The sequence below is a fragment of the Rutilus rutilus genome, assembly GCF_951802725.1.
Source record: "Rutilus rutilus genome assembly, chromosome: 11".
In the NCBI taxonomy this organism is placed as follows: domain Eukaryota; kingdom Metazoa; phylum Chordata; class Actinopteri; order Cypriniformes; family Leuciscidae; genus Rutilus; species Rutilus rutilus.
Genome location: NC_140216.1, coordinates 34,368,788 through 34,428,272, shown reverse-complemented (window position 1 = coordinate 34,428,272; position 59,485 = coordinate 34,368,788). Strand labels below are relative to the sequence as shown.

General features: G+C 38.2%; 1 protein-coding gene across 1 annotated transcript; it reads left to right on the top strand.

Moving 5' to 3' along the window:
* Positions 1-8,401: 8,401 nt before the first annotated feature.
* Positions 8,402-54,834, top strand: fam135b (family with sequence similarity 135 member B). The gene is made up of 19 exons (XM_084422998.1): positions 8,402-8,516; positions 16,725-16,804; positions 25,549-25,688; positions 28,563-28,633; positions 30,930-31,103; positions 32,095-32,221; positions 35,031-35,184; positions 36,608-36,657; positions 36,797-36,952; positions 39,293-39,366; positions 39,679-39,833; positions 42,206-44,372; positions 44,738-44,904; positions 45,020-45,111; positions 46,549-46,646; positions 47,619-47,770; positions 48,022-48,132; positions 48,216-48,329; positions 54,128-54,834. Exons 1-19 carry the CDS (start codon positions 8,428-8,430, stop codon positions 54,331-54,333), a joined length of 4,377 nt encoding a protein of 1,458 aa, XP_084279124.1. The 5' UTR covers positions 8,402-8,427; the 3' UTR covers positions 54,334-54,834.
* Positions 54,835-59,485: the final 4,651 nt, after the last annotated feature.

Genomic DNA, 59,485 nt, shown 5'->3' with positions numbered 1-59,485 from the left:
ATTAAATGTGCAGCATAAAGAGGTCATGTGAAATCAGCGTGGCAGATTACGGTTTTAAATGTTTGTTATGAAATATTGCATACTGTTCCAGTATCTTTAAAAATAGTAAGTACCAGGTAGTTGCCGTATATATACTGCACCATATGCTACATTATAACAGAAGAAAAGCTTAGAAGGAGATGTCTAGATATCTCACACATGCATACACACCCACAATGTGAAGATGGTAGAGCAGAGTGTAGTCACATGTTAGACAGAGGGTTACCGTAGGGTTACCGTAGTTTGACTTTTGAGGCGTGGCTCGGAGTGTGTGTGTGTTTGAGTCTGGTGAAGTTGATTTGTACTGTAAAATAGGAAAAACAAAAGTCATTTCAGTTCAAGGAATGTGCTGTATGTTGACAAAGTACAGCATTAAATGTTCCAGTTCAACAGCCTAATTAATTGCCATTCCTGAACAAAACTGACTGCATTGTGTCGCATTTCCATATTTGTCTTTCTTGTGGAGCCTAAGGCCGATTTGTTGAATTTAGGTTTAAACTGATTTCATATCAACTAATTGTGGTCATATTCCTGCTATGGCGAAGCATTGAACGTCTTAACTGAATGCAAGAAAGCTTGTGACTCACCGAGCAACTTTCTAAGTGCTTATTGATCGATTTCAGACACGACTAAAGTCAGGGGTTAAACCGATGTCCACTGGCTCACTTCCTGTCTGACACGTGGTGCAAGTGAACAGAGTTCAGTTCTGATGAAATATCATTTTGACAGCCCTCCTACACAGGGAGTGACATCATTTGACCTTTTCAACAACATGGAATCATATCAGTACAATTTCAATTCTTTGTTAAGCTCAGCCATTTAACCTTGTTATTTGAGTTATTTAAAGGTTGTATCAGTGATTTCAGGCCCTTTTTTTTTTTTAGCACATTCATCTAATCTTTCCTAACGATCCGCTAGCTGCCCGCCCCATAAGCATGCCGTCAAAAAACGCGTCTCTGTAGGCAGCCTAGGCTCTGAGATCTGCACACAAAAACAATTGGTTTCATCAACCACTCAAAGCCAAAACAAATAGTGTTCCAACCAATCACAGACAGGGGGAGGGTGTTGTGAGGTTTATTAGGTACACCCTATTGCATTCAAAACTGCCTTAATTCTTCATGGTATAGATTCAAAAAGTTGGTGAAAACATTCCTCAGAGATGTTGGTCCACATAAACATGACAACATCATGCAGTTGCTGCAGATTTGTCGGCTGCACATCCATGATGCTAATGCCATTTGAGTTTAGTGAACTCACTGTCATGTTCAAGAAACTAGTTTGAGATGATTTGAGCTTTGTGACATGGTGCGTTATCCTGCTGGAAGTAGCTATAAGAAGATGGGCACACTGTGGTCATAAAGAGATGGACATGGTCAGCAACAATACTCAGGTAGGCTGAAGTGTTAAAATTATGCTCAATTGGTACTAAGGGGCCCAAAGTGTGCCAAGAAAATATTCCATACCGTTGATACAAAGCAGGATGGATCCATGCTTTCGTGTTGTTTACACCTAATTCTGACCCGACCATCTGAATGTCGCAACAGAAATTGAGACTCAAATTGAGACAGGCAACAGTTTTCCAATCTTCTATTGTCCAGTTTTGGTGAACCTGTGTGAATTGTAGTTTCCTGTTCTTCCTGTAGTTTTCCTGTTCTGCATACCTTGGTTGTAACAAGAGGTTATTTGAATTACTGTTGTCTTTCTATCAGCTTGAACCAGTCTGGCCATTTTCCTCTGACCTCTGCAATCAACAAGGCATTTTCGCCCACAGAACTGCCGCTTACTAGCCTGGATGCCAGCCGAACTTAGCCCCGCCCACAACATTTTTAGGTCGGGAAGTTCGGTCTGGACTTGATCCATTGTGGAGTTATTATGCCCGAACCAGAGCTATTCAAACCAATCAAATTGTCAGGGTGGGCTTTATACGATGATGGACAGATGATCAACTGTAACGTAATCATCCACGTCACCAACGAGCGCTTGGGTTGAATTCGTTTACAACAAAGATGACTGCCGCTGGAGAATTGAGATTTCACGAGTTCACACTTACAAATAAGTCAGATAGAATAAATGCATATTTGGCGTGCTGTCCGAGGAGAGGGCTACGGCCTCGGTATTCGGCCCGAACCCAAAATACTCCCCCCGTATTCCAGGCTGTGGAAGAATGGAAGAGTGAGTGATGCAAGATGCAGTTGCTGAAAACTGTCAAGGAATGTTAGGTGAGTTGACAGAGTGAATAAATATATGCTTCCTCTCATCCTGATAGGGTAGACATGGTAATTGTTTGATGACAAGTTGATTGGATTGATTATTTGAACGTGCTCCTCCCGAACTTTGTTTATGAAACATCATGTGTAGATTCCGCCATCGCGTCTGTTATAGAAGATATCGACAGCGCATTCATTTTAAAAGAGGAACAGAGAACCGCGATCAAGGCATTTGTCGATCGGAAAGATGAATGAAGAACATACGTCACTTACTCCGTTGCTCTGATTGGTTGTAGGTCTATCCAACTGAGTGCAGAGGCATTTTCTTTCCTGGTTCGGTTGAAACACGCCCCATAATCACAGCCCAATGGAGGAGTATCAGACTCACATTCTGACCCGAATCTGAGTATGACGACTATATGAGAATATTTCCTCTTTTTCGGATCATTCTCTGTAAACCCTAGAGATGCTTGTGCGAAAAAGATCCCAGTAGATCAGCAGTTTCTGAAATACTCAGGCCAGCCCTTCTGGCATTAACAACCATGTCATGTTCAAAGTCACTTAAATCACATTTCTTCCTCATTCTGATGCTCAGTTTGAACTTCAGCAGATCGTCTTGATCATGTCTACATGCCTAAATGTATTGAGTTTCTGCTTTGTGATTGGCTGATTAGATATTTGCGTTAACGAGCAGTTGAACAGGTGTACCTTATAAAATGGATGAGTGTGTGTGCTGCAGCTCATAATATTTCAATGAACTCAGTTTAGCCAATACATTTTTTCTTTCCTAAAACACGTTTGTTGCAATTAATGCAAGATTCCAAACTAAACTATATTAAACTACTTTGACCATGTGAGGTTGATGAAGAACAATTTTTGAAGGTTAAGCACCTCCTCTCACTGACTATTTGTATAAGTGGCTTCATTAAATTAAGAGTGGACCAATTTTGTACTCTATTCGTGAAAAGTGCCATTAACATTTGCAATGTACAATTACAAACACAGGCTCAAATAGATATATGCAAGCACACATACAGACTGACACAAACTGACAGGCTCATAAGACTCTTCACTATTGCCAGAATGAAATCATATATCACTCACAGCAAGCCCACAGCCTACAGAATTCATTAAACACAAGTCGAGCAAGTGTCTTCAGTCAGCAGTAGATTTATGACCGCACAAGAGATGCGTGAAGAATATTGAATATTGCTGGAAGTAAACATGGAGCAGTGCAGGTTACCATTCCATAATTTTTGCAGATCTCTGAGAATATTGAAGGTGCCCAGTAATACATTTGGCAGATCCCTTCACAGTTCAAACACACCGAGATTCATAACCCAGACTTCCTTTGCAAACAAGATTTTTGATAGCAGTTTAATGTCCGGTAACATCCGCTGTCTGTGACTATTCCTTGTAAAGGAAGTAGTGAACTCAGTTAAACCAATATTATTTCATCATAATACCACTCCACTATCTAAATCTAATTACAAACATGAATCTTATACAGGTATTTGCATCATATATGATGCATTCAGTCTTGTAGAATGAATCAATCAAGCAAATTATTCAGAGTCCTTGTACCTAAAATGTTATGTACCTAAAATACACCAGTGTTTTGCCAGATGAGAAGTTTATTTATGAGAAGTTTATTTATGTATAATCTCATTACTCTTAATTCTTTTTATAACTGTATCCACTGTATGTCCGACTGATTGCACTGTATTCCTCCTTTTGATTCTAAACTGCACTCAAATGACACTGAGAATTGGGTAAGAGACAAACATAAATTACTTAATTGGGGAACTTGAGAGATGAAACCCCGCTGATGACCTGGGTCTGTGGTGGAGTTGTGAGTTTGATGTGTAATTAAACTCGAGGTTCTGTGGGGTTCGGACTGGATTGATTCCATTCCTAGAGCTTCTGAACAAATGGGTTTTTGGGGTGCGGGCTGATGGGGCAGTGAACCCGAGGTTACCCCGCGAGTCAGTCCTAGAGCTCCTCCTGTCCAATTTTAGGGAAAAATCGGGTCCATTGGAGACGTCCAATAAATTTCGTAGGCGCGCAAAATGAACATCACAGACACAGTGTAATCACCATGAGGAAATCTCAGAGTAAAACTGGGAGTTGTGAAAAATATGATACACCAGTGTTTTGCCAGATGAGAAGTTTATCTATGTATCATCTTTTTACTCTTTTAATTTCTAAAATTTTAAGTTTTAATTTTACTTGCTTTTATTTTGTGATTATTTTAATTCCTTTAAAGCACTTTGAATTGCCAATGTGTATGTATGTGCTATATAAATAAATTTGCCTTGCCTAAAGCAACTTTATATTATTCTATGTTCTATGTTATTATATTTATTTATTTTGCATATGTATTTACCAAAAAAAAGCCGTTATACTTTATATTATATCATATATTCTATACAGTACGTGTTAATTTAGCAGGTATATTTTACTAAAGCATCTACATATTTTATTCTGTTTATTAATTTAACAGATGCATTTACCTGAAACAACTTCATATTATTCTATTCTATTCTTATGTACAAAAGTTTTACTACATGCACTGTATGTTTCAAAGTAAGCATTGTTACCCATAATGCCCTGTTTCTGCTCAAGCAGCAGCAGAGGTCAATGCTCTCCGGCCCGTCTCAGACTGGCTCTCAGGATATTGAATCAAGCAGTGAAGCAAACACGGTGGAACATTGTGTCGGTTAATGCAAGGGCAGCATTTCAAAGGAAACTTTTCATTTCTCAGCATCAGCTGCCAGAGGAAGGTGACTGCAGCTCCAGAGCTGTTAACCTTTAACCGCCATACTGAGGACTAAACCACTCATAATAGCCATCTAATGCTACGTCACACACGTCCAGCCCCTTTATAGTTTCATTTTCAACTCCCTCTGTTAATGTTTTCTGAAACAACATTCCTATCAATATTTAATCGGTGCTACGACAAACATTTTTGCGCTCCCCCATCACGTCTGACAGTGAAGCTCCTGTAGTTTTCCTTACTATGGCTCACACAGTTTGGTAACATTTTAAGTTTGGTAACATTTTAACATTTATTTATCAACTCTGTTGATAAATAAGAAGCATAGCAAAATAAATTTAATTGGTTGTTGCCAATTACGTAATTCGGAGCCTGAGTCCGCGCAATCGTGATCTTAGTTTGGCTTGCATCCCTTTCGATTAAAGGGCGGGTTTATGACCTATAGCGCAGCCAGAAACCGAGGGGACGATCGAAATGCTTTGGCTACACTTTTCAGGATTTGTGCGGCACATTTGATAGGAAGCTGTCACACGGCTCTGTGCACACTGCTTCAGCAAAACAGATGAGAGTATTTTAAACAGTAACTTGCATTGTGATTGAGCTATGTTTTGGAATTCTCATGTAAATAATATTTAAAAAAATTTTAAAAAAAATTAAAAGAACGGGTTACACTTTATTTTACAGTTTGTGTACTTACAGTGTAGTTATCCAAGAAAGTACTGGTAATATAAGGTAACTACATGGGTTAAGGTTAGGTTTAGGGATAGTTTCAGGGTTAGTACCTAGTTATAACCCAGTTATTGTAATTGCTATAATAAGTACATAGTATGTACATGCGAAACAGGACTGTAAAATAAAGTGCTACCAAAAAATCCATGTACATTAATTTGATTTCCTTCCAAAGTTGCGAATTTAACTTATGTGCAAAATTGGAATGATGCATAAAACCCATGTGTTCAAGAGAACAAAAACATCACTTCCTGGAAAATTGGTTAGTCCACAGGTTAGTCCAGTTATCCAATCAAATTCTCTGTTTAGGCAAAGTAAAAGTTTTTTGTTAAGCATCAAGCGATTTATTCGGTAAATGCGTTTCCATTGTAGTTTATGTGCATGTTTTCTTATTGGATAAAAAAAACGTATCTACCTCAATTGAATGCACAAATTTTTATTTTTGAATTTATGCACATCTTGGTGTTTCCATGAAGTGTATTTTATGCGATATCCCAAAATTTGGATAAAAATAGGTGGATGAAATCGTCACCCAACTTCTCTACATTACATGATGAATTCAGCGAATCCAGTTGGAAACAAATAAAGCTATTTTGTATATTGAATCCAAATTTGTGTAAAAATGTCTTTACTTTTGGCAGAATAATGAATCAAGAAAAAAAAGCAGTTTATTGTTATATATTCATCATACTTAAAATGGCAGGTCAAGCATTGCATTGTTGGACACGGTATTCTGACATCAAAGCATAAGAATTAGGAAGAGTTTTTGGGAATAATGCATCTCTAACTGCTTAGAAACACCAAGGTGAGTATGTGCCTGTGTCTGTGACATGGGTACTAATTTTGTTCAGCTACTAACTAAAGTTAAAAAATTAAAATAAAAATCTTATGTTTTCCTATTATTTCAATTTGTCTGGAAAGTCTAATCTAAGCTTAAATGAGAACTTTGAGACATTAGTTGAGGATATGTCTCATTGACCTTGATTCGAATGTTCACTGGAGCCTGACAATAATGAGCACACACTGGAGTTAACCGACTGTATCACACACACTTGGATCATAAGGGTCGGTGCACGTCTGTTTGGACGTCACACACTGTTGCAACTGTTTGTTTAGCTCACCTTCAACATGCCAGCTGATTTATATTCAGGGAATTCTGCTTCTTTGCCCCCCACCGATGGGACGTCCTTAAAATCTGCAGATGCGTTGGCAATATATCAGAGCGGTTTATGGACACATGCTGCGTATTTCATAGAAAAATGTCTTGATGTGTCTTCATAACACTGCTGGAAAAGACAATAATAGATAAGTCAACCGAAATAAACCCACGCTTACTAATGAAGCATAACTGTTAGAATTATTTCCAATCCATACTGCACATATTTACTGATATGACTGCTGATTTTATTAAATGTTTTTTTTAAAGAAATCGTTTTCAGGAAGATCAAATCTAGAATATTTTAAGACATTGAAACATTTTAACTTTATAGAAAATATAGATGTGACATGGCAAAGAAAACAGTTTAAACTATTCTGAGTTTATATGCTTCCAATATCAGGCAATTAGACTGATACAGATAATAAAAAATACAATATTTATTTATTGTCAATACCCTTGGTTTTCACTGCAACATTATTTTCAGCATAACTGAGCACTTTATATCCCTCATTTCTCATTACAATAATGAGTCTGATATTGCCTTTATCAGCATTATAAATGGTTCTCATTATTGTATTACAGTTTTCTTTATTACAGAAGAAATATTTAATTAAAATATATAATTAATTCATATACTGTATATATTCATATATATATATATATATATATGTGTGTGTGTGTGTGTGTGTATATGAATATATATATATATGAATTAATTATATATTTTAATTAAATATTTATTCTGTAATAAAGAAAATACAATTTATTTTACATATTTATTTTTACATCACTTATTAATCTGACACTTGGGCATCAATATGGGCTGATGGCTTGGTGGATATATCAGTCTTTCTGTCAAAGTTATGAAAAAGAGCATGCAATAAAGACAATGATGGACAGAGTAAATATGTGAATACTAATAACCATGGTTGAGTTTTCCCATCTAAAACACACTGATTCTTCCACCATAAAGCTAGTCTGGAAAAGCCAATATCCTCTCAGATTCCGGCCATTCCACTCGTGTCACAACTACACAACCTGTTGTGTGGGAAAAAAGCCATTAGATGTGATTAGCACCACACACTCATACAGGTCCAGCTTGAGTGAAGTGGCTTTGAGCTGCGGCGTCTTTGAGACGGATTGTGTCATAAGTATGATTTGGGATCATGTCCAGAAATGCCACTGCTGTCATTCGTCTTGGAGCCGTGCATCGTACATTGGTTTGTCTCAGAGCGGCACATCAGGTTCCCAGAACAAATATTGTCTGAGATGAGTCACAGCCTGAGTAATTAGAAATGGCGTCTTCCTGAGTCACGGGTGTGCGTCTGCCACTCTATTACTGAGTCATTGGATTATGTTCATTGAACAACACACACCCTCACAATGGGCAAACAGCTCCGCTGACAACGGTACAGCAACACAGAGTTCTGAAAGAGAACTGCATTCGGGGTTAGATAAGACAATGCAAGGCTTGATGTGTTTAGCTGCAAATGAACTCCTCTTGTTCTCTCTAGGTGATGGAATGGATGATGTCGGAAGTACAGGGCACTGTGGAGTTCTCACTGGAGTTGCACAAGTTTCACAATGTGGATCTCTTCCAGAGAGGGTGAGTCTGTGTTCTTCTGCATGTTTGAAGGCTCTGATGAATGGCTTTGTAAAGCATCTGTTCTCTTAACAACCTGTTCAGGAGTCGCACATGTTGACGGCATCATGTACAAACCCTAAGAGCCAGTTTGGATCACTCAGTGCAGTTTAACTGAGAATGTGCTCTCACATTCCAGAATTTTTTTTTCATGTTCTTTTTAAATGCAATGAATAGATGGCATTGTGTTTGGTGTTTTAGTTCATGTCTCATTAGCTTTCAGAACATAATGTTAACAGCAAGTGTTCCTAAAACTAGACAAAACAAACTTTTAGCAGAGATATGCATTTTCTTTAATGGAAAAATGCACAAAAAAATGTTAATGACTCATCTTGGACTCAAGGTTGTATCTAAAACTACTGCTACTGTATCCAAATGCTCTCTACTATGAGAACCCGAATAACATCTACTAAAGGCTATTTAGACTAAAGAATATTCTGCATTTACAAAAATACACTACCCTTAAATAGTTTAGAGTCAGTAGGATTTTTAAAACTGTTTTAGCAACAAGTCTCTTAAGGGGGTCGCACACCGGATGCGCAGCTCGGCGCCGCGCCACGCAGCGCCACGTCTTTTAAATTCGAACACATTATTCTCTATGAGAGTACACACACCGGTGGCGCCTCTCGGCGTCTGTCCGCGGCGCCCAGCAACGGCTCAGGACCGTGTTCAAAATCCTGCCGCGCCACAGAGCGCCATTTACATAGTTTTATATTAAATTTACATTTATGTGTCTCAAATCGTAGTTAATGTATATACGGACATCACTGTGTGCTGCAATATACATTTAGTTTTATATTTATTTACATAAATCAGAATATTGCTGATGCTAACGGATTTTCAGGTGAGAGTTGTCCTAGACGTGGCGCGGCGCGGCGTGGCGCTGAGCTGCGCGTCCGGTGTGCGGCCCCCTTTATGCTCAACTAGGCAGACTTCACCTGATAAAAATAAAAATGTGTTTTTTCAAAAACAATTTTTTTTTACTGACCTCAAACTTTTAAATGGTAGTGTGTGTGTCGATATGTGTCGCTCTAATTTCCTGTTTCAACAGGAAATACATTAACAGAACTCATGCAATTCCAGCGATTTTTTTCTAGGCTTTTAGGCCTCGTTTACACTGCAGATCTTGATGCCCAATTCTGATTTGTTGTCTATATCCTCTTTCTTTTTTTACCGTCCGTTTACACGTTCTTTCAATTGTGACCCATTATCCGATTCATGTGTTTACACTTGACATACTATCTGAAACATCGCGCATGCTTAAAGGGGGTTTTGCACAGATGGACGAACACGGCGTATGCTTGATGCTAGCTTTGCGATAAATGAGAAGTTCGCCAAACATCACTATGATTTTGAAGCAGAGGAGGACGAAAAGGGCCATCATTGCAGCCTGCGCATTGTGTGCGAGAGAGATCTCAGGACTGGTGGGAACATACAACACGATCTCATCATGAAAACAATTTGATACGCATTTTCATGAGATCGTGGCGGGCTTTAACGAGGAGCAGTACTGGGTCCGAAATTTTAGGATGAGCAAGCCAACCTTTGATATGTTGTGTCAACGTTTGTCCACATTCCTCTCCTACGACGACACGACGTAGGCGGGGTTGCTCTCGTCATTAAACCGCGGAGATAGCCTAATGCCTCAGAAAATCCGATCTGCCTGTTTACATGACAGTCGCATTGGCACATATCTGATTTATATCTGATTTATTTCCACATATGAACGAGGGCTGAAACCGATCTCGAAATATCCGAATGCATGCGTTTTTTTCCTGTTTACATGGTCATAGAACACATCCGATCTGTGTCACATATGAGCAAAAAATCTGAATTGGGTCACATTTCACTGACAGTGTAAACGAGGCTTTAGTGACACCAAATGAAATTGCAATCTGTTTGAACAGCCTGATTGGCTGAGACATAACATTCACTCAACCAATGGCATGAGTTTGTTAGACGAATAGCAGACAGGGAGAGTGAAACTGAAACGTATATAAAGGGAATATATTTGGTACCACTATTGGTGCAAAAAAATAAATATATATATATATATATATCACACTTCTCTGTATGTGTATTCAACACCTATTTTAGGAGTTTCATCTGTATCTATGTATGTTTCATGTAAAAAAAATCATTTACTGACAATATTCCCATAGAAAAGAAATGAGGCTGTTATTTTTAGTGACGGTTGTAGCATATCATGTCTAGGCATATTGGCAGAAATGCAAGCTATTTCTTGAGGAGAGAATCTTCCTTGCTAATAACACTGTTATTTACACCTTAACCACTCTGTAACACTGTCAATGCACCCATTATCTACACTGCAAATGCAAATTGCTTTGACTATAACCAAAAAAAGTTGTCTACACTGCAAATGTCTGAAGCTGTGTTGTTTGCAATATTGACATCTTTACTGATTGTTATAACAGTGAGGTACAGCTCGCTCGTAGTGTGGACTGAGTGTTAAACACCGTTTTCATATACACCTCCCCGCTAAGACCATAAGGCATCACATGAAGGTGTTCGGTTCAGTAGACTGGTAAATTAATGATTGATTTTTGCTGTTTTTGTACATTATTTTCCTGTCATTGGTTCAAGCCAAATCAATTACACCCTTGCTGCGAGCAGCAGGTGAAGTCTACAGGGAATTCAATGACGTTACAGGTCACTGATTTTTAACTATGCAGCATATAGAGATCTGACTATACGAACTAATTTGAGGTTCACGGACAAAATTGTGCTGCCTAACATGACTTTTATGATTCTTCTGGAAGTTCTACTACAGTCACTTTGGTGCTAATTCAGTGTTTGGATGAGGCTTTGACATTAAAGATAATTGGCATGTTATATAGTACTGTTCAAAAGTTGGGGGTTGGTAAGATTTTTTTAATGGTTTTGAGATAAGTCCCTTATGCTAATTAATTTGATTAAACTTTTTCTATTTATAGGTATTTAAAATGTAATTCATTCATGTGATGGCAAAGCTGAATTTTCAGCATCATTACTCCAGTCTTCAGTGTCACATGATCCTTCAGAAATCACTCTATATAATATCTAATATTATGTTGAAAACAGTTGTGCAGCATATTTTTGTGGAAACCGTGCTACTTTTTTCAGGATTCTTTGATGAAGAGAAAGTTCAAAAGAACAGCATTTCTTTGAAATAGTAAAGACATTTATAATGTTACAGTCTTACTGACACCAAACTTTTGAATGGCAGTGTATATTAAATATGACTAAATATATATAAAAATGTAATGTATACACTAAATATACATTTTAAAAAGTGTAAACAACATTTTACTAATTATTTTCTAATTACACAAGTTTTTTATGACAATGGAATAGAATAATTCATGTCAAAAATGCTGCAGGTCCGTTTAAAATGAATTAGTGAAGGCAAAAAGGAGATTAAAATGGGCCAATTATATAGGACTTTACATTGATACTTTCTATTTTACATACAATTAAAATGACCAAAAACTTGAAGGTAATGAAAAAAAGCTTGTGTTAACTACCCATTTAAAGATGGGTAGTTAACACAAACTTAATTATTTATCGTATTTAAAAAATATTCCTGGTGTTACTGTACAAATTGCATCAGTGCACAAATAATGTTTTTAATAATTGCTATTGGTCATTATATAAATTGTCGTGAGTGTTAACAGTGGAGTTGGCAGTTAATTTGTACACATTCTGTGCACTGTTGTTGAAAAAAAATTCGACTAATTGTACTTGTTAATTTTATAACACAAAAGACTGGCAGATGAATAAACGAAAAATAATACTGTCCTGTAAATAAAATGTGCCTAATTTATTCAGACAAAAAACACTTGAATACACATCACACTACATGATTACTGAGCTCATAGGCAACTTCCATAGAAAGACTTGAAGACCACAGAATGCTAAAGGCATTGTTTATAACAGAGAAAGTTCATGTTGCCTTTAAGAAGCGAGCTAACACAAAGGTAATCAACAAGGGTGATAAAGTTTCTAAAAAAAGAACCTAACAAGTTTGCTCTGTGACTTAGATAAAACGAGTCTACGAATCTACAATAAAGCTAGACATCCTGACTCTAGCAGTACATCTAAAGTCGTTTCCGTCTCATTAGACACCCGTTTGTCTGCAGATCTAGAATGCTATTTCCTCTCTATCCTCAACCAGTCTCCTGACAGCTGTGTGAAGCAGAGGTTGTGATGGAGGAGAGGTCACTCATAATGTTGTTCAGCTCACCGCGTTTGCTCTGAGATTAAAGCAAGGCTGTTGGCTGAAACATCAGCTTTGCAGAGATTTGACTGCCCCTTCCCCCTCCATAAAACAGAAAGCTAAACCTCTGAATCTCCTCTGAAATAATCCCCAGAAGACACAGACTGCTGTTATATACTGTTTGTTTTTACAGCAACTGTATGTACAGTATTCCTGCTCCGCAGAGAAGCATCTAACAATAGAACGGGACAGATTGAACTAATACAATGTTAGCCTATATGTGTCTGGTGGAGCCCAACAGAATACGTTATAGTGAGCGCGGAGAATCTGTTTGGGAATGGAGCAGTCATTCGTTGGTGTGTGTGTGTGTGTGTGTGGTATGTGGTTGAAGAAGATGTGGATTTGGTGAAACAGAAAAGAACAAAACAACAAATATGTCATATTTTACTCACCGTCAGGTTGTTCCAAACCATTATTTTCTCTGTGGAACAGAAAGAGACATTTAATACAGTTGTTCTTTGTAGTTAAAATCAACTGAGGCTGAAGCTTTAAGCTTTAAAAACGATAAAAAAGCACCAGAAAAGTAGTCAAAATCACTCACATGTTGCAAAGGTATTGTTACAACTGTATATAAAAAAATGGCACCTCTAGTGTTGTCATTCCTCCAGCACGCGCAAGTGACGATTCTCTGTAAACCAATCAACGTTCTGCAGTGAGTCTAGCTCCACCCTTTAGTACAGCGCTACAACAACTGAATGAAATGATCCTTCACAATAGATAATGCTTTGCAATGAACTTTGTTTGAGAGCTACATATGACAATGTATCTGTTCAATAAAATACCATACCTGTTGAGTAATAAAAACACCATCTCCGCATCGATTCAAATCCCTCAGTTCTCGGCATCTCCGAAAAGCCAAGCCGATGTTGATTCTTGTTTTATTACGAGCTCTGTCGGGTTTTCTTGTTGCCAGCAGACTCTCCTCTGTTTGGCGTTTTATTTAAATGGGTCATTCTCTGGAGGTTGGATATTTCGCTGCTCCATGTCAAACTTTTCCGCTCGTTGTGACACAAACCTATGTCACTCCCACACCAGACACGCGTCAAAATATCCGGAGAAACGTTTCTTTTGATTTACAGATATGACGAGACACGCAAAGGCGATATAATATATGCTAATATAATATGCTAATATAATATAATATTATAATATAATATAATATATTCATATGCTTCCAAAAATGCAATACTGCTTCCATTTAGTTAGTAAGGTCCAACTTCCTATGATCCAATCAATTCCCAAGGACAAAATCAAGTCACATTTTTTCTTATTCCAGAACCCGTTACACTTGAATATACATCCAGGGTTCTCAAGTCTCACGCATTGGCCGTGAGACACACGCAATTCAACCAGTTCACACGCTCACACGCCACACCATGTATTTCTCACGCTGAAAAGGCAATGCCAACCAAGTTGTCCAGCAAGCTTTATATATAACGTTGTATACGAGCGCAGGCACACAAAAGTGAAGTTTCCAGCCGCCAGCACGTATCTCGGCCAGATTGCGTTCGTTACTAGGCAACATAGATGCGCGAACACACGGAAATTGACGGAACATTCTCGGCCACCGTACGTTCGTTACTAGGTAACCAACAACATCGCGCGAACACACGTCGTGATGGAGAAGGTAAGTTGGAAGAAAGCTCGTCTAACATTTTTAGGCTAGAACATTTAAATTAATATATAGCCCATCGTATACATTATTATTGATGCAGTCAAAAACTCTACAACTAGGCTACTTTGCAACCAGACCAGAAGCTTTGGCTCAGTTTGGCTTGCTTACGTTATCTGAAACTAAGGGAAATGTTAGTGGGTATGGGAAGGAATGAAGATGTATTTCTTCATTTTATTTTAAATTATATATTATACTGTATTAATAGTCTTTCTAGTTACATTAAGGCTACATGTATTAAAGCAGAGTGCTCTGGGTAATATTTTTATAAAATGTGCAACAAACACTTACAACACAAAACACATTTCATAAGATGGAGTATGTACTCTTGTGTACACACACACACACAAACACACACACACACACACACACACACACACACACCTTAATACTCTAATATGTCATTTGTTCACAATGTCCCACCACACAATAAATCATTATACCATTTCGACTAGACACATTCAAAATGCAAAAGATTTGTTTTTCCAAACTGTTTGGAGCAATTTGTTATATTTTTGTAATTTTTTGTATATTTGTAATTTTGAAATATAACATTAAAGAGTATATTTGATGTGATGAATTGCTCTGTCATTTATCAGATTTACAAATTGTTATAATTTCAATTTGTGCTGGTTAATTATGAACAATGGGTAAAATTGGGGGGCGGGGACAAGTGGGGGCGGGGCTCCATTAGGGCCCCTCCCCTAACCGCATGTGATCTCACTCCAAGCTTTTGATAAAACTTGAGAACCCTGTATACATCACAATAGGGAAGGAAAGAATAATGCCGCTTCCATTCCATGCCAACTTTAATTCCATGTGGGAAATTTACAAAACGTGCAAAATTTAAAATTGCTTATTTTTTTGTGTAAACGCTAGCAAGAAGCTGTTGTTTTCAGCAGCATTCAGCACTGCATGTTTTAACATGTGCTACAGACGGGTGCTGTATCATTTCAGACATGTTGTAGCTTGTGTTACGCTGTAAACATGCTTTAGCATGCGCTACAGACATTTTAGCACATGCTGCAACAGTGCATCATGTATTTCAAACATGTCATAGCTTGTACTGCACTGCAGACATGTTGCAGCATGTGCTACAGACATTTTAGCGCATGCTATTGACACTTTAGCATTTAGCACTTTAACAGTGCATGCGTGTTTTGTTGCATCATGCTGTAGACATGTATTAACGTGAGCAAGTGTTATGGTAACATCTCAGCGTGGAACTATGTTAGACATATGTTAGCATGTACTGTCAACATACTGTGGTGTAGATGTTCTTGCGGAGCTGATGGGAAGTACAGGGATGACCCGACTCAATCCAGGAGCTCCTGAGAGTATGATCTGTGAAGTGCTTCAACATTTAACATGCATCCGCAGTCACTACACTGGCACAAGGTGACCTTTGTACAATCCCCCTGATGGAGTCTGGGCCGTCTGAACATGCCGACTAAGCTTTCACATTAATTCAGCATCATTATTTATGATCAAATAGAGATTCACTGCATAAGATTTCACACTGACCAGATAAAACAGCTGTTTATCTCGGTCTTGCTCAGTGTAAATGGTATAGGTACATGCATTATATCCATTATTTATTGCCATTTTGTCCTGAAGGGATTAATAATTTAGTCACATTTGTAGAGAAATTTACCAGTATGGGTGGGAAGAGCATCCCACAGTCTTTTATTAGAAAACCAAAGCTTGGTTTATATAGAATTCAATGTGTTTTAATTTTTATATATACACTGAAAATTATTCTAAAAGTTTGGAATAATTCATATTTTTTAAATGTTTAAAAAAGCACACCATGGCTGCATTTATTTGATCAAAAATACAGTAAAAATATTGTGAAATATTATTAACATATAAGTGTCAAAACATTCAATTAACCATAATTCATTGAAACTTCATGATTACATAGGTTTCAAGAAATGTATATTATTCAATGAAAAAATAAATATGAATAAAAAGGGAAAAAAGAAGTATGATTTTATTTTATATCTTGATTTTATGTTAATGCTACGTGTTTTTTGTTTTTAAGAAAGGACATCATCTATTTCAGACACACTGTAACTTGCTCTGTGTTTTGGTTTGTCTCTTTTAACTGCAAACTTGTACATATCTGATGATGATTCGTCAAATGAGGTCTAATTCTGGGTCTTTTTCACTTTGTAATCTGTGAATAAAATCTATAATGCTTCAATAATTCTGTCACTTGCAGCTTCTATCAGGTGAGGGCAGGTCTACGCGTGTCTCCTCGGGTTCCCCACAGAATCACTGCCACAACACCTGGATACACAGGTGAGAACTTTCTATACTGACCTACGTTGACCTTTTTTACTTTGTGTTGTTTCATTGTCTCCATTAGTTTATGTGTCAGAAAATATGCAACTAATCAGTCAGTGACACTGGCTAGTGAGTGTATCTACATTCTTTTGATTTAGATTTATTATGTTTAGTGGTGGTGGTTTGGATTCGAGATGCATCATCCGAGAGTTTTAGACTCTCAGCATGCTAAAATCTTCTATGAGGAGATGCTTCTATGAATTTATTCCATTAACAGTGACCATTAAAGCAGCACTTCAAATTTTAATTCACCTCCTGAACAATAATTTTAGAGACAATTACTGTCGAAATTGCTGCAAGCACTGTTATTATGCACAATGCATTTGTTTGTGAGGACTAACCATTTTGGTTACAGTTATTCAGTCTATACCTTGTTTTAATGGACACAGGACGATAGTGAAGCCCATCGGAAGAGTCAGCTCCAGGGTTTCAGTCGAGGGCTCTTTCCAAGAGGCTTTTGGGAGGATTCCCCTCACTGTTTTTCTACTCCTGCAGTTAAAAATAAATGTGCAGAATAAACCACTCAGACACAAAGTTTTCTGAGACAAAAATACAGCCTTTAGAGGACAGAGAGAGAGAGAGAGAGAGAGAGAGAGAGAGACAGAGAGATACTCAAACAGATAAAGTCTTTACCATCTCGATATGAGGCTTTTAAAGTCTGAAAAATTATCAATTATGCACTAAAACCATAAAAACAGATCGACAAAGAAAATGAGAGCAAAATAAGATTTGTTCAACATTGATGTTAAAGATTTGAAAGTGAAAGAAAGTGTTTTCTATCCTATTCTAAATGTATATAATTTCTTTATTTTATATAAAGAAATTATATGTATGTATGCATGTATGTATGTATATATATATATATAAATATATATATATATATATAGCTATTTATTTTATATATTTACATGTCTACAATATTACCCAGAAACTAGAATCTAACAGAACAATTTCCCTATGGTATTATTATTAATAAAAATAAACAAATGCACTGATACAACATTTCCAAAACCAATTATTTAGAATATCTGCCCATACCATACTTTGATTTTCTTAAGGGGGGGGCCTACGTCTTTCCGCGGTTGAGACCTACGTCTTTCCGCGGTTGAAATGCCGATTGAGCGATTACATGAGACATTATACATTTTGATAAGTGTACTGTATCTTTCAACATACCTTTTGGTGTTCATGCATGTTTTTTTGTAGTTTTTTTCGTGTTATAAGATGAACAAAAGAGTAGACTAGCGCTCCGTGTTGCTGCCGGTTAACTGAGGCTGTGAGGCATTACATTACGTCACATTTAAGAGCGCCAAAACGCCATTGTTTGAATTTTGTGATAAAATGGACAGAATTTTAAATCTGAGACTTTTCTAATCAGAAGTAACAAAGCACAAAGCTCTATGCGATTACTGAATGGGAGGCGCGCTACAAATAATGTTTGGTGTAGGAAAAAAATTCAAGCAATTGAGGCAATCCTGGCTTGAACTACAGGTAGCCTAGGGGTGATTCATAGGGTCAAATGGTTTAGAGGGAAAGATAGTTCACCCAAAAATTAACATTTTGTCATTACTCACCCTCAAGTTGTTCCAAACCTTTATGAGTTTCTTTCCTCTGTTGAAAACAAAAATATATATTTAAAAAAAAATACTTATTTTATTAAAAAATAGTATTTGTTTGGGTGAAATATTTAGGGCTATTTTATATTGCAATTGAAATGAGTTTTTGCAGGGTGGGATGTCTAAATTCGTGGCCTCTCATTGGCGTAATTCTATATTAAGCATAAAGGTTTACATTTGCTGTTGTAATAGTTTTGCTGCGTGACATTTTCTCATGGTTTTCTGTGACCTGGACCCCTTCACCTGATTACACAAACATACACACTATGTAATTTAGGTTACCTGTGTGTCCTGTTCTGTGCGCTAACTTACATTCTTCTCACATTCTCAGCACACACTCTGTGCTCAAAACAGTAATCTACAGACGGCTTTAGTTTTATGGCCATCTGACGGCAGTCCGGGACATGGGCGCATGTTGTGTCAGGTGAAAATATAGTCTGTTTTCACAACATTCACGGCTTCTGGTCTCTCTCTCACACACACACACACACACACACACACACACACACACACACACACACTCACACACACTCACCCCAGCCAGAATCATTTCAGTTGACAGCACTTCATATTATCTACTATTATTTAACACAATATTGTCAAGAAACCTTCTTTGTCATACCTTACCAAACATATTTTTACTTCATTACTTCACTGTTTTTACCCATACTGCTGTTTACTTACAATTTTGCTTTCACAGTAGTGAGTAGAGTAAGTGTTAGACATGCTTCTGAAAGTGAAATGTTTGTTCACTAAGGCCTCAGATACTCGTGATTCCAGCACACTATGAACTACAGATCAAATACTGCCGTCTGAATACATCACTTCACCGTAATGAGCTTCTGGGGACACTTTCATCTTTATGTGCGAGGCACTAACAAGACTAGAAGTTTGTTTTTGGATGTCTGCTGTCTGAATAGTATAAAAAGACACATTTCTTTACATTACATTCTCTGCAGTATACGCCATTACTCTAGTCTTCAGTGTCACATGACCCTTCATAAATCACTTTGAAATGCTGATTTGCTGCTCAAGAAACATTTCTCATTATCATCAATGTTAAAAACAATTGTGCTGGAAGCCATGATAAAACCGTGATTTTTTTTATTTTTTATGAATAAAAAGTAAAAAACAGCATTTATTTTGTCAGTAACACTTTACAATAAGGTTCCATTTGTTAACACTACATTGGTTAACATGAATGAACAAATAAAGCATTTATTAATCTTAGTTAATGTTAATTTCAACATTTAATGATACATTATTCAAATTAATGTATTGTTAATATTGAGGAGATTCCCCCTTCCATATGTAAAAGCGCTTTGAGTACCTAGAAAAGAGCTTTATAAATGTAACGCATTATTATTTACATTAAAAGGTGCATCTGTTAATATTTTTTAATGGACCTGAGCTGACTGAACTAACAATGAACAGCTGTATTTTTCATGAATTATCATTAACAGAGATTAATAAATATTAACAAATGTCTTGATCATTGCTAGTTAATGCTAGTTAATGCATTACCTAATGTCATCTAATGGGACCTTAATGTAAATTGTGTTAAACAGCATTTTTTTAATACAGACACAAAAAAACACAGAACAGTCCTAACCAGGAACAAAACAACGCAATAAGAGATTAAAAATAAGATTTGTCCTAACAAACCAGGACACTGATAAATTAAGTATTTCCTGTTCATTCAGTTGCTCATTGTTTCAGTTTTAGTCATATGACTATATTTTTTTAGACATATGACATATGCAGTTTTTTCTTTGGCTTATCTTAATGTCTTTATTGAGGACCTACAGTGTGTCTCTGTCTGTCTCTCTCTTTCTGTGTGTGTGTGTGTGTGTGTGTGTGTATTTGGCAGCAAAACTCTACAGCCTCTGTCTGACATTGAGTCTTGGCGCTGCTCTTTGACTGAATGCCAGCAATGGTCTGAATAAAACTGTCACACACACTGGCATCAGCGGCCATTTTGGATCTGTCAGTCATTCTGTCTCTGAAGTGATTTCATTTCCAGTTTTAAAATGCCATCCGGTACTCCGTTATTGTTCGTCCCTCACAAGTTCTTCCTCAACCTGAGATGCTTAGGATGCTTCCCGCTCTGTATTATTAATTATGCACATTATTCCTGTCATTATCACATGTAAAAAAGGTAAAGCAGTGCTACACAGTGCATTAAAATCTCCACAGGTAACACTTTCAGCTTCATACAACACGGACAATATTATAAGTATGAAAAGAATGTATCACATGCCACATCATATGATAATAAAGCCCTAGAGACATAAGCTAAAATGCTAATTCTCACTGTACAACATGTCAGATTGCAGTGCAGTGAATTACCATACCGCACTCAGACGGCAGCAGAAACTGTCCTGTTCAGTCTCTCTGTGATGCTCATCAGAAACACACTGTCCTGATTCATAATCCCGTGCTGCTGTGTCCACAAACACCATCCTAATAGTGCAGGAGTTGCTGTGAAATACATAAGATGGTCCCAAAATTAATTCAAATTGAAATGATCCCCCCACCCCTGCCCACGCTTTTTTTGATTATTTAAATCTGTTCATTTAACAGACACTCTTATACAAGCGACTAATAAATGAACAAGTATACTTTGTAAATGTTGCTCAAAAAAACATCTTCCTGTATCCTTCTTCCTTATCTTCCTTATCTGTAGTGCCAAATGTTGGATCGGTATCAGCACTAGAACAATACAACCAGAAGTATATGCTCTCATTTAACTCACCGGCACCACACTGTTACAGACTCGTATGGCTTTCATTCAGCTGTGAAACACAAAAGGAGAAATTTTGAATATTGGAGACACAAAAGAACCACAAAACGCAAAAAGACACAAAAGAACCATAAAAGTAGTCTATCCCTCAGAGTCTCAGCATAGCAGAATTACACGGTTTGTCTTTTTTTTTGTCTTGTGATGGCAAACTGCTTAATGTCTTGAATTTGTTTATGTTTTTTAAATTGCGTTGTGAATTCCAAACTTTCACTTACTGTATCAAAATGTAGTGGTAAAATTTTGCAATGTTTTCCAAATTATAGTTCAATGCAAATTTTGCCTTAACATAGTTTTAAATTAGTTTCTAATGGCTTCCTAAAAGGCTAAAAAAACAACAACAACAACAACAACAAAATAATGGATATCAATGCTTGGGTCTCTGTGGCCTATATGACTTGTGCACGATATTCCAAGTCTTCTGAAGTCATATGATAGCTTTGTGTGTGTGTAACAGACGGCTGCAGTTTTAACGCCCTTGTTAGCGCGCCCGCCTCCAACGCCAGAGACCCCGGTTCAAAGCCCGCTCGGAGTGGATTGAGTAGAACCGATTCAATTTGGTGCCGTGACCCAGGTGAGAGTGAGGTTTAGGGGGTGAGTGTAACTCACTCCACTGATCTCTAGAGGCGCACTAGTGACTGGCGTTAGAGGCTGCAGTCTTTAGCGTCCTTGTTAGTGTGCCTGCCTCCCATGCCAGAAACACAGGTTCAAATCCCACTCGGAGCGGTGCGAATAGAACCAGAGGGGTTGCATTGGTTCCTTGACCCGGATGGGAGTGAGATTTAGGAGGGTGAGTGTTACAAACATAGACCAGTAAGAGCAGTGTGTGTAAACCTCACTGCACTGGCCTCAAGAGGCGAGCTAGCGACTGATGCTAGAGCCTGCGGCCTTTAGCATCCTTGTTAGCGCGCTCACCTTCCACGCTGGAAACCCCGGTTCAAATCCCACTCGGAGCGTCATAAGTCATTGAGTGGGTTGTTAAAGGTATAGCGGAGGATTTTTTACTTCCAGGTGGATCACCTATACTATTGGTCCTCCTAATTGTCAATCATTCTGGTGAATCAATCAAACTTTTCAAAAAGTGGAGAGGGCGGGTCTTATCTAAAATTCAGAAAGATCCTCCACTATACCTTTAACTGGTAAACTGACTGGATCACTGAGTGAGTTGAACTTGAGAACTCAAACAGTTCAAGTTGTGATTGATTCATTAAAGATATTGAACTCAAAAGAATAATTTTATCACAAATCAGAGGTTGCAGCTTCTTTATAAATGTGCTAAAGTCTGAAAAAGTAAAAAAAAATAAGTCTTAAAGGGGACCTAGTATCCCCTTTTTCAGAGCCGTTTTTTCATGCTTGAATGCTTGACTCTTATTCCTGTCTCTATGAAGCCCCTACTTCTAAAAACAGCAATGTGCTCTGATTGGTCGGCTGGAACAGTGTGTTGTGATTGATCAACCGCTTTGGGTGTGTTTCGGAAATGTCACGCTCCTTACCACATTTTTGTACCAAAATACAGTGGCGTGTACATTCCTGGTAGAAAACTCAAGACTACAATCGAGGTATTTCAGGAAGTTCAGAAATAATAACTCCCTTTGGAGTGACTTTGTGCTTTGTAATTTTGCAGACCGTTTTCATGCTAAAACAGCAAAGTTACACACTAAAGAAAGATGAACGTGTAAAAAAAGCATAATAGATCCTCGTCGGAAGTCTTAAAAAAAAAAGTCTTAAATTTCAGTAATTTGACTTCAGAAGACTTGTAATTTATTGCACAAGTCATATGGGCTACTTTTAGGTTCATTTTTATTGATAATTTCATTATTTTGGAGCTTGAGAGCCCCTGGCCTCATTTATGTTCATTATGTTGAAAATAGTGTCCAGGATATTCGCTTTTCTTGTTCTATAAAAGTCATCCAGGTTTTTAACAACCTAAAGGTAAATAATGGCAACATTTTCATTTTTGGGTGAACTATCCCTTTAAGGAATATTACAGATTATACAATGTGCCGCATTACAGTGCAGTGCAGTGAATTTCCATACTGCTGTCAGGCGGCTCGAAATAGTCGCTCTGAACACACTGACCTGATCCATCATCTTTTTTCTCGGTTTCTGAATCTTCCCCTCCATCAAACACACACTATGACTCCTCTGGCAAGATTCGACTCTACTCTCCGACTCTCTCTCTCTCTGTGTCTCTGAGGCATTGGCACACTGCAGATCTGTTTTGGTGGCACGCAGCGAGGAAGAAAGATATAGAAAGAGAGAGACAGACAGAAAGAGGCAAGAGACAGACAGACTCAGCAGGGGTCTGTCTTCACGCGAGACCCTCACTGTTCTGCTCAGCACCTCTCTGACACACGCTATCATCCTCTCCACTGAAGAAAAACCCCACTGAGGTGCTGTCATCCGTCACAAAACAAGATCTCTCTCCGGGTGGATGTGGAGCCAGTGGCCACCGTTTCATGGTTACGGCCTTGATGGTGGCTGTTTTAGTGGCTAGAGAAAAACAGGACGAGTAATGCTGGATTTGATGGACAGATTCATGATTTTCTCTCCTTGGAAACTTTCCTTGCTCTTATGTTGCTCTTGAAACTTTTCTCAGATATGTTTCTGCCAACATTTCAACTGGAGAAATGAAAAGAGTTTTTGTCATCATTTACTCACCCTCCTGTTGTTCCAAATGTTGACCAGGGACTGTCACATGCTGAAAATGACAATATTTTGCAGTCATGTTACAGAATTTTGCCACAGTATTTAGTCTTTAAGGCTAAAAACATCAGAAAAACATTCCACAAACATTGTAATGCGGCCTAATTATATTGTGGATATAAATGTATGGCTAATCATAGCTGACTAACATGATTCTCTTACTATTTCATCCTAATCAATATATATATATACAGTATATATATATATATATATTACATGGCTTGGTTGAATTCTAATGTAGAATGCAGTCTGTTATTTCTTGATAACAGACCGCTGCTAAGTATAGCACACCGTTGCCATGAAAAACAGAGCGTTGCTATGTACGCAGGATTCTAACCGTAGAGACGGAACGGACTATTTTCTTTAGCGGAAGCAATACAATCGGTTTTAAATCGATAAACTATTTTTTAAATCAATATTTTGTTTAAAATTATTGATTTATTCGGTAGGTAGCCATGTAATAAGTGGGATAATGTAGAGCTAATGTAGAGCCTCCGCTTCGCCTCAGGGTCCTGATCAGCCTGTCGGGGTTGTATTCGCTATAACAACCGCCTCGCTCTACATTATCCCATATATATATATACAGAATGTGCATTTTGAATATGCCTAGAATAGTATTTTAAAAAACTAAATAAAACGGTCCACAAATGTCATGGTAATGTCCCGTTTTCATGGTAAAAAAACAAAAACATTTTTTTTACTTTTTGAGGCTACTTAATGTAATTTCCGAGAAAACGTCTTGGTTATTAACGTTACCTCGGGCACGTTACTGGTAAGTGTGGTTTCTAAAATATTTTTAAAACATTACACTGCAACATTATTTAACTAAGTAAAATGTAAAAGAAAATGAAAGACTAATAACTATTGTACTGTTTTTTTTTATTTTTATGTGTGGTGTGAACTGCGACATTACTTAACTAAATAAAATAAAATACATTTAAAAAAGAGTGTGTTTTTGTGTGGTTTCTAAAATATTTTCAATTATTGCACTGAAGCATTACTTAACTAAATGGAATAAAATAAAATAAATGACAAAACATTGCACTTTTGGGGTTGTTTTCTTAATAAAAAAAAAATTTGCACTGTGACATTAATAAAATAAATAAAATAAATAACAAAAAGTTTGTAAATTTGTTGTGTGTGGTTTCTAAAACAATTACAAACATTGTACTGCAACATTACTTAACTAAATGAAATAAATGACAAAATATTATACTTTTTTGTGTGTGTGTGTGTGAATATAATAAATATAATATAATACCTATAATAGGACTTTGAGATTGAGATATACAATAATTGTATTCCTACAGGCCATGCTCATAACCACAAGTATTTTCATTTGATTTTTAGATTTCTCTCAATTTCATAACCCCGAACACACACAATCAGTCCTGCCAAACACTGTCAGAAGACACACTGAATATGAATGAAACAGGTCTAACAGGTCACTGAACGTGCTTTGATGTGCACAGAGATGCTTACTCTCTCTGGAGATGCTTTGATGTGAACGGGGGAGAAACTAATCTACCTTCTTTCGCTCCGTCTCTCCGTCTGTCTGTCTGTCTTCCTCCGGGCAGGCGAGTGCAGTTTCAGCAGCGCAGGGGTTCATGATGGCGGAGTGTTCAGTCGGATCTTTCAGATCCTGTACAGGAATGAAGAGGTGACCCTGGAGGACCGCATGAGCTTCAGAGTGCACCTGCTGCTGGACGGTGAGAGGGTGAGTGTCCCGCTGCTCTGAAAACATGTGGATTATGGTGATATCAGCAACCTAGTATTGTAAAAAAAAGAGAAAAAAAACTGGGCTGGTAGCTAAAAGGTTGTAGGTTCAAATCCTACTAAAAACATCTGCTACACAGAATACAGCGTGAGATGAAATAAGAACTTGTTCCTACTTAAATCAAAATGCATCTAACTTAAAATACGCAGAAGTAAATCGCAAATATTATAGGGTGGAAACTTGCATAGACTGCTGTTCAAAACATAATTTTGTTGTATTGACAACAATAATATTGTGAAATATTTTTTTAATATTTAAAATAATGAAACCCAATGAACGTTATCCTGAAGAAATCATTCTGATTTGGAGAAACAGAAACATTTCTTATTATTATCAATGTTGAAAACATTATATTTTTGTAGAACTTAATATTTTTGTAAAAATCGTGGTACATTTTTTTTTTTTTTTCGGGATTCTTGTGAATAGAAAGTTCAAAAGATCATTAATTTGAAATAGTAAAAGCTCTTATTTTGTTACGAAATATTTCTGTCACTTTAAAAGTATCAATTAAAAAAATTAAATAATAATAATAATCTTCCTGACCCCAAACATTTGAATGGTAGTGTACAGTATCTGACGATTTCTGAGAAACACTGTTGAAAGTGGATTGAACTGAGCAGCACAACAGCCAATCAGCAGTAGGGGGCGTGTCCACTCGTGATGGTGGAGGAGAGAGTGAGCCAATCAGCAGTAGGGGGAGTGTCCACTCATGATGGGGGAGGAGAGAGAGAGTGAGCAAGAGGGAGATTTGAAGAAAGACTGTAAAAAGAGAGATGGCTGAGAGACATTACAACAGAGAAAAGGTCAGAGGATTAAAAGTGCAAGAACCAACTCTTTATTGAATATATTCTTGTGTACTGTATGTTCATCTTTTGATCTTCCTTCCTTAGCTTCAGCTATGATAAAGAGTTATCCACTATTGCATTGAGTGTTTGTGCAGTTTGGGGGCAGAGCAATGAAGGGAGGGGTGTCAATATCAACAGTGTTTCTCAGAAATCACTTACTGCACCTTTAATGAGGGGTGTACTAACTTTTTCCACACGAGAAAAGGCTATATTTGTTCATGTAAGTTGTTACAAAATGTAAAACCCAAGTGCAGTTTGTTCAATTATATTGCCTTTAATTGAGCAACACTGATGAAATGCCAGTCGACTATCAGTATGACCAAAAATGTTCATAAACAAAAACAAAGAAAAATACTTTTCATGTGGTGTACTTATTATTTCACAGCATTGAATTATATTATATTAAAATTTCAAATATTATGACTGATCGTACCCTGCTGATACACAAGCTCATTTCAGACATTATGAAATATGGGAAATGGGAAAAAGAGAGACAGAGAGAGGCAGGGAGTTGTGGGTGGGAGAGTGTCTTATCAGATTTCTATGGCCATCTTTCTTATTAACCTTGAAGCAGTTATCTGTGCCCGCTCTCCTCCCTGTCTCACTCTCTCTCTCTCCCTCCTCAGATAAGAGGTCTAAAAATAGTTTTCCATTTCCCCAGAGTGTGAGTTCAATCAATCCGTGTATCAATAATTGGGGCAGCCCTGTTTGTTTTCAAAGATTGGCGGAGGAGTACACCAGTTTATTACCCTGGAAATCCAGAGTTCTCGCGAGAGCACAAGTTGAATTTGCTCAGCGAGTTTACTCTGGGGTCGAGTAATGATGCTCATTAAATATGCCCTTGTATCCGAGCTGCACCAATCACATCGGGTTATCTGATATAGGCGGGGCAGAGGCGAGCTAAACAGATGACGACAGCGCTGTGACGTCGAAGTCATTAGTAAACATTGCAAGATGGCTATGGATGAACACCAGTTGTTTGAAACGGCTTTGGCCGCTACAATGAACGAGTTAGACTTGGCTTTTTATCTAAAAGAGGAACAGAAGACGGCGCTCGAATCGTTCCTTTGCAAGAAAGGCGTTTTTGCTGTTTTGCGGACCGGATACGGCAAGAGTCTAATCTACCAGTTAGCTAGATAGCTAAGCGTAGGGCTTGTTGTGATTGGTCGTAGTGTTATCCAATTGCGTGCCGTGAGATATTCAAATGCATGCTTGGTGCCGCCCCTCGAGCTGGACGATTTTCATTAGTCGATGCCAGACCATTAATCTTTCAGATTTAGGTCTGGATTTCCAGGCTACCAGTTTATCAGAACGGGGTGAAACCTTCTGTCTACGTCACATGTTCTGTTTCTACAGGCAATCTGTGGGAATAGCACATACTAAAACCATGTTTTTATTTGAAGGATCCTTAAATATGTGTGCACATGTGAGAGCACATAAACATGTGTCTGTGTGAAGTGGTTATTGGCTGCAGTGGCTGGAGAGTACGCATCTATGTCATCAGTTTCTGAACTTTTCTCCACATTATTCATGAGAATGAACTCTTTTAATCCAATCACAGTGCTGTATTCTGCATGAGGTCGCATACTACAGTGGAGGATTCAAATAACGCTGTTCTTTTACCTCTGCCTGCTCAGATTTGCGTTTTTGTCCTTTAGACGTGTGTCATCTTATTTTTACACATGAGAAACAACATTGTTTCATCTTTGACATATGAGTGCATGTGAAATGAATATAACCTTAAATCACTTGAGGGATGGTGTGCTATGATTTTTATCATTTTTTTGCTAGTTGGATGCATAAACATTGACGAAGGGTCCCGCCACATCTAAGAATAAAGACATAATGCAATCACTCAACACCACAACACCAACCAATCACAACAGGAACGCTGTAGAAAAGATCGTGCTTTGTTTTTGAAACCTGCTGTTAGTTATGACTGACAGGTGTGGTGATGTGTTTCTCTCAGGTGGAGGAAGCCATGAGTGAGGTGGACGTCCAGCTCAAACTAGATCTGCACTTCACTGACAATGAACAGCAGTGAGTCCCTCTCTCACTTTTCCACATTTTCTCCCTCTGCATTATCACTGCCTGTGTTCAGAATAGCATACTATCATGCTATTTTTGCTATATGTGGTCGGTACTCTGCACAGTATGTGGATCTTCAGTATTCAGGGAATGACCTACTACTTTCCCTAAATGTTTACTGCACTGGGTACTGTATCCCACAATGCAATGCACTTGATCTTCCATTTACAGAGTGATGAATGAAAATGAAGCAGTATCAACTATGATTTTTAACATTGCAGACTACATTGTTTTGTTTTTTTTACTACATTGCTATTTACAAAATGCAGTAATATTGTTAAATATTATTAAAATTCAGAATAATTTAATTGTATTAAAAAAAAAATAGAATAAAAAGAATAATTTTCTATTTTAATATGTTTTAAAATGTAATTTATTCCTGTGACACAAAGCTGAATTTTCAGCATCATTACTCCAGTCTTCAGTGTCACATGATCCTTCAGAAATCATTCTAATATGAGGATTTGATGCTCAATAAACATGTATTATTATTATTATCAATGTTAAAACAGTTGTGCTGCTTAATATTTTTTTTGTGGAATCTGTGATTTTTTTTTTTTAATCTATTTAATGTAGATAAAAAAAAAAAAAAAAAAAAAATTAATCTTACTGACCCCAAATATTTGACACACTTTTGTGTATGTTTGGTATTGAATAGTAGCCTACTGGGTAACTTTATTTTAAGGTGACGTAGTTACTACATGAACTAACTATAACTGTAAATTATGCATAATTACAAGTAACTAACCCTAAACCAAACCCTAACTGTAACTCTAGGCAAGGCAAGGCAAGGCAAAAGTGTTACCAAATAAAGTGTGGTAAATAATAAATCATAAATAAACAATAATAAATGCCTACGGCATTTGATAGAAAATAGTTTGTCAAAATTAAAACATTATACAATCTATCCAATTTTGAATAAAAATATATTTACATTCGGCAGTTCAATGCATCAGTGCCAACAAAGAGATAAAAATCACCTCCGATATTGTTTCATCCATCACAGTGAAAAAGGAAGATCAAACCAAGCGCATTGCATGCATTATGAGAGATGGTATTTCACACAGCACACTTTATTCAGTACATTTAGGAAGTCATATAGTTACACAAAACATTCAGAAGGTGAAAACAACTCACTGAATTAAACATGCAAATGTATGAGGTGAAAGAACAATTTTGGAAACATTTGCATACTATTTCACATGAAATTCTAAAACAAGTATGCAAGTATTCCATTCCAAACACAGCCATTGCCTCCCTCTTTCCTGTAATTTGAATCATCTGTGTGTGTGTGTATGTGTGTGTGTGTGTGGTTGCGTGCGTATATTAATCAAGAACTTTAAGAGCAACTGCACCGATGGCCCTCAGCTTAAAATACTCATTTACACAGACACACACACAGACACACACACACACACACACACACACACTCCTATCTCAAAGCAGCACAAATGAGAGCAATTACTTGAGCCTCTTCCCTGCAGCGGAGCCACAGAGCAGCGGTCGGGCCCCATGGCCCCTGAGCTCTGCTGGGACGTCAGCGAGACCAGCTCATTAACTACCATACCTGTCCATCTCACTCTCCTCCTGAGAGTGCTCTCGCTCCATCTCAGGAGTTTTCTGTATTCAGCTCTTCTTCTCCTGCTCTTTTTCTCTGGCTGCCACATCTTAGTATAGTTGTTACTTCTGCAGACCTGAGACAATTACATCTATCACATATTATATCATATATAATTTATGTAATGTTTTATGTAATGTAATCTTTATGTAATGCCCTTCCCCACCCCACCACCCCCACCCCTCTTATTATTGTTGTTGTTTAAAATAATAATATTTTTTTTATATATAAAAATATAACTTGTTTTAAATATTTCTAGATATTTTTTTACATATCAAATCACAAGTACAGATTTTTTTTATTTTTTTTTTATTGTTTTGCTGTGTATGACGTTTTTAAATGGATGAGTTGGACCAGAAAATTTCACCGCAAAATTACACACAATAAAGACATAGTATGTTGTTTCCGGTCTCCATCGTTTACATGCATATAAATGGAACTTGTAATTTGCTTATCCAAAGTGAATTACATTGCATTCAAGGTACACATTTATATTTTGTCAGTTCGTGCTTTGCCTGGAATCGAACCCCTTGGCGTTGCATGCATCATGATCTCCTGTTTGAGCTACAGGAAAGCTTTAGAAGTTTATTTAGACTGAGATGTTATTTTGTCCATGTCTTTGTGTGTAAGGTTGGCGGATCTCTCTTCAGTGCCTCTGATTAGCAGCAGGACGTTGGGTTTGCACTTCCATCCACACCAAGGCCTACACCACCACCTGCCCGTCATGTTTGACTACTTCCACCTGTCCGTCATCTCCGTCTCAATCCACGCCTCCCTGGTGGCACTGCACCAACCACTGATCAGGTGATCACACACAACTCCGCCCCCACCAGTTCTCAGCCAATCACCAATTTAGGACACCAACTTCATAATTTATTTTGCTGCTTTTCAAAAGCATTTTGTCTATAAATATGATTGTTTTTTCCTCGTCCCAGACAAAGACACCATTATTATAAATATTGAACTGTTTTATCAATAATAATAATAGTACTTGCCATATACCACTAATGATGAAAGTTTGAAATTGAATTTAAATTGAATTTATATAAAATAAAATAAAAAATCACATTCACTATTAAGGCAATGAGGCAAGTATTATTGTGAAATATTATTACAATTTAAAATAACTGTTTCCTATTTTAATATAGTTTATATATTTTAAATTTTAATATAATTAACAATGTGGGCTACATATACAATTCAAAAGTTTGGGGTCTGTAAGATTTTTTTTTAATAGTTTTGAAAGAAGTCTCTTATTATTACAATTTAAAATAAATGTGTTCTATTTGAATATATTTTAAAATGTAATTTATTCCTGTGATGGCAAAGCTGATTTTTTTATTTAATTAAAATTGTAATACTTTTATCATTAGGTGTATAAGGCAAGTATTATTCATGGCCATCTCTCTAGTTTAATGATAAATCTTAGGAGTTCGTACGAGGTGTTGCTGGCAGGATGTGATGCATTTTCACTGCTGTGGATCTGTTCTTTCAAACTGAGCTTTTAAAGTGCTAGATCTTTCCCTGAACCCTCCTGAAAGCAAAGCTGTCAAATCCAAAGTGTGTGTATTTGTCAGCTGTCACGTGAAATGGATTTCAGAGAACTGGAGCTTCATTAGTGTCAAACATTCTCAAGGCCGACATTTACAAACTAATCAGACGTGTGGGTTTATGTTTATGTGTAGGCCTTGTTTTCAGACAGACGTGCAGTGTAAATAATCTTCCCTGAGAGCGGATAACAGCTGCACACATTGATAACACTACAGGTACTTACATTCAGTGATTTGTCTTCTAGTTTTGCGCGCAGTGGTAGGGGGTCGTGGCTGGGGAAAGGCTCTCCCGAGAGCGAAGCTCCGCCCTCTGCGATGTCAGTGGAGAATCTGATGTTCGGGGCTGGATACTGCAAACCTGTTCCAACAGAGGTAACATTGAACCTGATCAATACAACTAATTTTACACATAATCATGAGTTTAAATTATTGTGTTAATGAATTGTGTGAATAGCATAATTCATAATAATGCATATCGTAATATATTTGCCAAAATGTGCAGTACTTTGTGAGATGATGTATGAGTATCCCACAATGCAATGCAACATAACTTGACCTTCCATTTTTAATGTAATGAATGAATAGAAGGTATCCTAACAATATGTAATGTGAAATAAAAAGTTTTGTTTTGTCATTTTTTAAAACTTTCTTTGCAAACTACTGGGCGCGTAATGCAATTATTTCGTTTAAAAATAACAGGCAGTATGCATAATATGCAGTATGCTAGTATTCCAAGTATTTTCAAATAATACCTGCTTCAATTGGCTCTAGACATTCAGCCAGAGCCATTTAGAGTTAAACGGCATAGATAATTTGACCTTTCTGACCAGAAGCTGAGGACTAAGTAGCCCTGCATTTTTCTCTGATTGGAAGAATTGAGAGGTTTCTCTTGCCTGTGGAGATTTTCATTTAGGCAGGACATGGTAACGAGGTCTCTCGTCTCAGTATGGGTCCTGCGTTTACACCCCCCCTGCAGGGCACTTTATTAAGTACAGCGTTACGCTGGAGGGAGGCAGCGTTTGATCATCGTAACGAGCCCAGCTTTACTGGCCTCCAACATGAGGAGCAAGCACCTCTCTCTCTCTCTTCTTTCTATAAGCGCTCGCCAGCCTCCTCAGCACTTTTACTTTACCATGAAGGATATAATGTGATACTTTCCTCTCTGTATACTCTTTTCTCTATATATGCCATTCGATTAGATCTTTAAGCTATTTTTGTCTTTAGCAAAATGCATTTTGTAACTTAATGCATGGGTCATTAATCCTTTAATGACCTTTGTCAGGTTTCCCCCCACAATTACAATGAATGAGGACCGGAGATGTCAAACTTCTAAAAGCATCCGAAAATAGTTGGTTACACTTTATTTCGATGGACCACTTTAGACATTATACTAGTACTAACTTTGTAACTACATGTTAACTCTTATTAGAGTATTAGTAGACTGTTAGGTGTTGGAGTTAGTAGGCTACAAGCAAAGTTACTTTGTCTTAAGTGCACCTTCAAAATAAAGTGTTACCAAAAGGTATCATAAAAGTCATATGGCTATCACAAGACTTCTGAATCATATAACAGCTTTATGTGAGAACTAAAACTTGAGTGAAATTAAAATTAAATTAGTTTGTTTTATATGCTCCCTGTTAACTGCTGAAATTGAAGTCACTGGTGAGTTAAACTAGATCAAACTGACTCCTGCATGTACTTGTAATATATACAGTAGTGTACAGACTTGCATGAATGTGCTTGGACATTTGTACACATGTTGACCACAGATGGCCGCCCAGTGATGGCGCTATCCAGTGTTGCGAGGTGGCATATTTACTCTGCACTCAAGCTTTATTACATTCAGTTTGGCTCTATGAACTCAATCTATGATCGATGTTGTTTTTACGTGAGTGTAATATTGACTTTGTGTTTTCCAGCTGTTATAGTACTAAAAAGTGAGAAAGCACAGAGCAGATGTGTGTGTGTGTGTGTGTGTGTGTGTGTGTGTGTGTGTGTGTGTGTGTGTGTGTGTGTGTGTGTGTGTGTGTGAGAGAGAGAGACTGAATTCAGTACGCATCTGTTTGAGTCAAAAAGGACATAACTGAATGTAGATTACAAAGCTTCACACATATAATGACAGCATTCACCACTATCTTTACACTCAAACATAAACACATTACACAGTATACACAAGTATGCAGTAAAGACATATTAGAGGCCCAACAGACCCACAATCACCCCTGCATAAGAAAAAATGTTTCTTGTGCAGCGAATCAGCATATTAGAATGATTTCTGAATGATCATGTGACTGAAGACTGGAGTAATGATGCTGAAAATTCAGCTTTACCATCAAAGGAATAAATTACATTTTATAATATATTAATATAGAAAATAGGTATTTTAAATTGTAATAATTTTTTTATCAAATACATGCATTCTTGGTGAGCAAAAGAGACTTTTCAAAAACATTAAAACATATATTTTACTGAACCCAAACTTGTAAATCAATAATAAAAAAGATACATTCACCTGAACAAAAGATCACAGTAGCACTTTCTCACTCTGACTGAAAATGCTGCAAATTAAACAAAATGCATCAAAGAGTGACACTATATATATATATATATATATATATATATATACACACATACATACACAATTTAATGCAATTGTCAGTGCAGTATGTTTACATTACTACTACTGAACAGAGAGGGTCTGTACACTTCCTGTCGACGGGACGTCTCGCGTCGTTCTCCATAAGCGAGTGCCACGTATACACACTCCTATTTTACTGCTGGGAAACTGACTGCGTTTAAAGTTTTACCCTGCGTTTGATCTTCATCTAATTATTGAGCTTCAGGCTCAACTAAACATAAACATACAGCGGCTGCTCATAACAACCACATCATTCATAGATAGATAGATAGATAGATAGATAGATAGACAGACAGGAATGATCTATTCCCTTTTTCCTCTTTTAGTCATGAGAAGCATGTGCTTTTAGCTCTTAAATGAGCATTTATGAGAACTCAGCAGTGTCTGTGTAACTAAAGTTGTGCTAAATCTGAGAAAACCTTTGTTCAGCGTTTATGCAACCTGGTTATGTGTGTGCAGAAATAACAGGCAAGAAGTGTGACATGCAGTAAAATCTGACCTCCACCCCGCATGTCCTGTGTGTGTGTGTGTGTTTGTTTCCAGGGCAGTTTTTACGTGCCATCGGAGAACTGTCTGCAGAGAGCGTACACGTGGCACCGGCGCATCTGTAAACTGTTGCTGGCGGCTCACAGAGCTCTGCGCTCGTATTACACAGTACTGATGAAGGAGATCCCTCAACTGCAACGCAAAGAGATGGGTATAAACACTACCTCTTATGTAACTCATTCAACTTTAAATGCATGTGGCTTTCTCATGGACGATTTAAAGGGACAGTTCACTCAAAAAAAAAAAAAAGACAATTCAGTCATCATTTACTCACCCTCATGTCTTTCAAAACCCCTAAGATTTTCTTTCTTCTGTGGGACACAAAAGATAACCTAAACAGAAGCTCCAAAAAAGACAAAAGCACCATAACAGCAACATAAAAGTAGTTCATTCATTATTTTTGTGAGGAACAGGCCAAAATTTAAGTCAGTATTCTTTGATAATCTCACTCATGCTTTTCATCAGAATGACTTATTCACAGTAATCAAGAATAATGCAGCCAAGACTATGTGCTTAATAATGTATTTTAGTTTAAAGCAAAAATGTGTGAGTAAATAATAAAAAAATTAATTTATGAATTAATTTCTTTAAAGCAACACAGAGTAGGAGCAGGTGAAACCATGAAATTATGTGTATAATAATTTGAATGAATATCTGAATATGGTGAACTGCAGGGTCTTAAGCTAATAATTAAATTATGAAAATGTAAAATTAAAAGAAATATAATTTTAGAATAAAAAATACATTAAAATATAACACTTACTAAAAAAAGATGAAATATTTCATTTGTTTACCTGCAAGAACTTGCAAATGTGTTGTTAAACTACTGTATTGAAATATTAACTCTCAGGGGGTACTTCAAGTAAATATTTTAAGTCAAAGGGGCTGGAAATTTTTTTTTTTGGAAATCCCAGCATTATATCATCAGCAACACAGACATCCTTAAAGTTCCCCTGCAGTCAGTAACTGTATTGCTTAAAACTCATCTGTGATAACCAAAATGACAAAAAAAATGTCTTTGTGCCTTAAAATAGCTTGAATGTAACTCTACACCCTTGCCTCATTTAGTATATGCGGTTTAATGAATATGCAAATGAGCCCCGCCTCCACCCACTCACACCAGCTCAGAGATCCACTCGTTGACGATCACATGTTGACGTGTGAACGATTGGTAGTTTGTGACATCAGAAACACCAGCGATTTTAAACTGCGTTTTTGAGACTGTCTTTGTTTCACTGCAGTTTTAAGGAGAAAAGATGGTGTTGTTGATTTATGAATTTGCACATGGTTTGTCTTAAAGCATATTAAAAACACCACATAGACATTTAAACAACATTAAAAGCTTGATTTTCACCACAGGGGGACTGACAATAGCATAATGCAGTGATTACATGATGGATGGTAATACCATACTTTGACACATACTGCACTGAATGATCACCATATCCATTGATCATGGTATTCACATGGTACTCAAAGGGACTTTAAAGAAAAAACATGGTATTACCATGAGACTTTTTTTTGTCAGTGGCATTTGTCATGATCTAACTTTTTCCTAATGTTCTTGTTACCAGAGGACCTTCCCCTTGAAGAAACATTAAACCAGCTGACCATTGAACTGCAGGTTTGGGAAACATAATCCAATAACTGTTTTTAATGGCAATGAAGTAGGTTCTTTAACACATCACGTGAATAAGACTGACCCCTCTCCCTCTCCCTCTCTCTGTCTCTCTCTGTCTCTCTCTCTCTGTCTCTCTCTGTAGCTGCAGAGTGGCCATGAGAAGGTAGCTGAACAGATCAGTAAAGATCTGACGCAGCTCTGTGCTCAGCTGTCTGCTCTTTGGACACAGTTTTTGGAAGCCACGGTTCCTAATCCACATATCCGCTCATACCTGGCCCAGGAGCACCACACGCTCAGGGTGAGAGAGGCTGTTTTATGTTAGGCTGGGAAGTCCTTGACTACATTTTATCTGTTTAAAGGTACACTATTTAACTTTTGGCCCTCTAGAGTTAAAAAAAAACTAAACTTGATGCATTTTGCAGAAGAACATTGTTCTGGTTGTGCTTCGGCTCTGCGTGACTGTGCCGATGAATATGGATATTCTACTGCTCATAAAACATAGAGATATAACCAGTTTAGAAGGAAAGGATCTCAAGGTGTCTAGCTGAAGATGTTACTGTAGCTTTACCCATTAATAGACACGGTAACCCTTCGCAATAGAATGCTTTACAATCAATTCTGTTATATGAACCCCCACTGACGCGGTTCATGTTCCTGTGCGGAACCTGGCTCTCGGCCAGTTCTCAGCCGGGCGAACTGGAGCCTATCGCGCGTGTTTCCACAGACTTGAGGAACGAATGATGACATAACATTGCTACTTTGTTTACCTGACTATATCCAGTCTAAAAACAAACAGTGCGCGTCCTAGTGTTTGTGCAGGTGTAACCGGTCCTACTAGACGCACTCCGAGCGGGATTCAAACCAGGGTCTCTGGAGTAGGAGGCGAGCGTACTAACAAGGACGCTAAAGGGCGCAGCCTCTAGCATCAGTCGCTAGAGCGCCTCTTGAGGCCAGGAGAGTGAGGTTTACACGTACAGCTCTTACTGCCCTACGTCCGTTACACAGGCAGCACAGCACTTCTGTTTTGTTGTTCACAGTATCGGTGGTGATTCTAGCATAACGATATCTCGCATAAAGTCCTAGTACTCTCATCTCCGTGCTCTCTTTTTGTCAGCAGACTCTCCTTTTCTGCGTTTTCCCCAGAGGTTCGAACTTTCTTACTTGTTGTGACAACTTAACTATGCCACTTCCACACCATACACATGTGAAAGTAAACAGGCAAGTTACGTATTATGCAATTTCCCGCGAAAACTTTCCCGACGGCTCTAAAATATATACACTTATAATAAGCTTACCATAGTGAATCAGGGTAAGACAAAGACACGTTTTGGAACAAGCATTGATGATGTATTGACCTGTTTTAAAAGAAAGTTACATAGTGTACCTTTATGTTTCACTCAGAGTTGGGACTTTTATGAGAATGTTCAACAGCCATAGTTCTTCTTTTCTAGCCCTGAATTTACCCTGCTATACAGGCACAGCAAAAAATGCTTTTCTTACTTAGTATTTTTGTCTCATTTTCAGTTCAAATATCTAAAAAATCTTAAATCAAGATGCATTTGACAAGTAAAATGATGTAAGATATTAAACAAGATTATTTTTCTTACCCCATTGGCAGATAATTTAGCTTGTTTTAAGCAAAAACTCACTTAATGTGAATTGTATTCCCTCAGAAAACAAGACATAATATCTTACATAATTTGACTTGTCTATTAAATGCATCTTGATTTAAGATTTTTTGTTCGATTTTTGACTGGAAACAAGACAAATATACTGAATAAGAAAAACAAGGCAAATTTTGAATGTGACAAGGCCATTTTTGCTTTATGAAACATGCAAATTCAAATACAATAGCTCACTTCATAATTCCAGCAACAAATTGACATTATTCCCTGATTGCTAACAGTAGAATTAGTCTCAAGTCAGTCTGATTTATATTATTGTAGGATAAATCCTGCAATAAACTGCGGTTCTCCAACTCTTCCCAGCATCCCTCACAACTCTGTTTTCTCTAGAGAAATGTATTAGACATAGAAACTTGATCTCTTCTGATACATGCAGTAATTCCACCCACAGGAGAGCTCAGCTTTTAATTACAGAACTGTGAGTTATTACAATGATGAAAAAGATGAAGAGATGAATCCAATTTTGACTTTATTACTAGAGCGGCTTTATTGGTCTCTCGTTTTTTTTATAAAATATTTCTGCTCACTGTGGAGGACGTGCGTCTGATCTTAAAAAAGAAATATAAGACACGACATTGTAATGTACTAAAAATGTGCCTGCAAGAGAGACTGATGTATAACTCAGCATGATCTACAGTGACTTATACAGTATACTTATTTTTATTTTGAAATGGGTGATTCTTCAATAAAAACTTCTTTTCAAAGAAAAGATTTTGTTTTCACACAGGCTTTAACAACTAAAAAGTGTTTAAATCACAAATTCTACTTTCCATGTTAAAAAATACTATTATGTTCAGTTTATTAGGTATTTATATGTACAATTTATCATTTTATTTCAAGAGTCGATTCGAATATTTAGTCAAAAGTGCCCGACTGAAAAATCTTAACGAACAACAAAGAATGTGCCATTGTCAAATGATTTGTGTACATATTAAATGTGTGTGTTTGTGCAGGTCAGGAGATTTTCTGAAGCGTATTTCTTCACGGAACATCCCAAAGAGTCCTCACTTACATTTCAGGAGGAGCTGTGAGTCTTTTCTCAAAGTGTATATCTTTCTAGCTTTCAACCTAGCTATCAAAACGGAGACATAACCTCACTTGTTCTAAATAAAGCTAATTATTACTACTGCACTGATGACTCTTACAAAACAGTACTGTGGCGATATCACTTTAATACCATGGTGTCATATCCATATAGCATAGTTTTGTTTAATTTGTATTTCTGTTATAAATAAGAATAATTAACATACCTATAGTACATCAAGCCTGTAACTGTGCCATACATACACATGTGAGCCAAGAAATACAGACTGAAACGGCTGTGTATCCCTCATGACAGTATCAACAGACACGCACAGGTGGCCACCGAGATGCGCAACTCTGATTACCTGCTCCGAATGCCTCCACTTCCTGTGGAATGCCTGGACATTGACGGAGACTGGAACAGCCTGCCAATCATCTTCGAGGACAGATATGTGGACACGCCCTGTTTAGGTGACAGCCAACAGAGACCCTGTTTAAAAGAGTATTAATTAATGAATTAATGGCCAAACTGAAATGAACAAACAAACAGCTTAATGCAGGGGTCCCCAACCCCCGGGCCGCGGGACATTTGGTACTGGGCCGCACAGAAAGAATAAATAACTTAACGTATTTTCCGGACTATAGGCCTAAGTCTCTCCGAGTCCGGAGTATAAGTCGCATCAGTCAAAAAATGCGTCATGAAGAAGAAAAAACATATTTAGCCTAAGTCGCACTGGACTATAAGTCGCATTTATTTAACCTGAGAAATATATAGAAAGCTTGAAATGTCTACTTTTAAGGCGAGACACTACAGGTGAATAGGGTAAAATGTTTAACTAGCAGATATCACCATGAAACTTTCCCAGTTGATTACCTACATTAAGATGAGAAAAAAGTAATTTAATGTTTAAATATGCAAATCAGGCAATATCTAATCAAATATGCACTAATTTGCATATATTTTAAAAAACCGATATCTGAGTATTGGATAAAGCCAGGTTAAAAATTATTTTTTCATTGTGTTCACATATTAGATGGGAAAAAAATTACAGAGGGATTTATGGATATCTACTTTTGTTATCCTGTAAATCAGAAAATACTGTCAATAGCCTTAAAAAATGATTTTCGCCATGTTTTTTGGAATAAAATGTTATATAAATCAGGCTAGGAATAATATATTTACAAATCCCTCTGTAAATGTCTTCATAATATAACTAGGTACAAGTCTGGAAAGTTTGGTGTATATAGGTGCTACTGAAGTGAAGATTTCGGATTTGGAGTACGAGAGAAAAGTCATTTTGAGAAAACGGGCTTTAAAGATTTTTCATCAGCCAATGAGATTGCGCATTCAGCCCTTTTACTTTCACGATTGGTTGCTGATAGAAAGGAAATGACCATATTTGGATCCGACAGGATTGTACACAAGAGAGAGAGCTGCCTAACGGTGCTTCTGATGACAGGCTGACGGCAGAGATCGCGGAGCAGCACTGTGATTAAGAACGCGAACTTTTGTTGAATTTATGAGAAATCTACAGACGCAAACAGACAAAGTGTAATAAAATAAAGACCTAAATGTGTATTTCTGACTTTTTTTCAACACAAGTCTGAAAGAAGACATGCTATTGAAGACAAATATCCCCAAATCTCAAAATTGACCAGTAAAAAAAACACGATGTTTTTGCCTGCCGTGTCTCGCCTTAAACAGAACAATTCAAAACGAAAGAAAACAGACTGTTTTTATGTAATTCGTATGAAATGTGCATTTCTCTCTGGCGCGTTCACTACTGCGAAGATCGCGAGTCAGCATCGTCAACTTCATCTTTGCAGCCGACACTGACACAGAAAACACTTGTTTATTAGTAAACAATTAAAATGTCTCCTGCTATATTTTACATATTCATAATCATTAATTTTGCCGGTTCTTTGTGACAGCTTTTAGGTGCTTTATTGGCAGCGCCACCCTTACATGTTACATGAACGCATCAGCACCAAAACATGGAGATTTTTTTCTTTGCATTTTGTTTGTGTTCAGGCTTTCTCAGTTGTCTTTAGGCGCGATGTTATGAGGACGCTGCTAATAAAGTTGCGAGTAGGCCTACACATTGGATTCACGTTTATTATTATATTTAAAAAATACCCCAGTTTTTATGCCGGTCGTATCATTTTATTTTGTTGTATTTATCCGCCACACCTTAAAGGCCGGTCCGTGAAAATATTGTCTGATATTAAACCGGTCCGTGGCGCAAAAAAGGTTGGGGACCGCTGGCTTAATGAATTAAACTAATGGATGAATACGTTAACTAATTATTGAATTAATGAATACAAGATTAAATGAACAAACAGAATAATTGTGTGATAATGAAAGAACATAATAATGAGCTTTTGAGCAGACAAACTTTAATGGACGAATGAACTAACAAATAAATGAATGAATTAACATACAAATGATTGAATGAACAAACAATAATGAATAGAAAAAAAAATTAAGGAAAGAATGATAATATGAACAAACACATTAATGAAAGAATTAACTTACAAATAAATGAGCGACATAATGACAGAAGAATAAATGAATGAACGAATGAATCAACATGATGAGTGAACTAAAGAATGTAAGAAATGAATGATTAAATGAACAAATGAACAGAAGAATGAATGAGCGAATTAACAATCAAATGAAGCAACAAACGGATGAATGAACAGATGAACAAGATGATAAACAAAAGAATATAGGTCAACAAAACATGGGGTTGACCCAAGGTACACATTAAAGTATCCTTACTTTTTTTTTTTTAAATAACAAAACAAACACAGTTGAACACTTTTCTGTTTCTCTGTCCTAGACTACAACCTCCATGAGCAAAATCAGACTGTCTTGAACTCTCAGCCATCTCCTGAGCCAACCAGAACTATCAGTCCAGTTGAAGGAACACAGGACACCAACTCACCAGCATCAGCCCCTGAGAAACCTCCCTGTGAAGACCGCATGGATTTGCCCGCGGACATGACGCTGACTGGCCAGCAGGAGGATCGCATCACTGATTATAAAGAGACCGGACCACTGATTGGCCGTGTGTGTGAGACAGATATTGATAGAAGCGAATGCATCGGAACAAGCAGAGATTCAAGAATTGAGACTGTTGATGAAGTCACATGCCGATATGAAACCGAGGAAGGACTCGATGTCGACTGTAGGTCTGTAGACAGCGATGAAGCAATAGACACAGATAACCTGGAGAAAACTAGTTGCCAAAAAGAAACAGTTAACTTTGATGAATCTGAACATGCAGGTCTAAAACAAACTGATATCACACAAAGTACTGATTTGAGTAGCAGACAGACATTGCTGCTTGTTGACGCTGCAGAACTTCCCGACCACACCAGTCTTGACAGCTTTGAGTTCTTGCCCACTCATAACCATGACAACCATCTTCAAACACCTGGCAATACTGGGAGTCTTGGCAACGAGGAGCCACAGTCGGATGACAGATACATCGAAGCGCCTGCAATGGATTATGGGAGCAAGGATACATCACCAGCTAATCTACTGAACACCAAGTCTCCTTCTCGTAACGTTCTACAACAGAACCGTCGCTTGTCCGAGAACCCGCCCAGGGGAGTATTCTTGGGCGGGGCTAAGCTAATAAACCGCTCCTCCTCCGTGATCTCAGACTCCGGTATTGAGAGCGAGCCGAGCTCTGTGGCCTGGACCCTGGAGGGTCGAGGAGTTGTCGCAGGGGGTCGTGACGTCTTGCAGACCTTGGCGCGGTGTCGGGCGGCGCATCAGAGCTCTCTCGAGGGCCTACAGACGGAGAGTCACGGAAGCCTTCCCAGTGCCACACAGGCCTCTTTGACCTCCATTAGCTCGCTACCGTACGAGGAGGAGGAGGAGAGGCAGCTCAACACTTTGACCAAATCCGCCTCGGCGCCGCAGATCAGCAGCCCTGACGACACCGAGGAGGATCGTGAAACACCCAATAAGGTGGGCTGTGTGGCCAATCAGCTGAGGCTGAGTGAGGAAGCAGCCAGTGAGGTGAGGCCGAATCTTCAAGGCGTTATTAGAGAGGACAAAGAAGAAACAACCAATCAGGAGAAGATGAATGTTTGTATGGCCAATCAGCTGAGGCCGAGTGAGGAAGCAGCCAGTGAGGCAAAGCCGAATCTTCAAGGCGTTACTAGGGAGGACAGAGAGGAATCAATCAATCAGGAGAAGATGAATATTTGTGGGGCCAATCAGCTAAGGCAGAGGACTGAAGCAGCCAATGAGGTGAAGCAGAATCTTCAAGGTGTTACTATGGAGGACGGAAACGAAACAACCAATCAGAAGACTGACACCGATGAGTCGTCCAATCAGGAAAAGACAGATCTTGCTTTTGTAAATACAGAAATGTTACTATACCAGCAATTTTTGATGGATAATGGTGTTGAAAATGCCACACTGACTGAAAACTCTGAGGAATGTCAAGGAAACGTATTGCTTAAAGAGTATTCTGGTGTAATGGATGACAAGACAGAGATTTGTTTTGAAAATGAATACTGCAAACACAAAGGGGTGCTAGAGTCAAACACATATCAAAAGGACCATGATGACATCAGTGTCTGTAACATTCATTTGAATGAACTTGAGGAATTAAGGAATTTACCAACCAACGACAAGAGCGGTCACGGAATTATGGCCAATGAGAAAGAAAGGCTCGCAGATCTCATCAAGCTTCCGGCCAATGAGAGAGAGCAGCAGGCACTAGAGGGGCAGAGCAGAGCCAATAAAGTGCAAAGTACAGGTCTGGCATTCGTGAATAAAAAGGTGGTGGAGGTTGTGAACCTGTCGGTGTCGTGCGCTCCCACATGTCTGCCCTTCTCATCCGTACTTCGTGATTCGCCGTCGGTCAGTGGAATCTCAACACGCCAAGCCACCTCCCCAATTACCCATCAACCTCTGGGCTCCTTCGGAATCATCTCCTCCAACACCTTCTTCGGGGCTGACCAGGAAATCAACGAGAGAATGATCAAGTAACGGTTTCTTTGATTTTAACAAAGTTTCATGCTTAAAGTCAGCAACAGCATTTTTTTGAGTGTTTACTATTAGTCGCTATTGTGTGTCTATATACTATATAGTGTCACTTTTACTATTGCTCATGCTTAATGATTTGAACAAATCGCTGCACCTAGGTAGTAAATTGTCCTGCACTATTTGTGATAGTGTAGGAATTTTCAAAAATGTCACTTTCCCTATCAAACAATAAAACTGCAAAGGAATGCACTAAATCCAATCAAAACACCTTAGCAACTACATAGCAAAAACACCCTGTCCCTGTCACTACTACTTTAGTGCATTGTTCTCTGTAGTATTAAAGTTCTTCATTGCTGGCTTATAGCTTCTATAAGGCAAAGGAAGCTCTGCTGAGTGAGCTGGTGTTCAGAGGCACTCTCTACAGTGATCTCCCTCACCTCGCCTCCGATCATTCATACTTCCCCCCTGAGGAAGACGACACAGAGTTTGAGGATGGGATACACCTCGTGGTGTGTGTCCATGGACTTGATGGTAAACGTTCCAACCTTAAAGACATACATTTAGATTTATAGAGGTTTACAAAACATTTAAGATGAAAAATAATACTGTATCTGTTGTACATTTTTTTGTGATTCTTTTTTACCAGGTAACAGCGCTGATCTGCGGTTGGTCAAGACATTTATAGAGCTTGGGCTGCCAGGATCTAGACTGGACTTCCTCATGTCAGAACGCAACCAGGTAGAACATCCATCCAATCAGCACACTTGTTGAATTCCATTCAGCCAATTAGAGCACTCAGGATGTTAGATCAGAATCCATCTGCAGTTTAAAAAAGATCACGCCAAAAATCTTTTCAGCAATATTTAAGTATATATTAGCAATATTTTAATATAAAAAAATAGATCATACCATACCATCTTCTTCCGCTTATCCGGGGCCAGCAGTCTAAGCAGAGATGCCCAGACTTCCCTCTCCCTAGACACTTCCTCTAGCTCTTCCGGGGGGACACCGAGGCGTTCCCAGGCCAGCCGGGAGACATAGTCCCTCCAGCGTGTCCTAGGTCTTCCCCGGGGTCTCCTCCCAGTGGGACGTGCCCGGAACACCTTCCCGGGAAGGCGTCCAGGAGGCATCCGGAACAGATGCCCGAGCCACCTCAGCTGACCCCTCTCGATGTGGAGGAGCAGCGGCTCTACTCTGAGCTCCTCCCGAGTGACCGAGCTTCTCACCCTATCTCTAAGGGATCGCCCAGCCACCCTTCGGAGAAAGCTAATTTCGGCCGCCTGTATCCGGGATCTTGTCCTTTCGGTCATGACCCACAGCTCATGACCATAGGTGAGAGTAGGAACGTAGATTGACCAGTAAATCGAGAGCTTCGCCTTGCGGCTCAGCTCTTTCTTCACCACGACAGACCGGTACATCGACCGCATTACTGCAGAAGCTGCACCGATCCGTCTGTCAATCTCCCGTTCCATCCTTCCCTCACTCGTGAACAAAACCCCAAGATACTTAAACTCCTCCACTTGAGGCAGGAACTCTCCACCAACCTCAAGTGGGCAAGCCACCCTTTTCCGACTGAGGACCATGGCCTCGGATTTGGAGGTGCTGATTCTCATCCCAGCCGCTTCACACTCGGCTGCAAACCGTCCCAGTGCATGCTGTTCCTGATCTGAAGGGGCCAACACGACAACATCATCCGCAAAGAGCAGAGACGAAATCGTGTTGTAGATCATCATTATAGATAACAATGAAATTAAAACAATTTGGTGAGCTCTAATAGCAATACTCATGTAATTTTAACAGTTAACAAATAATAAAAATGAATGACTAACTGAATGGATAAATACAAACAAACACATTTTTATGTTCCAAAAAAAAAAAACAAAAAAAAACAACATGAACCAGGGTTCATATCATCAGGGAAAGATGAGGGCATTTAAAAAGTAAGTATTTTCCTTTTTTTTTAGATATACAATATGTCATTATTTTATAAACTAATTTAATCATGTCAACACAAAAACAAGCAATTATCACTCTGTGACCAGTTAACACCATAGCTGCACACAGAAACCAATCAGAATGCTCCAATCCCCCTCAACAACCAATTACAACATCATATGGTCCACAGTTTAAGTTTGATCAGCTTTCTGTTGACATTCTCTTATTTTCTGTCTCCAGGTGGATACATTTGCAGATTTTGACACCATGACTGATAGACTTATGGACGAGATAATTCAGCACATCCAGCTGTACAACCTCACCATCAACCGAATCAGGTTTATAAACATTATTACCTCAATAATTTAATAATACCTACCAATAATAATAATAATAATAATCATTATTTCCCTTAAAACATTCAATTTCATGCTTTTTGCATCCAGATAGTCACAACATCTAATAGCAAGGCCTAACTAGGCCATACTTACCAGTCATACATTGACACTATATGACTTTTTAAAAGCATGTACAATGTAAACAAAAACACAAATTACATACTAGTGCGCCCTCTTGTGGTTGGACATTTAGATGCATCTGCCACAACCACTTTACAGTAGTTAATCATGTTTTAAGCCTCATTGTTTTTGTATTTGCATCTGGATATTCATATTCATTCATTGTATTTGCATTCTGGATGTCAACAATCTGACATGTATGTATAAAGTGTGATCTTTAGTGATTGCTTGCAATCAAATAGTATGTTGTAGACAAAATGCTTGATCCAGATGAAGTGTAGCATGAAGTGCTTCACTTTAAGGAAATGCTTTTAGAGTCAACAATACAAATATTGTATACAGAAGTTAAAGAGTGATATTGGCTCATGGATGGCAATAGACCACTGATCCCACTAGAACTGCATATGCTATACTTATTATTGCCACAAGATGGCAGTAGAGTAAAAGAAAGGTAGTGTTTGGAATTCAGAAGCAATTAAATCTGAACATATTCACACAATGCACTGGAAAATGGAACAAACATTTCTCCTAGTTCAGTTTTAATCTTAATTTCACAGTCATTTCATTTTCTTTTAATATACTTCCCATTCTCTGCCCTCTCTGTCTTTGTTCCTACTATAAAGTCTCTAATGTCTTTTCAAAATCAAATGTTAAAGTTGAATGATGATTGTGAGAGACTTAATTAAAGCTGTAGCTCCTAAGTAAAATGTAGAACTAATTTGCATGAAAAACTGAATCCTCATTTTATTTTTGGAAAGTTTGATGCCTGACTTTTTTGTTTCCTTTTTGCAGTTTTATCGGGCACTCTTTGGGGAACGTCATCATTCGCTCTGTTCTGACCCGACCCAGATTTCGCTGTTACCTCTGTAAACTCCACACATTCCTGTCCCTGTCTGGACCCCACCTGGGAACGCTGTATAACAACAGCACGCTGGTCAGCACAGGTACACACAGAAATACATCACACACATTTAAACCCTTCAAAAGTTTGAGGTCAGTAAGATTTTTTTATTTTTTTATTCTATTCAGCAAGGATGCACTAAACTGATCAAATGTGTCAATAAAGACATAATGTTACAAAAGATTTATATATTTCAAATAAATGCTGCTCTTTTGAACTTTCTGTTCATCAAAGAATCCTGGAATAAATGTATCATGGTTTCCACATCATTCTGAACCCTTATGACTTCTTCAGGTCTATGGCTAATGCAGAAACTGAAGAAGTCCGGATCTTTACTCCAGCTTACGTTCAGGGACCACACTGACCCACGACAGACCTTCCTCTACAGACTCAGCAAGAAACCAGGTACAGACACATGGGCAAATAAGCAAGGATGAACATCAACACATATACATAAATACCTAAGTTTTCTTACTTTCTTTGTCCAGGTCTCCAGTTCTTCAAGAACGTGGTGTTGGTTGCCTCCCCACAGGACCGATACGTGCCCTTCCACTCGGCCCGCATTGAGATGTGTCGGACAGCCCTGAAAGACAGAACCACAGGTCTGTTAGTTCAAAAACTCCCTGTTCCAACCCAGAACTCCCTAGAAAGGACATAGCAACCCCCATAGCAACCAACAGGAAAACCCCATAGATATATTGGATGCTATACGCAGCCTATATATTTGGAACGGTCAAATGCAGTCTGTGACACTCAAGAGCAAATTGACTGTACATCTGCAACCTAGTTATTCACATGAATTCAAATATCTATATCTGCAATAGACATTAGCAGATGATTTTTACAGCATTTACTTTGTCATTAACTGCATATGGATATTGGATATTGAGTTATACATCAAAACACAAACCAGTGTAATGGAGGCCAGTTAGTAAAAAGCTGTGCAGGTAAACCTCACTCCTCAAGAGGCCCGCTCGGAGTGGTGCGAGTAGAATCGAAGGAGGTTACATTGGTGCCGTGACCCGGGTGGGAGTGATGGAGTGATTGTAATGGAGGCTACTGTAGCTAGTAAAGAGCTGTGCAGGTAAACCTCACTCCCCTGGCCTCAAGAGGCCCACTCTGAGCGATGTGAGTAGAACCAGAGGGATTACATTGGTGCCGTGACCCGGATTGGAGTGAGTGTAACGGATGCTAGCTAGTAAAGAGCTGTGCAGGTAAACCTCACCCCCCTGGCCTCAAGAGGCCCACTCTGAGCGATGTGAGTAGAACCAGAGGGATTACATTGGTGCCGTGACCCGGATTGGAGTGAGTGTAACAGAGGCTAACTAGTAAAGAGCTATGCAGGTAAACTTCCTTCCTCTAGCTTCAAGAGGCCCGCTCAGAGTGGTGTGAGTAGAACCAGAGGGATTACATTGGTGCTATGACCCAGATGGGAGTGAGTGTAATGGAGGCCAGCTGGGAAAGAGCTGTGCAGGTAAACCTCACTGCCCTGGCCTCAAGAGGCACATTTCTGACTGATTCTAGAGGCTGCGGTTTTTAACGTCCTTGTTATCGTGCCCACCTCCCATGCCGGAAACACCGGTTCGAATCCTGTTCTGAGTGGTGCGAGTAGAACCGGAGGGGTTATGTTGGTGCCGTGACCGGGATGGGAGTGAGTGTAATGGAGGCTAACTTGTCAAGAGCCATGCAGGTAAACCTCACTGTCCTGACCTCAAGAGGCACATTTCTGACTGATTCTAGAGGCTGCGGTTTTTAACGTCCTTGTTATCGTGCCCACCTCCCATGCCGGAAACACCGGTTCGAATCCTGTTCTGAGTGGTGCGAGTAGAACCGGAGGGGTTATGTTGGTGCCGTGACCGGGATGGGAGTGAGTGTAATGGAGGCTAACTTGTCAAGAGCCATGCAGGTAAACCTCACTGTCCTGACCTCAAGAGGCACACTAGTGACTGACACTAGAGGCTGCAGTCTTTATCGTCCTTGTTGGCGCGCCTACTTTCCATACCGGTTCGAATCCCGATCTGAGCGTTGCTTATAGAACCTTTCATTCTTACTTCTAAAAGGTTATCCCATTATATCTGGAATTTATAGCTCGGTAGTTTATACAACAATAGACTGCACAAGGCTTTGACATTTTCAATGAAAGTTCATTGATTGGTGAGTGTGAGTGATGAACAGTGTCATGTTAACTGTTCCAAGATGGCAGACAAGTTGACGTGTCTGGAGCGGTTGAACGGTTGGAGTGCTTGACATCTATATAAACATACCTATGAAACACCCTGGCATAATGCTGAAAACTCCAGAAACCACATACCAACATTCTAAAACACTCAAAACAACCTAGCAACCGCATAGTAATGCCCTAGCAACTTCCAGGATAATCAAGCAAGTACATAGTAACACCCTAGCAACTGGTTGGAATGCCCAGAGATCAATCACTTCAACAATTCTTTACATTTTTAAATATAAAATTCAAATAAACCTGAGATGTTCCTGCACGCATATCCCATTGGCAGCAAATCGCTCTGCCATTAGTGTGAATGAAATTTAATGAAAAGGAAGCTGCGATAGGAAGTTAAAGAGAGAGCGGGAGGAAGGAGAGCGTTCTTCATTTTATGAGACTGTCACCACTGAGAGTGTCGTGCGGCTCTTTGACAGGTATTTTTCTCTCGGTTTGAGAGACAGATTAGAGAATTTAGCCTCTCTGTGAGTGTCAGTGTGACAGACAGAGCTAAGGACACACTCTCTGAACTGTCACATACACACACAAAGACTATGATCACATAGAACAATGGAGGATGCCTAGAAATAGAGACTTTGTTAGGATATGAATGTGCACACTATGTCAATGCATAGCTAGTTGCAGACAGTAAAAAATGGTAAGAGCTTTCGCAATATGACGAGTTCCAATCATATTGGTAGGCCTAGGCTTTTCAATAGTCTTTTCGCACAGGTTTTTATCAATCCACTGGGAGACAAAGTCATGTTTACGAATTCTTAGGCCCTTCTGGGAAATAATTAGTCACTAGATTTGCAGGGTTTGCAAGGTTTATGCAAGACTGTTGTATGCCGTTTATTTGCAAAAATAAATATTTTGACTCAGCCCAGATATATTTTTTACAAAACAAGCAAAAATGGAAGTCAATAAGGAAAGGCATTACACCAGAATAAATGTAACTTTTATTTATGTAGGATACAACAGGGCTAAAGGCACACCTTAAGAAAAAAATTGCTTTTCACTATTCCCGATAGTGTATAATTGCAGAAAAAAAAAATACTGTTTGTATTGAACATTGATGGAGCAACAGATTTTGTGTGTAAATAAATCAGGAAAGTGGTTTATTACCCACACATGGGGTAAAAGGCTCACCAGCATGGGGCAAAAGGCACACAAAAAAAATGGATACAAATTCTTTAGATAAAATAATATGCTTTTAATAACGTCTACGTTAAAGGGCACCTATTATGCCCCTTTTCACAAGATGTAAAATAAGTCTCTGATGTCCTCAGAGTGCAAAATTGCGCAAATTTGCGTCTATTCGCATCTTTGCATTGACTTTGTATGTAATCTACTCGCGCAAATAATTAAATTCGCGTTTGGTGTGAACACGCCATAACAACCAGAGTAAATGAAGACTGCTATGTTCATTCTTACATCCAACAACAAAACACCCCAATCGCTTAGAAAACATTCTTGTCTACAGCTGCTCTGGCGTCGAAACAATGGCGGACTGTGTACAGCTCACTCAGGGTGGATCTACGCTAATACAGTAGTGTCAGTCAACAGTCGTGGGCGGTGCAAAAGTACGTCACATTGCCCCGAATCTGAGAACGGCTTGTTCTGAGACGGTGCTTCTGATTTATGGGGATTTAAATAAAAAAAAAACACTGGGTGGATTTTTATCATTATACAGTGGTTGTTTACACACACTGCCAACACACATTTATGTTCAAACGCCTTGTAAAAGTGAATTTTGCATAATACAGTAGGTGCCCTTTAATACTTGTTCAAAACAGTTACTTCAGCAAAGCTTGTACTATTTTCTGTTTATTTTGATAAATAAAATAATTCATTGTCGTTCAATAAATATGCTGTCATTAAAATATGGTTAATATAAAAATATATTTAAAAAATAAAAAACAAAAAAACAAAATTATTTTCAAAAGTAAAGATTCTGAAAGCATTGAAGGAGATCCCATAATAATTTAATATAGATTTACAGTAGTAACTATAAATTATATTTTATTATATGATAAAGTACATTTTTAAATATGTTGGTTTCATTATAAATATGGCGATTATCTAAATAAGGTGGGCACCCAACTTTATATATGATATTTACCATCTGACTCTAACCATATCATTTCAGCAAATGGAAAATTCAGCAAACTGTTTATAATCATGTTAATTATTGTGCCTTTTACCCCAAATACCATACTTTTACATATTTTTCCGTTATTGAAAAACTGCTACTTCAACAACAATCATTAAAGGGGTCATATAATGGTACATGCACTTTTACAAGTTGATTGCACTGAAATGTCTGTTGGCAGTGCCTGTACACAACCATCCTATCATGATAAAAATCCATCCAGTGGTTTTGTTTTAATCTCCTTATATGTTTGACCATCTATGAAATCAAGCCGTTCGATATTGTGACGTCATAAGATCGTACGCCCCTCCCGCGATTGTGATTGACAGCCGTGCTTCAACACAAGACCCGCCCTGAGCAAGCTGTGACAGCCGTCGTCATAGTAGTCCGCCATTGTTGATATGCTGGAGTAGAATGGCGTCTACGCGATTGTGGTGTTCTGTTCTTAGATGTAATAAGGAACACAGCAGTCATTTGGATGTTCCTAAATCTGAGCCGTTATAGATGCAGTGGCTGAGTTTTGTTTTTGAAGCTATATGCCCAAAGGATTGACGCGGGGATTCCCTCACGAGGATTCCACACGATCGTCCATGCTTTCATGTTTACGCGAATCATTTCACACCAGACAGCTTTACAAACGAGAAAAAACGGATCGGTACCAACGTGTTACTGCTGAACCTCCAGAAGATGTGAGTGTAATGTTTTATTAACCTTTATATTAGTATTTATATTAATCTTTGCGAAATTTGCAAACCTTGCTGCAGGCTTCACGATGAATGCATCTAAGGTTTACACTCAGGGTACATTACAGCATGTTTTCTATGTATGACGTTCTCAATATAATTCATAATCCCACGTTTATAATGAACAACGCGTGGTTATTGTGTTACAAACGGTGTACCCACAGAACAGAGGGGCGGGGTGAGCAAAGCTCATTATCATTTAAAGACACATGCACTGAAACGGCGTGCTGAAAACAGAGCTGTTTTTGACCAGGTAAAATTAGTGTTTTCTTACAATACTAATGAGAATTTTTAATTAAAGTATATTACAAACTTTTAATTTAGACCCTAAAGAATCATATTAGCTTGTACAAAAATGGCATTATATGACCCCTTTAAGAAGACATTATCCTCACCATCAAAAAATACAAAACCAGTAATTGTGAAATATTATTACAGCTTAAAATAACTTTTCTATTTGAATATATTTTAAAATGTAATTTATCCCTGCTGTGCAAAACTGAATTTTCAGACAACATTACGCGTCTTCAGTGTCACATGATCCTTCAAAAGTCATTCTAATATGCTGATTTGCTGCTTAAGAAATATTTCGTATTATTATCATTTTTGAAATATATATATATATATATATATATAATTCAGGATACTTTGATGAATAAAAAGTTCAAAAGAACAGCATTTGAAATGGCAATCTTTTGTAACAATGTAAAAGTCTTTACTGTCACTTTTGATCAATTGAATGCATCCTAGCTTAATACAATTTCATTCATATTCCATAAAAAAACAAAAACAAGCTCTAAACTTTTGAACACTAGTGTACTGTATATGTGACCCTGGATCACAAAACCAGTCACAAGTCGCACGGGTATATTTGTGGCAATAGCCAAAAATACATTGGATGGGTCAAAATTATTGATTTTTCTTTTATGCCAAAAGAAAAGATCATGTTCCATGAAGATATTTTGTACATTTCTTACCGTAAAGATATAAAACATTTATTTTTGTGAGTGAATGCAGCACAATTGCGAACATTAGTGGAAAACTTTGAAGGCGTTTTCCTCAATGTTTAAATCTTTTTGCACCCTCAGATTCCAGATGTTCAAATAGTTGTATATCGGCCAAATATATCCTAACAAATAATACATCAATGGAAAGCTTATTTATTCAGCTTTCAGATGATATATAAATCTCAATTTAAAAAAATTGACCCATGTGACTGGTTTTGTGGTCCAAGGTCACATATGTATATTAAATGTTGTATGTAATTTGTGTGTTGCCCCCTAACAGGTCCAGTATATACAGAGATGATCAATAACTTACTCCAGCCATTGCTGAGCGCTCCAAACTGTCGTTTGATCCGACAGAACGTGTTCCATGCGTTACCGAACACCGCCAACACGCTGATCGGACGCGCGGCTCACATCGCGGTGCTTGACTCTGAACTCTTCCTTGAGAAGTTTCTTCTGGTGGCCGGGCTCAACTACTTCAAATAGCCAAGCTTCAGAGATGACATCATCTCAGTTCTGTGGGAGAGCCAATCAGACTACATCCTCACATCAGCCAATCACATTTCATTTCAGAGTCATAATGAGCTCTGGAATTTTTTCAATAAGTTCAGTCTATGGATGCAGAGAGAACAGAAACTGAAGATTCAGAACATGAATCTGAATACATGTATGTAACATTTGTACAGAAAGAACACTGTATACTAAGCAAATAGCGGAAGGCCTACACACGCCTTAATGAAGCTTTGACGTAGTAACTTAACATTGAATAATCATAACTGGAGTTAAATCATTTGAATGTAAATTCAGTGTGTTGTGGTTTTGTAACAACAGCATTGGTTCTTCTTCAAGAGTCAATTCAGTCATTCACTTGGCGTTTAAGTATCCCGTTATGAGAACGCTTCAGTGTTTTCATGTTCTCATTCTTTTATAGTTTGTGTTTCGACTGTCATGTTGTGAAGTGAGAATCTCACTGTGAAATAAGCAGAGGTGTGGACTCGAGTCATGTGACTTGGACTCGAGTCAGACTCGAGTCATGAATTTGATGACTTCAGACTCGACTCGACAAAATGTACAAAGACTTGCAACTCGACTTGGACTTTAACATCAATGACTCGTGACTTCACTTGGACTTGCGCCTTTTGACTCGAGAAGACTTGCTACTTCCCATGAAAACTGGGGGAAAAAATGTCCACACGGCCGCGCCGCTCTCAGTTTATCTGCATCTGTAAAAAAATGTGCACCACCTGTATGCATGCAGCGAGCGCGCGCGCTGCCTGCACGACATCCAATCACTGTAGTCCCACGTTGTTTTGATTCGACAGCATCTAACGCCCGTTTCACATTCACACATACTCCGTTTGCAGTGCGTATGCGCCAGCGGGTGCGTATTTTTTTCCGTACCCATGTTAACAGGTTAGAGCTTTCACACTGCCCGAGGTTGCAGTCCGTCGATCCGTTCCAGGTGCGGTGCGTATACAGCAGTGCCGCGATCGTTTCCGCACCGAGTCTATTTCTGCTGTGCTGCACATGTGCTGCACGCGCTGAATTAAAGTGACAGCGCATGTTTCGTGGTCAACATGAACACAGATTGACCTAAAAATGTAGTAATTTCACCATAAATGCGATTAATTAAATAAAATGTATTAATCTCACCATAAATGTATTTAATTAAATACTATTTTCACTTTAAGACCAGGGTAAAGCAAGGAAAACTACAATTTACCTCAACAAGGCGACATAATGAACAAATCTCATCTTCGTGGAGGTGGAAAAACATGTTCCTTGTGACATGCAAGATTTATTGTATTAATTTAAATATAAAATAAAAGGCATGATCGGCTGTTTTTTTTATATAAGTAGCCTACATGGTTAAATATTTGACCACTTGCTTTAGGAACTTAATATAAGTAGAAGTAATGCATTGAATAATAGGCCTACGTTGTTTAAATTGTGTTTAAACGTGCATACGTCTATTAAAGAGTGTATATGTGTACAAAGAGAATCGCAATGCTGAGACGTAAGACCGGGGTAGCCTAAATCAAGGGAAAATACATATTTCAACAAGGCAACATAACACTTGTCTCATTCGTGGAGGTGGAAAAACAAGTTCTTTGTGACATGCGAGATTTATTGTATAAAGATTTAAATTATGCAAAAGAAAGAGTATGAGTCTGCTGTTTTTGTCAATTTTAAGTTTTAATTTAAAATGTAGGCTATGCGATTTTAATATAAGTACATGGTTAAATATTTTACCACTTGTTTGAGCAACTTAATATATAATTATATAAGAGTAATGCATTAAATAATACGTTGTTTAAATTGTATTTAAACGTGAATACGTCTATTAAAGAGTGTATACGTGTGTACAAAGAGAATCGCAATGCTGACAAAAAATTTTTTTTAAATAAAAGATGCTAATAACTTCTGGATTTGAAATACAAATAGTGAGTATGCATTTGTGGTACAGCCGCGGATCACGCACTGCAAACGCAGCATATGTGAAAGCACTATTGCGCGTGCTGGTCTTGCACCGCATACGCACTGCAACACGCATTCCAATTATATTATCAGGTTGGTCCAGTTTTTCAGAAGTGATAATTTTGAGGAGTGAGGATTTTATTGATGACATGTTTAAAAAGGTTTAAGCTAAAACGACCCATGTCTATTTGAAAGTTAAACTGTTTTGCAATATGAGGTTAATACAATACAGGAGTCAGGACTGAAGCTGCATGCTGTGCATTGTTCTAGTGCAATATGCTGTTGAAATACAAGCATTTTTTGTGAAAATTAAATTTTCAGTTTTTTACTATATTTGATTATAAATCAAAGTATAAAAAGAGGTTTAAATAAATACAAATCTTACAGACGTACATGATTTGTATAAATTGTATTTCTGTGGTAAGAGGACTTGAAATGACTCGAAACTAAAATGGTAGGACTTTGGACTCGACTTGAGACTTGTTGGCTTTGACTTTTGACTCGACTCGGGACTTGCCTCATCTTTGACTCGACTTGACTCGGGACTCGAGGGCAAAGACTTGAGACTTACTTGTGACTTGCATAACAATGACTTTGTCCCACCTCTGGAAATAAGCCAAATCCATTATTTTATGTATCGTGATGGAATACATTTCCCTGTAACAGTATTCACTTGGTGAAAAGAGCTCATGATCTGAATGCGTTTACCATTCCAGCCTTAACTATCACAAAGTGAGTATTTCTCAACATTTTCTGTCATTTCAGTGTTTTGTTGATTCGTTTTAAACGGTTACTTCACTAGAATGAACATTCTGTCATCGTTTACACACCCTTCATGTCATTCCAAACCAGAGTTCTTCATTATTCCATGGAACAACAAAGGAGTGTTGGGGTGTCAAACTCTAAAAATGACAACATAGCCATGAAGGAAAAACAGTCATTATAAAGCCGATTTTACAATGATACATTCTTGTAAGACATTTTCAAATAAGTTTGCTGCAGTTTAACTGTTTGAGCGAGCATTCATAACTATTTTCTTTATAAATGACTACATATTCAGGATTGGATGGAAATGTAAGTGTATTTTCTTATGTCATGCTTTTGTGACATACTCTTCCGAACATTAACGGAATACTTTCATGCTTTACTTATAGCGTTTGCAAGGCAGGACAGCCTAATAGTTGAATTGTAATTGGTTTTCTTTCTTGCATACTAAAATGTGTGCTAGGTTCTTTTCCTTTTTTTTTACATCCATCCTACCATCTTTAACCTCCTTTACACTACACTAATCAGAAATTACGTCTCTAAGAAAAGGCTTTGACTGTATGGAAGGGTTTAAAGCTACCGTTCAGAAGTTTGTAATTTATTCCTGTGATCAAAGCTGAATTTTCAGCATCATTACTCCAGTCTTCAGTGTCACATGATCCTTCAGAAATCATTCTAATATGATGATTTGCTGCTCAAAAAACATTTCAGAAACCATTCATGAATATAAAGTTCAAAAGAACAGCATATATTCATAATAGAAATCTTTAGTAACATCATAAATGTCTTTACTGCCACTTTTCATCAATTCAATGCATCTATGCTGAATAAAAGTATTTATTTCTTAAAAAATATATATATATTCTTTTGAACGGTAGTGTACCTAAAACTTCCACACCTTTCTTTTCAGCACTGATATTCCCTTATTTTAGGTTTTTTTTTTTTTTACATTAACCTTTATTGTTTTCCTTAAAGGAACACTCCACCGTTTTTTCATATTAAACTATGTTATTCCCTTAACTAAGATGAGTTGATACATACCTCTCTCGTCTCAGTGCGTGCACTCAATCGCACTGGTGCGCGGCGACACTTTGATAGCACTTAGCTTAGCCCAGTTCATTCATTAGGGACCAAACAGAGATGAAGTAAGAAGCGACCAAACACCTCCACGTTTTCCCTATTTAAATACAGTTACACGAGTAGTTACACGACAAAGTATGGTGACACAAAATAAAACGTGGGGTAAAAAGAGTCGAAGTGCTCCCAAGTGCTATTCCGCCATACTTTATAGTTATCCTTTTTACCCGCTTAGAAAAGCGCCACGTTTTATTTTGTGTCACCATACTTGGTCGTGTAACTACTCGTGTTTGGTCGCTTCTTACTTCATCTCTGTTTGGTCCCTAATGAATGAACTGGGCTAAGCTAAGTGCTATCAAAGTGTCCCGCGCGCCAGAGCGATTGAGTGATTGAGAAAGTGTCTTAGTGTTTATGGTAGTTGCGGCCCTGTTGTGTTTGTTTTATGCATTTTATAGTGTGTGAAAACATGTTCTGTTAGCAGTTTTGTGTGCATTGTCTGGTTGTCGTGAGATGGGTGAAACGGTTTCAATTGCCATGTCGTTGTGTTAGCATCACAGTGTGTTGGGTTCTTGGTCTGTTTCACCACTGTACTCCCCCAGAGCAGCGTATCTTATTTATTGCATTGCATCAGACTGGAATGACCTCGGTTTGATCTCTTGGAGGGATCATAACGATGCACGATCTTAGTTTTCCCCATAAAGGCTGTTCTTCATCTGTCTGCTCCTCAAGGGTAACACTTACACACATCTCTCTGCAGCCACACCTCAGGTTTTCACCTCGTTCAGCATCTTTAGCTCTCGTTTTCCATGAGTTCTGGGTCTCATTCAGCCGCTGTCAGCACCGTGCGATTGGGTTTAGATCAGCGCCGCAGTGTCAGCAGACTTCCAAGATGCCCTTTCTGTCTCCGCTGAGCTTTTATGTACACGCTGCTCTGACTGACGCTTGATTAGTCGGTAAATACACTGTCACGGTGACTGACACTAATTTAACTCCGCCTCTTAGTGTGTCACGTGACTCGACTGCTTCTGTTACCGCTGAAGGAGCCATCAGGCATAATGCCCCATTACCCATCATGCTCTGCTGCACTGGGGTCTTAGTGTGCTTGTTTGTTTGTTTGCCAGCTAATGTGGGGTGATGGAAGAGTTTGCTCACACAAGTCAAGCATATTAATTACGGAAATAGAGCTGATCTGGAGTGTGAATACTGACCAAGGGCAAAAGCATGTATGTGTAAAATACGTGCTGTAAAAACGTATTCCCCTTGAAAATCCCCTTGAAGCAGTTGAACCTTTTATTAACCTACAATTATTGTAACACGT

Excerpts from the sequence above, each read along its gene's own strand:
- fam135b (XM_084422998.1), top strand. The coding sequence starts at position 8,428 with ATGGAATGGATGATGTCGGAAGTACAGGGCACTGTGGAGTTCTCACTG. Across the intron at positions 25,689-28,562 it reads TGCTGCTGGACGGTGAGAGG|GTGGAGGAAGCCATGAGTGA; the intron begins GTGAGTGTCCCG and ends TGTTTCTCTCAG. Across the intron at positions 48,330-54,127 it reads CCTGAAAGACAGAACCACAG|GTCCAGTATATACAGAGATG; the intron begins GTCTGTTAGTTC and ends GCCCCCTAACAG.